Source organism: Emiliania huxleyi (genome assembly GCF_000372725.1).
Source record: "Emiliania huxleyi CCMP1516 unplaced genomic scaffold EMIHUscaffold_222, whole genome shotgun sequence".
In the NCBI taxonomy this organism is placed as follows: domain Eukaryota; phylum Haptophyta; order Isochrysidales; family Noelaerhabdaceae; genus Emiliania; species Emiliania huxleyi.
In genome coordinates, this window is record NW_005200401.1 from 167,332 (window position 1) to 224,348 (window position 57,017).

At 65.6% G+C, this 57,017-nt stretch overlaps 14 protein-coding genes across 14 annotated transcripts; 7 read left to right on the forward strand and 7 right to left on the reverse strand.

Moving 5' to 3' along the window:
- Positions 1-2,537: 2,537 nt before the first annotated feature.
- EMIHUDRAFT_457127 (hypothetical protein) lies at positions 2,538-5,301 on the forward strand (the record flags this gene model as incomplete). Its single annotated transcript, XM_005779952.1, has 11 exons — positions 2,538-2,596; positions 2,668-2,702; positions 2,735-2,958; positions 3,776-3,895; positions 3,999-4,080; positions 4,161-4,240; positions 4,440-4,502; positions 4,577-4,628; positions 4,701-4,764; positions 4,831-4,947; positions 5,154-5,301. 11 exons carry the CDS (start codon positions 2,538-2,540, stop codon positions 5,299-5,301), a joined length of 1,044 nt encoding a protein of 347 aa, XP_005780009.1.
- Positions 5,302-6,434: 1,133 nt separating this feature from the next.
- Positions 6,435-7,259, reverse strand: EMIHUDRAFT_114530 (hypothetical protein; the record flags this gene model as incomplete). The annotated part of the gene is made up of 1 exon (XM_005779953.1): positions 6,435-7,259. The coding sequence occupies one exon, from the start codon at positions 7,257-7,259 to the stop codon at positions 6,435-6,437; it is 825 nt and encodes a 274-aa protein (XP_005780010.1).
- A 10,161-nt stretch (positions 7,260-17,420) lies between these two features.
- On the reverse strand, positions 17,421-18,386 carry EMIHUDRAFT_235584 (hypothetical protein; the record flags this gene model as incomplete). The annotated part of the gene is made up of 2 exons (XM_005779954.1): positions 17,421-18,110; positions 18,294-18,386. The coding sequence occupies 2 exons, from the start codon at positions 18,384-18,386 to the stop codon at positions 17,421-17,423; spliced, it is 783 nt and encodes a 260-aa protein (XP_005780011.1).
- A 344-nt stretch (positions 18,387-18,730) lies between these two features.
- EMIHUDRAFT_114534 (hypothetical protein) lies at positions 18,731-24,454 on the forward strand (the record flags this gene model as incomplete). The annotated part of the gene is made up of 12 exons (XM_005779955.1): positions 18,731-19,097; positions 19,523-19,558; positions 20,623-20,672; positions 21,661-21,725; positions 21,769-21,973; positions 22,084-22,179; positions 22,242-22,328; positions 22,989-23,153; positions 23,432-23,464; positions 23,571-23,723; positions 23,798-23,851; positions 24,224-24,454. The coding sequence occupies 12 exons, from the start codon at positions 18,731-18,733 to the stop codon at positions 24,452-24,454; spliced, it is 1,542 nt and encodes a 513-aa protein (XP_005780012.1).
- A 4,026-nt stretch (positions 24,455-28,480) lies between these two features.
- On the forward strand, positions 28,481-29,904 carry EMIHUDRAFT_457128 (hypothetical protein; the record flags this gene model as incomplete). The annotated part of the gene is made up of 3 exons (XM_005779956.1): positions 28,481-29,010; positions 29,153-29,187; positions 29,419-29,904. The coding sequence occupies 3 exons, from the start codon at positions 28,481-28,483 to the stop codon at positions 29,736-29,738; spliced, it is 885 nt and encodes a 294-aa protein (XP_005780013.1). The 3' UTR covers positions 29,739-29,904.
- A 1,132-nt stretch (positions 29,905-31,036) lies between these two features.
- On the reverse strand, positions 31,037-31,754 carry EMIHUDRAFT_366548 (hypothetical protein). The gene is made up of 2 exons (XM_005779957.1): positions 31,217-31,754; positions 31,037-31,167 (listed from the first exon to the last, which is right to left on the reverse strand). The coding sequence occupies exon 1, from the start codon at positions 31,543-31,545 to the stop codon at positions 31,390-31,392; it is 156 nt and encodes a 51-aa protein (XP_005780014.1). The 5' UTR covers positions 31,546-31,754; the 3' UTR covers positions 31,037-31,167; positions 31,217-31,389.
- Positions 31,755-33,485: 1,731 nt separating this feature from the next.
- On the forward strand, positions 33,486-34,291 carry EMIHUDRAFT_235590 (hypothetical protein; the record flags this gene model as incomplete). Its single annotated transcript, XM_005779958.1, has 2 exons — positions 33,486-33,887; positions 33,989-34,291. The coding sequence occupies 2 exons, from the start codon at positions 33,486-33,488 to the stop codon at positions 34,289-34,291; spliced, it is 705 nt and encodes a 234-aa protein (XP_005780015.1).
- Positions 34,292-34,701: 410 nt separating this feature from the next.
- Positions 34,702-36,037, reverse strand: EMIHUDRAFT_235591 (hypothetical protein; the record flags this gene model as incomplete). The annotated part of the gene is made up of 4 exons (XM_005779959.1): positions 34,702-34,764; positions 34,974-35,313; positions 35,449-35,675; positions 35,753-36,037. 4 exons carry the CDS (start codon positions 36,035-36,037, stop codon positions 34,702-34,704), a joined length of 915 nt encoding a protein of 304 aa, XP_005780016.1.
- Positions 36,038-36,544: 507 nt separating this feature from the next.
- On the reverse strand, positions 36,545-38,049 carry EMIHUDRAFT_235592 (hypothetical protein; the record flags this gene model as incomplete). Its single annotated transcript, XM_005779960.1, has 4 exons — positions 36,545-36,553; positions 36,621-36,935; positions 37,035-37,431; positions 37,538-38,049. The coding sequence occupies 4 exons, from the start codon at positions 38,047-38,049 to the stop codon at positions 36,545-36,547; spliced, it is 1,233 nt and encodes a 410-aa protein (XP_005780017.1).
- A 2,272-nt stretch (positions 38,050-40,321) lies between these two features.
- Positions 40,322-42,189, forward strand: EMIHUDRAFT_457130 (hypothetical protein; the record flags this gene model as incomplete). The annotated part of the gene is made up of 4 exons (XM_005779961.1): positions 40,322-40,468; positions 40,617-40,924; positions 41,191-41,317; positions 41,909-42,189. 4 exons carry the CDS (start codon positions 40,322-40,324, stop codon positions 42,056-42,058), a joined length of 732 nt encoding a protein of 243 aa, XP_005780018.1. The 3' UTR covers positions 42,059-42,189.
- Positions 42,190-44,721: 2,532 nt separating this feature from the next.
- EMIHUDRAFT_235597 (hypothetical protein) lies at positions 44,722-45,737 on the forward strand (the record flags this gene model as incomplete). The annotated part of the gene is made up of 5 exons (XM_005779962.1): positions 44,722-45,105; positions 45,181-45,219; positions 45,294-45,338; positions 45,439-45,564; positions 45,597-45,737. 5 exons carry the CDS (start codon positions 44,722-44,724, stop codon positions 45,735-45,737), a joined length of 735 nt encoding a protein of 244 aa, XP_005780019.1.
- A 657-nt stretch (positions 45,738-46,394) lies between these two features.
- EMIHUDRAFT_235598 (hypothetical protein) lies at positions 46,395-47,248 on the reverse strand (the record flags this gene model as incomplete). The annotated part of the gene is made up of 2 exons (XM_005779963.1): positions 46,395-46,476; positions 46,638-47,248. 2 exons carry the CDS (start codon positions 47,246-47,248, stop codon positions 46,395-46,397), a joined length of 693 nt encoding a protein of 230 aa, XP_005780020.1.
- A 238-nt stretch (positions 47,249-47,486) lies between these two features.
- EMIHUDRAFT_457131 (hypothetical protein) lies at positions 47,487-51,551 on the reverse strand (the record flags this gene model as incomplete). The annotated part of the gene is made up of 16 exons (XM_005779964.1): positions 47,487-47,786; positions 47,856-47,924; positions 47,990-48,035; positions 48,113-48,221; positions 48,404-48,474; positions 48,674-48,792; positions 49,040-49,116; positions 49,205-49,233; positions 49,747-49,825; positions 50,007-50,098; positions 50,277-50,348; positions 50,576-50,623; positions 50,754-50,795; positions 50,868-51,103; positions 51,176-51,245; positions 51,498-51,551. The coding sequence occupies 16 exons, from the start codon at positions 51,549-51,551 to the stop codon at positions 47,689-47,691; spliced, it is 1,311 nt and encodes a 436-aa protein (XP_005780021.1). The 3' UTR covers positions 47,487-47,688.
- Positions 51,552-54,073: 2,522 nt separating this feature from the next.
- On the forward strand, positions 54,074-55,578 carry EMIHUDRAFT_114540 (hypothetical protein; the record flags this gene model as incomplete). Its single annotated transcript, XM_005779965.1, has 3 exons — positions 54,074-54,934; positions 55,002-55,368; positions 55,454-55,578. The coding sequence occupies 3 exons, from the start codon at positions 54,074-54,076 to the stop codon at positions 55,576-55,578; spliced, it is 1,353 nt and encodes a 450-aa protein (XP_005780022.1).
- Between the last annotated feature and the right edge of the window lie 1,439 nt (positions 55,579-57,017).

The window sequence follows — 57,017 nt, forward strand, 5'->3', positions numbered from 1 at the left end:
AGCGGCGGCGGAGGAGGAGGAGGAGGAGGCGGCGGAGGGGGAGGGGGAGCCGGAGGAGGAGGGGGGGGGGGAAGGCGCCGAGGACGACCAGACGCCTCGCTACGCGCAGTTTGACGCGGGCTTGGGCGAGGAGGAGGAGGAGGCGGCGGCGGCGGGCGAGGAGGAGGAGGCGGCGGCGGCGGCGGGCGAGGAGGAGGAGGAGGCGGCGGCGGCGGGCGAGGAGGGGGAGGAGGAGGCGGCGGCGGGCGTAGCGACGGCGACTGCCGCTGCTCTACCGAGGGGGGGGTGGGGGGGGGGGGCGGCTCAGTCGGTTGACGAGTTGCGGCGTGTAGGCGTCTGTCGCTGCTCCTCCCGCAGAGCGGCGGGCCGGCGAGCAGGGCAGCGAGAGGGGCGCCTAATGAAGTATCCATGAGCTGTGAATGAGCTCTTCATTAGGCGAGCACAGCAGCGAGTGGGGCGCCGGCGGGTCGGGCGGGGAGGACTTGCCCAGCGGGGAGGACTTGGCGACGCAGTCGGTGCTGCAGCGCCACTCGCAGCCGAGGTGGGCGGCGCGGCAGGAGGAGGGCGCGAGCAGCGGCGAGGAGGGCCCGCCCCACGCTTCCGCCGCCCCCCCCCCCGCCGCCTCCGCCCCCGCCGCCTCCGCCCGCCGCCTCCGCCCGCCGCCGCAGCGAGGCCGGTGCCGGGGAGGTCAGGCGCGGGGTCTGCCAGAGTCGCCCGGGCTGCTCATCCGGCAGGCGAGACTGCATCGAGATTGCACTGAGACGGCACCGAGATGGCACCGAGATCTCACCCGAGATGGCACCGAGACTGGCGCGGGAGGACCACACGCCACCCCGTGCTGCTCTCGCGGCAGGCGGCGGCGGCGAGCGCGGCGGAGGCGCGCAGGATGCGTGTGCTGGCGAGGCAAGAGCGCGCCCCGCCACCGGCCCCACCGCCTGCAGCAGCCGCCGCAGCCGCCGCTGCAGCAGCAGCCGCTGCAGCAGCAGCCGCCGACCGGAGCGTGTTCTCTTTTCCTTCGTCGCGCGACCCGTCGCCGCCACCGCGCCCACTGCCGGCACAGCAGAAGCCGCGGCGTCTCCCCCCTCCGCCGCCATCGCAGCAGCAGCCGCAGCAGCCGCCGCAGCAGCAGCCGCAGCCGCAGCCGCCGTCTCGTCGCTTGTCCGCCACCCGCGCCGCTTCCGACCACGGGCGGGGGGGCGGCGTTGCGAACGACGATCCGGGCGCCGAGTCGAGGTGGGCCATCCCGGCGAGGCTTTCGCCCCAATGATTCACGAGCGGTACTCAACACTGGTCATTGATCAGGCGTGCCGTCCCGGCGAGGCTTCGCCCGCCGCCGCCGCCGAGGCGCCCGCTCTCCCGCTCTCTCCTAGACACCTCCTAGACACTTCCTAGACACCTCCGAGACACCTCCGAGACATTTCCTCGACACCATCTGACTTCATAGATACCCCTCCCCAACCCACCCTACCACCACACACACACACACACACACCTCGCAGACACCCCCGAGGCACACCAAAGAACCTTCTCCCCAGGCGCTCTTCGCTTCTCTCCGCGAGGCCGCCCGCGCCAGCCAGGCCCGCCCCGCCCCCCCCCCGGCCAAGGCCCAAGAGGCGCCACGCAAGGAGCCCTCAGTGAGGGCGCGGCTCGTGGCTGACTGAGTAGGCCAGCCGCGCCGGCGAAGCAAGCCACCCCTGCCAAGCGCGCCGCCCCGGCCGCCTCCCTCCCCTCCCCGGCCGCCTCCGCCTGCGAGGAGGAGGGAGGCGAGCCGCAGGGCGGAGGAGGGGGAGGAGGGGGAGGCGGAGGCGGAGGCAGCGGAGGCGGAGGTGGAGGCAGCGGAGGCGGAGGAGGAGGCAGAGGCGGAGGCGGAGGCAGCGGCGGCGGAGGCGGAGGCGGAGGCGGAGGCGGAGGAGGAGGAGGAGGGGGAGGCTGTGGGCTGCCGCCCGGCTGGTGGGTGCAGCGGCGCGTGGCCCCGTCGCGCGAGTACCGCGTCTTTTACGGGCCGAGCAAGGCAAACCTCGGATAGACCTTGGAGAGACCTCGGCCAGACCTCGGCCAGACCTCGGCCAGACCTCGGCCAGACCTCGGATAGACCTCGGATAGACCTCGGATAGACCTCGGATAGACCTCGGCCAGACCTCGGATAGACTTCGGATGGGCATCGGTGCGTGCCTCAACTGCGCGATGAATCAACGCGTTGGCTCGCCAGGCCGGCTACGCCGAGTCGGTCCCTGGCGCGTGGAGGGAGTACTGGAGGCTGGGCGGCGCTGCGGGCTGCGGTGGCGGGTCGCCGCAGCCCGCCAGCACGCAGGCGTCGGAGGGGGGTGGGAGGGGGAGTGTGCGCAGGAGAGCGACACTCGGCGAGAGCCCGGGGGCAGCAAAGGCAGCAAGGGCGAGCCCGAAGGCAGGAAAGGCGAGCCCGGGGGCAGCAAAGGCGAGCCCGGGGGCAGGAAAGGCGAGCCCGGGGGCAGGAAAGGTGAGGAGGGGCGACGGGCAGCCGCACGCGCCGCCGGCGAAGCGGCCTCGCCACGGGGAGGATGCGCGCAGAGAGGGTCGCGGACAGCGGGGGGAGGGAGGCGGGGCGGTCGCTGCTACGGTCGCGGACAGCGGGGGGAGGGAGGCGGGGCGGTCGCTGCTGCGGTCGCGGCACCGGCGAGTGCAGGCGAGGCACGCGAGCGGGGGCGGTGTTGCCAGTCTGTGCGGTGCGCACCCGTCTCCTCCTCTCCTCCCGCAGGCGCCGCTGCCGCGGCCGAGCTGCAGCCGGGAGCCCGGTTCGAGTACTGGCTCGAGAGCGGGCCGAAGGGGCGCGGGTGGTACGCAGGCACGGTGGCGGAGAAGAACCAAGAGGCCGGCTGGTGGGGCGCCCGCTTTGACGACGCGAGGCGGCGCGGGTTCTGTGTCCTGATGACGGCCGCCAACTACGGGACCGCCTGGCGGTCGACCACGGCGCCGCCGCCGGTAGAGGGCAGGCCGTCGGGCGGCCAGGCCGGGGGCGTCTAGATGCGGAGAGTAGCTCCATATCTCCCCACATCTCCCGATATCTCCCGACATCTCCCCACATCTCCCCACATCTCCCCACATCTCCGTCTCCCCACATCTCCCGATATCTCCCGATATCTCCCGATATCTCCCGATATCCCCCGATATCTCCCCACATCTCGGGGCCTAGAAGCGGAGTACAGACCCATGTACTCCGGACGGCGCGCGAGAGAGAGACGTGCTCCGCTGCTGCGCTCCGCTGTGCTCACTGCATTCGTAGCTTGTGCGTTCACGCGACGCACTGAACACGCGGCGCGATACCGTTCGTACTCAGCCCTGGCTGTGGTGCCTTCGCAACGCAGACCGCAAGGGGGCAGGCGGGCGCACCGCTGGGTCGGCGCCCGACGGGCGGCGGCGCGGGCGGGAGCGGCGAGGCGGGCGGCGAGGCGGGTGCGCGGACCGCAGCGGCGCGACCGTTCCTCGGAGTCGTGCTTCTGGTGACTGGCATCCGAGATGCGGGCGATAAGTCGAAGCTCGAGGCGGAGCTGCGCGAGGTGGAGATAGCCGGAGATGCAGCCGGAGATGCAGCCGGGATCCAGACATTTGCAAGGGGGGAGGTGGGGGGCGTGTCTGTGCACGGCGCCTCCTCACGCAAACACACAAGCGCGGGCCCAAGACGCACAAGCACAGACCGTCGAGAAGGGAGAGAGACAGCGACGGCAGCCAGAAGGCAGCACCGGGTCCCAGGAAGGCGAATGCGAGGACGGCGCCTCTTCACACTTGCGCCTGTGCGCAGGCCGGCGCCGAGCTGCTCGAGGAGGAGCAGCTGCGGTCGGCATTCGCTCCCGCGTCGGCGTCCTTCTCTCCGGGCTCGTCTGCCGCAGCCCTCAAGGCGCGGCCGCTGGCTCCTCGTCACGTGGAGATGGGTGCCTTCATTTGCTGCTCCTCCTGGACAGGCGAAGCCGCTGGCTCCTCGTCACGTGGAGATGGAGGTCTCACTGCTCCTCCTCCTACTGCAGGCGAAGCTGCTGGGCGGAGACCTCCTCCTCGTCACGGGCGGGCCAGCAAAGACCATCAAGTTCTACTTTGGCCTCGCGCTCGGCACCCAGCCGCGCCTCGACAGGCGCCGCCGCTCGGAGGCTAGGGAGGCCTCCCTGAGAGCATCCGCCGTGCATGAACAGGCCTGCAGCCGCTCTCGACGGGCTGGGCTCGCCGCTGCCTCGCGAAGGGTTGCTACCTCCGCCCGTCAGCCGCCGACGAGGCGCCTGCTCTCTCGGCTCGCCATCTCGGCTCGCCATCTCGGCTCGCCATCTCGGCTCGCTATCTCGGCTCCATCTCGGATGCGCCTCGATTGCGCCTCGATTGCGCCTCGGCTCCCTCTCGGCCCTCTCCCGGCTAACCCTTGGCTAACCTCTCCCGGCTAACCCTTGGCTAACCTCTCCCCGCCCCGATTCGGCGAGGCGCTGCGCCTGCCTCCGCTGCTGCCGGCCTGCTCTCTGCTCGCGGGCCGGACGATCGTCCCGGCGGCTGCTCGACCGGGCGGGCGGGCAAGCTGCTGTGAAGAGCGTCTCATCTCACTCCTCTCGCCCGTGAGCAGGTCGGAGACGACGGGTGGGTGGCCAACTGTGCGCCGCTCCTCGCCGCCGCGGGCGCCGACGCACGCGGTCGCCGCCGCAGTCCCTACCCCATCATTCATCGCCGGCGCTTCTTGTTCGCTGCAGGCGCCGACGTGCAGACAGAGCTTCCGCGCGTCCACCACTCGGCCAGCGGCGCCGCCGCCGCTCCGTGCGCCGCGGCGGACGCATCTTCGGCGAGGCGGCTCCGCCCTTCACACGTCTAGCTGCTGGACAGGTGCGTCGTGATTGCAGACACGCTCGAGGAGGCGGCGCCGCTGTTTGCGCGAGCGCGCGCGCGGCGGTTGCCGGTCGCTGATCTGCGCTGGCTCAAGACGATGCTGATGCGGCAGAGGTACCGCGATCCCCGGCCAGCGCCGGCATGAGTTCGAGCGCTCATACGGACGATTGCCGCGGTAGGGGGAGGGGAAGGGGACATTAGGGTCTGTTTACACTGTACGCGTCTACGTTTGTGTTCAGAAGGTGCCTTTTTGTATCCGTACTATTGTCGCTCTCTAATCTGCGTAACCTCCTGCCCCATCCCCGCGCGGAAAATCGAAGGACCGAGGCTGATCGGATCGCCTGGGCCAGCGTCTGCGCGTGCATCCAATACTCTCACTCGTCCCTCAAGAGCCTGATCCTCTTTGCATGCGCGCGGCGCCCGTTACCGCCTCCGCCGTCGCTGCGCGCGAGAATGCGGTCGCGGTAGCTCTCGAGGCGCTCTTTCTGCTTACCATCAGGCCCGAAGTTGTAGCTGTCCAGCCACTCGTAGAGAGCAAAATGCATGTGAGATTCCACTCGCGATCGAGCAGCTACGGCTGTATAGAGATCGGGTGGTGGCGTCTGCGGCTGGCGCGAGAGATCAATGCATTTCTAAAGCACCGTCCAACCGCTAGGACCTTTCACCACACCCGACGACCAACAACCGAGCCCGCCGTGCCTCATCGCCAGAGAGTTGCTCGGGTAGCGGGCGCCCGCATGCGACAGAGAAGATTCGCATGGCCCTAAGGCGGCTTGGCCCTCAGGACGGCATTGTGCTTGGTGCGCACACACTGTTACATCAAGCCTATGGCGCAGCGGGTGACGCATTGGGCGGACTGCCCTTACGGCGCCAGGACGGGAGAGCCGCCAGCCCCTCCCGCGCCTGCCGCTGCCCCCAGCAAGCAGCGAGCAGGCGCCAAGCGCAAGCAGCGAGCCGAGCAGAACACAAACCCAGCCCGCGCCTCCACCTCCAACTCACCCGCTCCCTCACCCGCGCGGGGCGTCGCATCCACCTCGAGCGCCGCGCCCTCGCCGGCAAAGCGCTCCGTCAAGGACATGGCGGATAAGCTCGCCGCCGAGCTGGAGCTGCCGGAGGGTGCAAGATCCCGGAGGTGGCCAAGGCGGCGTGTGCGGCGCTCGGCGTCGACCGCAAGGGCGACTTCGCCTACCACAGATCGCGGCGTGCCACGACATGATGTGGAACGACGGTGAGTGAGAAAAACTGTTGGGGCTCGTCCCGCGGAGCACTTGCTGCAGGTGCGCCGGGAGCAGTGCCGCGGACGTGCGGGCCTGATATCATACGCATGAAGTGCTCCGCGACGACGGGAGCTGGGGTGGTTGTACAGCCACGCAGGGGAAGCCGCTCGAGAAGCGCATAGTACACAGCGCAGGGGTGTACGGACAGTCGGTGTGTATAGATCTCCACGTACGGCTCCACAGCGAGTGAGAGGAGTAGCGACTAAGACGGGACTGGTGACGCGCGGCTAGCCGCGAACAGACACGGATACCGGGCGGCGGGTATCCGCCGGTAACCCAAACAAACCCGCATGATGGCATAATCCATAAAAACACCCGTCCCGCTCAAACGTCCAGGCCCGTTGCCGCGGGGCAGCACTGGCACAGGTTCCTCAGCGGGTAGACGCAGAAGAGGCAGGCGAGGAAGACGATGGGGAAGGCCCCAAAGACCACCCCTCCGCCGTACGCGGCGGCCACCCCAGCGTTCTCCGACCAATCCAGCACGGCGTAGATGTAGGGCTCGCCGCCTGCCGTTCCGCCCGCCAGGTCGTAGATCAGGCTGAAGAGGACGTAGGTTATACCGTACAGCACCGGCACCCACATCTGATTGAGCCGCATCGGCAGGCCGGCGATGAGGAAGTCGCAGAGCGCCACCACAAAATTGACGCCGTGCGTGAAGCACGAGAGCACGGACGGCGGATCGGGCGAGTTCCAGTCGTAGACGAGCGCCCAGAAGAGCACGAATACGAAAAAGGGGGCGACGTAGGTGAGGACCTGCAGGGCGTATGTGAGACGGACGTAGCACGGAGTGGTGCCGTCTGGCTCCCCGTTTCTCGACGCGATGGCCAAGCCCGACACAACGGCGGCGAGGATGAGGTAAAAGAGCTCAAACAGCAGCGTCCAATGCGTGAGGTAGATGTACCACTCCGGCGCCGTCTCCCAGTCGTTGCTCTTGTGCTCCACCATGGACCAGATTGTGATCCCAAGCCAGAAGGCTGCCAGGCTCGCCCGCACTGCCAGGAAGGCCTCGGGCGGCGCGCAGCGGGCGAGATTGCTTGGCGTGGAGTAGGCCTGCCGCCAGGAAGGGAGCGCAAAGCACCAGCCCTCCCGGCAGTTCGCGATGAAGGCCACGTCCAGTACCTTTGGCTTCTGGGTTTCCGGAGTCTTCATTCCTGCGCTCGCAGGGCGTCGCAGCGTGCGAAAGCGATTCGGCGGAATGGGACGGCCGACGCAGTGGAAGTCATAAATCTCGAATTTCTTTTTGTGATTAAATTCGTTTTTTGCAGAAAAGAAAGAAAGAAAGACAACCCAAGGGAGGGGTGGAGAGCGACGTTTTGCCGATTGCAAAATTCTTTTTCAAATTAGATATCGTTAGGTACGCGCCGCGTTGTTTGCAAAGCCAGGGGGAATGCAGCACGAAGCAGCTGGCACGTCGCCTGCCGACGCGCCGCTGCTTGGGAAGCGAGTCGAGCTCGGCGGGCTCTCCTCCCGCCCCGAGCTGAACGGGCAGCGGGGCGTGGCGCAGAGCTTCGAGGGCGGCCGGTACGCTGTGGCGCTCGAGGGCGGCGGCGAGAGCATGCGGGTGCGGCCGGGTAATCTGTCGCCGGCTGCGGCGGAGCCGGTGTCAGGCGGTGCCGTGGCAGTCTGCGATAAGGTCATTGCAGCGACTGAGCGAGGCGAGGAGGCGGCGGTGCTGGCGTGGCTTGACAGTGGCGGGCGGGCCGACGCGACGTACGAGAGAGGCAAGACTAGCGGCCTTACGCTCCTCATGTGCGCCGCCGGCCAAGGCCACGAGCGGTTGATTGAGCTGCTGCTGCGGCACGGCGCTGAGGTCAACCTGCAGGACAGCGACGGCGACACCGCGCTGGTGCACGCCGCCACCAACGGCCACGAGCGGGTGGTCGAGTTGCTGCTGCAGCACGGCGCTGAGATCAACCTGCAGAGCAGCGACGGCTCCTCCGTGCTGATAGTCGCCGCCGGCCAAGGCCACGAGCGGGTGGTCAATCTGCTGATACGGCGCGGCGCTGAAGTCAACCTGCAGAGCAGCGACGGCATCACCGCGCTGATGCTCGCCGCCGTCTGCAACAAACTCGCCGTCTTGCGGCGCTTGCTGCGGGCTGGCGCTGACGCGACGGCGCGCAATGCGTATGGCAAGACAGCGCTGCAGCTGGCCAAGGCGACGGGCCACGCTGAGTGCGTCAAGGTCTTGTCGGAGGCGGTGGCGGCGGCGGAGGGCCGAGTAGGGGCGGGCGGCGCTTCCTCGGGCGCGGCATCGGCAGCGGTGGACGCGCCGCTGCTCGGCCAGCGCGTCGTGCTCGGCGGGCTCTCCTCCCGCCCCGAGCTGAACGGGCAGCGGGGCGTGGCGCAGAGCTTCGAGGGCGGCCGGTACGCTGTGGCGCTCGAGGGCGGCGGCGAGAGCGTGCGGGTGCGGCCGGGTAATCTGTCGCCGGCTGCGGCGGAGCCGGTGTCAGGCGGTGCCGTGGCAGTCTGCGATAAGGTCATTGCAGCGACTGAGCGAGGCGAGGAGGCGGCGGTGCTGGCGTGGCTTGACAGTGGCGGGCGGGTCAACGCGACGTACGAGAGAGGCAAGACTAGCGGCCTTACGCTGCTCATGTGCGCCGCCCACTGCAGCCACGAGCGGGTGGTTGAGCTGCTGCTGCGGCACGGCGCTGAGGTCAACCTGCAGGACAGCGACGGCGACACCGCACTGATGCACGCCGCCACCAACGGCCACGAGCGGGTGGTCGACTTGCTGCTGCGGCACGGCGCGGAGGTCAACCTGCAGAACAGCAACGGCGGCACCGCGCTGATGTTCGCCGCCGTCTTCAACCAACTCGCCGTCGTGCGGCGCTTGCTGCGGGCTGGCGCAGATGCGACGGCGCGCAGCGCGAGCGGCAATACGGCGCTTCAGTCGGCCAAGGAGATTGGCCACGCCGAGTGCGTCAAGGTCTTGTCGGAGGCGGTGGCGGCGGCGGAGGGCCGAGTAGGGGCGGCCGGCGCTTCCTCGGGCGCGGCAGCGGTAGCTGAAGACGCGCCGCTGCTCGGCCAGCGAGTCGTGCTCGGCGGGCTCTCCTCCCGCCCCGAGCTGAACGGGAAGCGGGGCGTGGCGCAGAGCTTCGAGGGCGGGCGGTACGCTGTGGTGCTCGAGGGCGGCGGCGAGAGCGTGCGGGTGCGGCCGGGTAATCTGTCGCCAGCGGTGTCGAGGGGTGACGTGCCAGTCTCCGATGAGGTCGTGGCAGCAGCTGAGCGTGGCGAGGAGGAGGCGGTGCTGGCGTGGCTTGACAGTGGCGGGCGGGCCGACGCGACGTACGAGAGAGACGGCGTGAGCGGCATCACTCTGCTGATGGGCGCCGCCGACCAAGGCCGCGAGCGGGTGGTCGAGTTGCTGCTGCGGCACGGCGCGGAGATCAACCTGCAGGACAGCGCCGGCAGCACCTCGCTGATGCTCGCCGCCGGCAACGGCAACGAGCGGGTGGTCGACTTGCTGATCCAGCACGGCGCTGAGATCAACCTGCACAACAGCAAAGGCCGCACCGCGCTGATGTACGCCGCCCTTTACGGCCACGACCGGGTGGACGAGTTGCTGCTGCAGCACGGCGCGGAGATCAACCTACAGGACAGCAACGGCTGGACCGCGCTGATATTCACCGCCGGCAAAGGCCACGAGCGGGTGGTCGACTTGATGATACGGCTCGGCGCTGAGATCAACCTGCAGGCCAGCAACGGCTTGACCGCGCTGATGAACGCCGCTATCTTCAACCACTCCGCCGTCGTGCGGCGCTTGCTCCAGGCGGGCGCAGACACGTCGCCGTGCAGTCCTCGTCCTCGTCGAGTACCGTCGGCGCCAAGGCCAAGCCTAGCTCAAGCGAGCTCGAGGTGATTGTGCCGGAGACTCCCTCAACCAGCTGCGCCGTCGACGATATCAACGAGCGTTTGCGCCAAGAGCGCCAACGCTTGGGGATCATCGTAGTGGTCCGCCGACCGGTAGCGCCGCCGCCGCCGCGCAGGCGGCCCGTTCCTCGAGCTCTCCTCTCCGATTCTCCCCGCCGATTCCCCCACCGGGAATCTCGTTGGGATTCAGCCCGCCGCCGAGCCCGCCGGGAGAATCTCGTTGGGACAGCGACAACGACGATGCCGCGCTGTCGTTCCATGGCCCGGCGGAGGCCAAATGGCCAACCATTAGCGAGAGTATCGGCGCTGCGCTGAGGTCTGCCGGCGCGCGCCTTCCCCACTTGCTCCTCCCCTCCTGCGAGCCGGGCGAATAGGATCATGTCCCCGTGCCATTCTCCGCGCGCCCCTGCCGTTGCGGAATGCGTGGAGCTTCCCCGCCTCGTCTCGTGCACACCATCCAGCTCTCTTGCTGCTCTCTTGGATGCGCCCGAGCCCCCAACCCTCGCCAACCCCAGCCTTGCGAGGCCGCATGCCGCTCCGCAGTTTTCGCTAGAGTTTTCGCCGCCGCGGTGTCGGTTTTGTATCGTCCATGTCAAAAAGTTAACTAACCGGTGATTTTGACCGAGGAAAGACTGAAACCTTTTGACTCGCGCCCTGCCTCCGTCTCCGGCTTGCCCCTCATCTCTATCATGTCTCTAAAATAATATTTGGTATTACGAAAAACTGAGTAAACTGCTGGAGTCGACACGTACTGAGAGCCGTACAGACGAACGATACACACACCGAACCGCGTCACGAAGAGGGTGCAACCGAAAGCGTATCGTGTGTCAGACCGCTCGGCGCCCCGCCCGACAGCGTCTCGCCACCAGCCTCCTCCTCCCCCGCCGCCACCGCCTCGTGCCGCGCGTCCCTGGCTGCCACCTGAGCGGGCACGGACCTCGAGGCTCGTTTTGCGACGGCGTCGACCGGCCGCCGGTACTCCTCGCGCACGCCCAGGCCGACGGCGATGAAGCAGGCGGCGGCTGTCGCCGTCATGATCTCGTTCATCGCGTCGGGCGGGAGGAGGTCGTTGCCGACGATGAGCAGCGCGCACGACGCGTTGAGCAGCAGAACGAGGATGCCTGCGCTCATCCCCTCCTTGACCGGGTAGAGCAGCTCCGCGGCCAGCTCGTAGACGAGCGGCGTGGTGAGGCCTTGGGCGAAGCCGGCGACGACAAGGCTCAGCAGCAGCCCGGCCTGCGAGCGAGGCAGCGGCGGCGCCGCCCCAGCAGGCAGCAGCGAGCAGGGCAGCTGCAGCGTGAAGGCGGCCGTGGCGAAGACACAGATGCCGAGGCCGAAGACGATGCCGAGCTTGAGACGCCGCGGGTACCGGTCCATGGCGGCGCCAGCGAGGAGAGAGGCCGCGTTGATGGCGACGCCGTTGCCGAAGCCGATCCACGCGACGGCCTGGGAGGCGAGGCCCGGGCGGGAGGGGCCGGGCCCGAGAATGCCCTGAAGGCACCCCTGCCACCCCGACTGCGCGCCTATGTGTGCGAGGTTGCCCGAGATTGCGCGAGATTGCCCTCGAGATTGCGCGAGATTAGCCCCCCGACTGCGCGCCACTCAGCACAGCGGTGGACAGGACGAGCACGATGTAAGACCGGTGCCGCAGCGCCGCCCTCAAGCCTCCGAGCCAGCCGCCTCCGCCACCGCCGCCACCTCCGCCGCCCCCGCTGCCCCCGCCTTCGCCGCCGCCTCCGCCGCCCCCGCCGCCCCCGCCGCCCCCGCTGCCCCCGCCGCTGCCGCCTCCTCCGCCGCCGCCGCCCCCGCCGCCGTCGCCACTGCCTCCGCTGCTGCTGCGGGTCGGCAGCGCCGGATGTGCCGGGGAGTGCGGCGGCGGAAGCGGGCGGGGGGTCGGTGGCGGCGGCGGCGGCGGCGGCGCAGGGGCGGGGAGGAGGGCGGTGGAGGCGGAGGAGGCGGGCTGCGCCCCCGCCCCCTCCTCCGAGGACCTATACTCTCGGGTGATCTCGGGTGATCTCGGGTGATCTCGGGTGATCTCGGGTGATCTCGGGCGATCTCGGGCCATCTCGGGCCATCTCGGGCCATCTCGGGCCATCTTTGAGTTCCCTCCCCCCCACCCCTCCTCCGAGTACCCGACCCCCAGCTGTTAGCAGCTAGGAAGTGGGACGGGCTCTCCGCCTCACTCCCTCCGAGGACCTGGCGGCGGCGGCGGCGGCGGAGGGGGGCAGCGGCGGCGCGGCGGGCAGGTAGACGACCGCGCACGCAGCCGAGGCGGCGGCGAGGGCGAGAGAGAGCCTGCGATGTGACGATGCTGGGCCTGAGTGCGCCTCCTTCAGTGCGAGAAGACGGTGGTGTGCAGTGTGTGTTCAGAGCACCGCGTGAGTACGAGGGAGGCGAACGCAGTGGAACACGGCGGAATACGGCTGAGTACGTGTCCTCTCGAGCGCGGGTTGGGAGACACAGACACGTCTTCCGCTTCTAGGGCTCAAGCGGAGATATGGGGAGATGCGGGGAGATATGGGGAGATATTCCGCTTCTAGGGCCGCGAGCCAAAACACGTTCGGGATCGCGGCGGGAGAGGGGGCGAGCCAGAGAGGGTTGAGGAACCCGACTGTCGTGCCGAGCGCGTTGGAGGTCTGCGCGATTGCCGTGGCGGTGGTGCGCTCCCTCTGCGGGAACCTGCAACCTCACAGCCGCGGCGTGAGTCGACCTCTGCAATTGAAATATCCCAAAGCGGGCAACACGCCGTTCACAGTTGTAGCTCACAGTGGCGGCGGTGCGCTCCGGTGCATCTCGGCGCGTCTCGGCGCATCTCGGCACCAGACGACGGCGAGGCGGGTGACCGAGCCCATGAAGAAGGGCCTGTGAACAGCGTCTCTTCACACCTCTAGCTGTGAATAGGTGACCGAGCCCATGAAGAAGGGCCTGAGAAGCGGGAGGGTGCGGGGTGAGGGGAAGGGAAGCTGTGAGACGACGAGCCCATGCAGACAGAGCCCTGCGGCGGCGATGAGGATCTGGCCGGCGTGGTACATTGCAAAGGCGGCGCCTGCAGGAAGGTTCCGAGAAGGCTCCGAGAAGGCTCCGAGAAGTGTCGGATAGAGGAGAATTGAACGCCTGCAGGAAGGCTCCGAGAAGGTTCGGAGAGGGCTCCTTTGGCCCGTGTGGCGGACGCAAGGAGAAGTCAGCGCCTGCAGGAAGGTTCCGAGACGGTTCCGAGACGGTTCCGAGAAGTGTCGGACGCACAGGAGTAGTGAGCGCCGCTCTCGGCGAATCGCGGCCGTGCACCGCCACTCGCCTCGGTGACGGCGATCGGGATGCAACGCAGCACATTCCCGACCAGCAGCAGGCCGAGGCCCCACCAGATGCCGCGCTGCAGCCCGCGTGGCCGCTGCAGCACCGTCGTCTGCGCGTGGAAGCAGAGGACTCCGATGATGGGTCCCCAGTTGAGCAGCTGGTCCACGGTCGACTGAGTCAGCCGGCGGCCAAAATACTCCTCCGCGTGCTCGCGAGACACGGAGGAGAAGGAGAACCTGCGGCGACACAGACTTCCGGCGGCGAATCAGCACGTGGCATTTTCGGGCTGTGGTGCAGAGGCAGGAACACAGAACACGAGATCATGTGGCATCTAGGAAAAGCTGCCATGCGAGGCACTGGTTCATGTTGGCGAGCGAGTAGTAGAAGAGGACGAACCAGCGGAGCCGGCTCGCCGTGTATGCCATGCCGCGCCAGCGTCAGAGTCCGCGGCAGGCCGCGCACGAAAGAAAGAATTCAAAGCCGGTGTGAGTGGGAAGGCCTCCTGTTCCTCGCGGAACGAGAGCAGCCCCTCCTAGCCCGGTCTGCGAAGCAGGGCGGTGGTCGTGCCATCTCCGCTTCACAACGACCACGCCGCAATCGTCGCCGGCGCGCGACACGTTTCCGTTGGCGGGACTGTCCTGGTCGAGAGTGTGTGCCGCCGAGGCGGGACCACTCGGGGACAGTGCTGACGGGACGCGGCTCGAAGGGTGTGGCTCCGCAGCGCGGCTGGCACTCGTCGCAGAGGCCTCGCCTTCGAAAAGTCGGGCATGGCTCTACCCGCAACTTTCTCGCTAACACGCGCGCACCGCCGAGCCTGCGGCGGGCGCGCTGCGGCCGCACGTCTACCTCCGTCATAGTGCCACGATGTGCGGCCTAGATTTAGCCCACGCGCCTCAGCTCGCAAACACTCACCCATTTGATTGTCATTGCCTGTGATAGCGAGATAGGGCTAGCCGCAGGCAGCTAGCCCGTGAGGAGAGCGTCCATAGACACCTCACTTAGACCCCACACACGGTCTCGTCCGTGCCTCGCCGGCCGGAGAGATTGCTGGAGGTAGAGCAAGCCTGCTCTAGCCTCGCATGTCACTTCCTGTTGTCTGTTGTGTTGTTGTGCCCTTGTTTGGACTCTTGGCACCGTGGAGTGCTGGGGGGGGGCGACAGGGAGGATATGGCCTTGAGTTATGTGTACGCCGACTCAGGGTGTGTGGCAGCCCGCTGGCTGTGTGTCTTGTGAGCTTTTGTGTCTGTGTGTCGCTCGTGCGTGTCGTCATCATCTGTCTTGCGTCCACCCATACCGCGTTGGTGTCCAGTCCGAGCCTGGCTGTTCTTCACCTTACTACCTACCTACCTAGTGTGTGTGTACACCCGATACGCCGGACGAGGTGCAGCAGGAGGCGGTCCGCAGGGTATGCGGCGCGCTCGGCATGAGGGAGCAGTTCGAGGCGGCGATGGCGGCGGGCGAGCTGCTCGAGATGCTCGAGAGCTTGCCGCGAGGGGCGGTCGAGGCCTCTGTCCGACAGATGCGGGGTTACAACCGCACGGGCGAGTGGCCAGAGCCCATTCTCACCAGCCCTACCCCGCAGCGCGGCCGCTCGCCAAGCCCCGTCGATGAGTGGTCAGATGGTTAGTGCCCGAGAGCGAGGGGTCCGGGGGGGAGCACAAACATAGGACGCCCAGCCTTGCCCTCGTGCCGCCGAGTGCATATCCTATGCGAGAGAGATCCCCTGTGCCCTGTGCCCAGCCCTCTCCGCGCGGCGATGCGCCCTCCCCCCTCGCTTTTGCAAAATCCTGCAAAGGTGGGGACGTGTCTGTCCTCGACCCAGCCCTAGCTTGGGATGTCCGTTGTATTTATTTATTTATTTACACATGATGTGTGATTTTAGAGTTGTTTGGTATTGCTGAAAAATCTCTCTTTTGAAGGCACAAGCGTCGGCAAGTGCGAGAGACCGCGTCTGCACACACATACCTGAGACTGACTAACTACAAACACGAATCGGAACTAAGCGAATGCACAGGCGAACGAAGAGTATTCCCCCCGTCACTCATTCTCAATTTCTCATGCGAGCATCTCTCTGCGGCGCCTCCTCGGCTCCTGTCAGTGCTGGGCGCCGCGCGCCAACTCTGTGTTGGAGGAGAGGCCGCGCGCGCCTTTGGCGCTGTGGTACGTCCGCTCGTGAGGACCTCTCGTGAGGACCTCTCGGGAGGACCTCTCGGGAGGACCTCTCGGGAGGTCCTCAGGCAGAGGTCCTCATGAGAGGTCCTCAGCGGAGAGAGCTCGCCCCCCCCTCCTCTCATTGTACATTGAAGTGGCAATCCGACAAAGACTGACTTGAGGCTGCGCCGCGCTTGGCCGGTGCACACGCGGTGGGACGCCGCGGAAGGTGGCCAGCCCCCCCAGACACACCCAAACAGAGAGTGAACAAGGACATAAGAACACAGTATGTGTAATGAGTTGGAGAACTATTTGTGAGCTTGGTAAGTGCGAACTGCTTTGAGAGCTTGGTAAGTGCGAAGGCTGCGTCCCAGATGTGAGGATCACTCGCCTGGCTGAGGACCTCAGCCTCCTTGTTAATCCTCGGACAGATTGGGATCTCCGAGATCCCAATCTATCTATCAAATGTCCCTTCTTTCTTTCACCATCCAAGCACGCAAAAAAGAATTTTATAACAAAAGGCGGTCGCACGACACGATTCAAAAAAGAAATTCGAAAGCTCGGGGAGACGTCTACGTGTCTCTTCGGGGGGGGGGGGGGGAGCTCTCATGAGGACCTCTGTCTGAGGACCTCTCGCCTGGCTGAGGCCTCTGTCTCTCGCAATCGAGTCCTTGGTAAGTGCAGTTAGGGTCCGCCCATCCATCGGGTCCGCCTTTACCTCTATTCACATTCACGGCAACGCAACGTCGGGGAGACGTCTACGTGTCTCTTCATCAGCTCGCGCATCTAGCGATGGCGGTGACTGCTCCCGTGACCGTGACCACTCCGCGAGCTGACGTCCTGGCCCTCGGTGAGGCGCAGCCCCCCTCCCGCACCAGCAGCATCCACTCGCACCTCAGCGACGGCTCGCGCGAGGCGCTCGGCATCTCGCGGTGCGACAGCATCAGCAACTCGCCGATGAAGCTTACCCGGCCGAGCTCGTACGAGAGCCTCGACGCCATACGGTGTGCCCTGCCAGCACTGTCCCCAAGCCTCTAGTGGGATACCGTAGACGCGCTGTCAAGCGCGCACCGCCGCTGCACCTTGACCTCCGGCAGCAGTGAGTCACGATTCTCGCCTCCGGCGCAGGCGAAGCTTTGTATGGCATCCGCGTATGACCTATGACGCTTGCGGAGCGGCAGGACTTTGAGCGCGCGGTGCAGGAGGAGGCGAGGCGCTCGTACGCGGATAGTGGGGGCTGCCTCGAGTACGCACCCAAGGCGAGGGCGCTGAGAGTAAGCCCGGCAGCGCTGCTAGCAGACCCCGGCCGCAGCCCGACATGGCTCGACCGGCTCGAGAACTTCGTCGCCTGCGGCTGCAGCAGCGACACTGTTCCCGGCCAGCAGCCCAGCTGCTGGGACTGCTACGTCTACTGCTGACGCTGCCGCGCGGGGGAGACCGCCGTCGTGCCTCCGTCCTACCTCGCACATAGAGGGGGCTGCTTGCGCGCGCAGCGCGGCGGCGCGCCCCCAGTGCCCGCCTAGGCCCAGCATGGCGGGGCGCACGTTCTGTCTAGGGCGCTCCACACACACAAGATGTGAGCGTACGGCAGTACACACATGCCTCTTTTTGTCGAATACTCATCATAAATCATAAAAAAGCTCATCATTTCGCATGCATGCTCCATCCCATGGTGCATGCAGCATGGAGACCATGCACTCTGGGCGCGACACCGACAGGGACCGACAGGGGCCAGCACCCACACTGCTTTCACGTTTCAGGGGTCGGCCCGCGGCCGCCGCGGCTGTCTCAGCCATCGCCAATACTGGAGGGCGCTTACGTTTCATTGCCCCAGGCACCACTTTTGTGTGTGGAGACGTTTCCCTTCGCCTTACCTTACCTTACCTGCAGCTGCACGGGGATCTCCCCTCTCTTTGGACCGTCCCGTTTTGAGATCTCTCGGTATAAGTGGGCGCCCGCCCGCAGCCTCCACGAGGGGGTCGCGCCCCCAATACATCACATCCCGGCTGGCCTGGGGGCATCGTAATCAGCGTCGGCGCTGCATTGCAGCCCTATCCTCGAGCCTGTGTCTCGCTCGAGCCTCGTGGAGCTCGTGGAGCCGTGGTAGCAGCCCAGCACAAAGTTCCAATTCACCGCGTTGCCCGCAGCGCAGTACGGCCGCCGCAAGTCGACCTCCGCCGGACTCTGGACGACGTGATACTGATACTGGCCTCGCACGAATCGGCCGTTGCACGCGTCGAGGGCTGCGGCCGTCGGTCCGAAAATCGGAAACCCATCCAGCGCGTACGCCACCAGTTGCGTCTCATTGTTGCGCCAAAATGGGTGCTGCGGGCCAACGAAATGGTAGTGCCAGAGCGGCACCTGGGAGTACGGATGCCCCGCCCACGCGCGCTCCTCGAAGAGGAAACTGTTGTGCGCTGCCCACACGGGTGAGTAGATTGGGACGCCATTGCGCGCAAAGGCAATCGGCCCAGCTGCGGGTATCTCGATGGTGCGGCTCTTGTACTCGGGCCGCGGCAGCGTCAGCTTGTACGCTGCGGCGCATGGCGACGAGCGGCCCCGCGGTATGGAGATCTCGTGGTCCGGTATTGCGTTGAAGAAGAGCACACGACGCTGACTCGCTGAGTCGATGCACGTCTCTCGCATGTTGCGGATACCTCCCGCAGGAGTGATGGGATCAGCGCCCTGCCGGAGGCTGAGGCACCGTCCTGACGAAAGCGCGTCGACCGAGAAGGCGCGAGTGCTGCCGCAGGACGCAGGTCCCCAACGGCCTCGGCGGTATCCTCCCAGCGACGACGGGCGCGAGATGCGAGCCGGCGGCGGGAGGCGAGCCGTCGGCGGCGGCGGCGGCGGCTCCTCCTCCTCTACCCAATAGCCCATCTTGTGGCTCATCGGCAAGCATGGGCCACATGTCTCCGGAATCTCCTCAGCGACGAATTCGCATGCGTCGTGCTCACTCATGCCGCGAGCGGACTGCAACCACTGAATGCGGCCGCCGCACGGGTAGCAGCTCCCCTGATGGCATGCCGCCGTGCCCCAAACGGTGCTGCACGCACTGTCGGCTCCGTCGCAGTGCGCAGCCGCAGGAACGGTCAAGGCGGCCAGAAACAGCAACGAGCGACAATACGCTGGCATTGATCGGGCGATGCTGCAGGCACTCACTCAAAAGGAGGTGGCCCGACTTTTCTTCTTTTCGTTGTGAGTGGTGCGCCAGTCCGGTGCGAGTTCTTTATTGTTTCGCCAGGCTCAAACCGATCCCCTACCTCATCGGAGCCCAAACCCTGGCTGTTGAATGCATACACAATATGTCAGGCAGCTCCACCAGCTCCACCATTGCCGGGTCCAGCGGCTCCACCATCGCCGAGTCGAGCAGCTCCACCGAGGCGGGCTCCAGCGCCACCGAGGCTGACTCGCCCAGCGCGTCGAGCGACGAGGAGGTCATACCCGCATGGGTCCTGCAGGCCTCGCTCGACTCTGCGGGCCTCTCTAGCACCGCCGGCGAGCGGCTGGCGCGACGCGACGCGAGTCGGCAGCGCCGAGCGGCGCGCAAGAGGCAGCGGCTGCTAGAGACGGACGTGACAGCAGCCGATGCGGACGCGCGTCTCGCGCAGGAGTGTGCGGACGCGCGGCTCGCGGCGAGGCTTCAGCGCGAGGAGGAGGAGGCCGCCTCGCGTGAGGAAGAGGAGTCGCCCTTCGTCGACGCCACCCGCCCGGCCTCGCTACCGCGCCCCGCCCCCCGCCGTGTCGCCGCCACCATCAGCCTCACGTCGTCGTCCGACTCGTCCGACGGCGAGGCCGACGCGAGCAGCAGCCTGCGCAGCCGCCTCGCCGCAAGGGCCGCGCCCGCAGGCCTTTCCCGCCAGAGGAGGCGGCAGCAGCGGCCGACTGCGGCGGCGGCGGAGGCGGCGGAGGACGCCTTCACCGCCGGCGCGAACTGGAGCGACGCGGCGCCGCGCGCCGGCAGAGGCGGCGGCGGCGGGCGGCGACCAGGCAGCGGCGCGGCGCTGCTCGATTCTGTCCCGCGCCAGCTTGAGGCGGCGAGCGAGATGGCGCACGCGGCGTGAAGAGGCGCTGTTCACACCCCCAGCTGTGAACAGGCGAGCGAGATGGCGGAGGCGCCAGCGGGGTTGCAGGTCGCGCGGCTGTACGACTATCAGAGGGCTTGCCTCGCCTGGCTGCTGCAGCGCGAGGGCGCCTCGCCTTCCTCCGCCTCCTCCACCTCCACCGCCTCCTCCTCCTCCGCCTCCGCCTCCGCCTCCGCCTCTTCCTCCTCCGCCGCCTCCTCCGCCACCGCCTCCTCCTCCTCCGCCTCCTCCTCCTCCTCCTCCTCCGGCGAGCGGCGGGCGTGGAGCCACGTCTGCGGCGGGCTGCTCGCGGACGAGCAAGGCAACTTCCTAGACACTTCCTAGACACTTCCTAGACACTTCCTAGACACTTCCTAGACACTTCCTAGACACTTCCTAGTGCCGCGGACGAGCAAGGCAGCACAGCACCGCAGTACTGCAGCCGGCCATCGCTTAACGAGGCCATCGCTTGCTTCTTGCGAAGGCATGGGCAAGACGGTGCAGCTTCTCGCCCTCTGCGCCGCCCACCCGCCGCAGATGAGGCACGTCCCTCCCGGAGGCACGCCGAGATCTAGCCGAGATATAGCCGAGATCTAGCCGAGATCTAGCCGAGATCTAGCCGAGATCTAGCCGAGATATGCAGATGAGGCACGTCCCTCCCGGAGGCACGCCCCCCTCCTCCCGCCCGCCCTCCTCCCGCCCTCCTCCTGCCCGCCCTCCTCCTGCCCGCCCTTCTTCCGGACCCTTCTTCCCGGACCCTTCCCGGACCCTTCCCGGACCCTTCCCGGACCCTTCTCGGACAGGCCTCTCGCGCTCTTCCTGCCCTCCCTCCGGGCTGCGGCTGCCTCTCGGCACGCTCCTCGCCTGCCCAAAGATGCCCCACGAGATGACATGCCCGAGACATGTCCGAGACATGTCCGAGACATGCCCGAGACATGTCCGAGACATGCCCGAGACATGCCCGAGACATGTCCGAGACATGCCCGAGACATGCCCGAGACATGCCCGAGACATGCCCGAGACATGTCCGAGACATGCCCGAGACATGCCCGAGACATGCCCGAGACATGCCCGAGACATGCCCGAGACATGCCCGAGACATGCCCGAGACATGCCCGAGACATGTCCCGCAGGCACGCTCGTCGTCTGCCCAAAGATGCTCGCGCTGCAGTGGGTCGGCGAGGTGGAGCACAAGCTTCGCTGCGGCGGCGGGGCGGCGCCGCGCGTGCTGCTGCATCACGGCGCGGGCCGCGCGAGGGCGGCGGCTGATCTCGCCGCCTTCGACGTCGTCGTGACGACGTATTCGACGCTGCGCAGCGAGGCGGACGGCCGTCGGCGGGACGGCCTTCGTTGCCCGCCGTCGCTAGGGGCGGCAGTGTGTGTTAGGCGCCGCTGGATGGCAGACGGCGCGGACCGCTCTTCTCACTCCGCTGGTGGAGAGTGGCACTCGACGAGGCGCTTTCTCGGCTGGATCTCGGCTACATCTCGGCTACATCTCGGCTACATCTCGGCTATATCTCGGCTATATCTCGGCTACATCTCGGCTGCATCTCGGCTACATCTCGGCGCTATCTCGGCTGGATCTCGGCTGGATCTCGGCTAGATCTCGGCTACATCTCGGCTACATCTCGGCTACATCTCGGCTACATCTCGGCTATATCTCGGCTACATCTCGGCTACATCTCGGCTACATCTCGGCTATATCTCGGCTAGATCTCGGCTACATCTCGGCTAGATCTCGGCTATATCTCGGCTATACCCCTCGACAAGGCGCACACGATACGCAACCCCGCGGCCGCCACGTCGCGAGCCTGCGCAGAGCTCTCCGCCTACAACCGCTGGTGCCGAGATAGCAGAGATACAGCCGAGATACAACCGAGATGCAGCCGAGACATAGCACAAACTGGGGGTCTTCAAGTCTCTGCCACGAGAGGTCTGATCGGCGCACCCATATCTCCCTCACATCTCCCTCACATCTCCCTCACATCTCCCTCACATCTCCCTCACATCTCCCTCACATCTCCCTCACATCTCCCTCACATCTCCCTCACATCTCCCTCACATCTCCCTCACATCTCCCTCACATCTCCCTCACATCTCCCTCACATCTCCCTCACATCTCCCTCACATCTCCCTCACATCTCCCTCACATCTCCCCGTATCTCCACCAGGTGCCTGACCGGCACGCCCCATATCTCCCTCACATCTCCCCCACATCTCCCCGTATCTCCACCAGGTGCCTGACCGGCACGCCCCATATCTCCCCGTATCTCCACCAGGTGCCTGACCGGCACGCCCATCCAAAACTCGCCCGACGACCTCTTCGCCCTCCTCCGCTTCCTGCGGCTGCCAAAGTACGGCGAGACGCTCGCGGCGTACAAGACACTCGCCCGCCACCCCGACGGGTTGCGCGCGCTGCTCGACTCGCTGATGCTGCGCCGGCGCAAGGCCGACTCCTTCAACGGCCAGAACTATGAATTGGCTGTTAGTTCACTACTAATTAACTGTTAATTAACGCAAGGCCGACTCCTTCAACGGCCAGAACTATGAATTAGCTGTTAGTTCACTACTGACTAACTATTAATTAACGCAAGGCGGACTCCTTCAACGGCGAGCCGATCCTCTCGCTGCCGCCGAAGCTCTGCGCGCGGCGCGCCTCGCCCTTCCGCTCGCCCGACGAGGCGGAGGGTGTACGGTGCGCCGGAGGGAGAGGTGAGTGCGTCGCTCATCGCGATGCACTGTTGCTGGGTAGGCGGAGGTGTACGCCGCGCTGGAGAGCAAGGCGCAGGTCATCTTCAACCGCTTCCTGCGGCGAGGCGCCGTGCAGGAAGACTGCCACGTGCATCCCCTGCCTGCTCTGCGAGCACGCCTCTTCACACCTGCAGCGGCGAGCAGGCAAACTACATGTGCGTCCTCTCGCTGCTCTGCCGGCTGCGCCAGGCAGCCAACGTTGGCCGCAGCTGGCCATACCTCGGCCGCATCTCGGCTATATCTCGGCTATATCTCGGCTAATCTCGGCTAGCTGCGCCAGGCGGCCAACTCGCCGCAGCTGGCCTCGGCGGCCTTCGCACAGGACGAGGCTGCCTCCGCTCCTCCGCCGCCGCCGCCGGTGATCGCTCGTGCCGCTGCGATGGCGGAGGGCGGCGGCGAGCGGGTGGGGCAGGAGGTTTCCCCGACACTGCAGATTGAAAGTTCATCGTGGCGAAAGGCAAAGTGCAATGACTGGATACGAATTAGGACGACTGCCCGATCTGCATGGAGGGGCTGCAGGTGGACACGTGCACGCTCACCCACTGCGCCCACGCCTACTGCGACGAGTGCCTCCGAGAGCTGCGCGCGCACGCCGTCGAGGAGACGGCGCGCACCGCCCTGCCGCCCTGCCGCCCTGCCGCGCCCAGGCTTGCGGACTGTGTGGACCGGCACGGAGCTGATCGCCCTGCCGCCCTGCCGCCTGGCCAAGCTGTGAACAGCGTCTCTTCACACCTCTGGCGGCGAGCAGGCGTGCCCGCTCTGCCGCGAGCCTCTCCGCGCCGACGCCCTCTTCCCGCTCCGCAAGCTTCCCCCCTTTGCCGACGCGGCGAGGCAGATGGCGCTCGCTCTCGGGCAAGGCGAGGAGGAGGCCGAGGCTGCCACCGGCCCGGAATCGTCCGAGGCGCCGAGACGCGTCCTCGCGAGTGGAGATACAGCCGAGATGTAGCCGAGATGTTGCCGACGCGTCCTCGCGAGTGGAGGAGGAGGGGGAGGAGGGGGAGACATGCCCCACCGCCAAGCCACACGCCCTCTGCATGTCGGCTGCTAGGCGACCCCCGCGAAGACCTGCCCGTGTTTGAGGCGGCGCGGGCCTTCCTCGACCCTTCTCAGTAGCCGTCCGTTGTAGGCAAAGATGCTGCTGCTCTCCATTAACTAGCTGTTAATTCACTATTGATGAGCTGTTAAGTATAGGCGTCGACAAAGATGATGCTGTGCCTGGAGGAGGTGCGGCGGATGCGCGAGCAGGACCCGACCGCAAAGGCGCTCGCCTCTTCTCGCCCTGCGCCGCCTCCCTCCTGCCGACCAAGCCACGCGTTGCGAGTCCACGCAGGCCCTCGTCTTCTCCTCCTACACCACCTTCCTGGACCTGCTGCAGCCGCTGCTCCGCAGAGGCGGCTTCGGCACTGCGCGCGTGGACGGCGGCCAGTCGATGGCGGAGCGCGAGCGGCAGATCGACTCGTTTCGTGCGCCGGGTGGCCCGCCGGTGCCTGCTATTGTCGCTCGGGCGCGGCGGGGGCCTGGGGCCGTCTCTGACCCCTCGCGGGGGCTTGTCTGCAGGTGCTGCTCATGTCGCTCAAGTGCGGCGTCGGGCTCAACCTGACCGAGGCGACTGTTAATTAACTGTTAATTAACTGTTAATTAGCTATTAATTAGCTATTAATTAACTCAACCTGACCGAGGCGACCATATCTCCCCCGTATCTCCCCCCGTATCTCCCCCCGTATCTCCCTCACATCTCCCTCACATCTCCCTCAACCTGACCGAGGCGACCGCGGTGGTGCTGTGCGAGCCGTGGTGGAACCCGTTCGCAGAGGAGCAGGCGCGCCGCCCCACCGCCCCGCATCGGCGCCCCGCACATACACCAACCACGCCTCTACGGCAACTCGACTACGGCGTCTCGCTAGGGATCGACCACACTCTCTCGCCCGCCCCGCTCTCTCCCCCGCTCTCTCCCCCGCTCTCTCCCCGCCCTCTCCCCCGCAGGCAGTCGACCGCGCCCACCGGATCGGCCAGCACCGCCCTGTCCGCGTGGTCCGCCTCTCAATCACCGGCACAGTCGAGGAGCGGATCCTCGCGCTGCAGGAGAAGAAGCGCCAGATCGCGGCCGCCACCCTCGGCGACGAGGACGAGGGTGGGCCGGGAGCGGGCGGGGGGCGGCGGCGAGGCGGCCCGAGGCTGACCGACGGCGAGCTGCAAACCCTATTCGGCGGCTGAGTCCAAGCGGCTGTAGAGCGAGGGGCAATGTCGGTAGAGGAGTAGGACTTAGGGCTTGGGGCTTGGGGCACCCACCACCCAAGTCCATGCAGTTAATGTGTGTTGCTCTCGGTTGTGGGAGGATGTACACGGTACAGGACATGGCTTATTGGTTACTGTTGCCGGTTCCCGGGCCGCGTTCTACCTCCCTCTCGTTATTCTCTCTAGAGCTCTATGCCCTTGAAGCTTGATCTCTTCGACTTCGTACGGGGTGCCCGCGCGGGTGTGGAGCTGGAGGGTGAGTTGACCAGGGGGTTGTGCGCCGGGCCCTCCTGCTCGGCTCCAGCCGGTAGACAAGTCTTGTCATCAACAGAGTAGAAGAATCTGACCTCGGGGCCGATGTGACCAAGCGCTGGTAGCGTGGTTTGACCTCACGCCGTGGTCTCACAGCGACACAGTGTGCCGGCAGTCGCCGAGCAGTGTCGCTCACACAAGCCGCAGCACAAGTGACTGAGGGCCAGTGAGGGCGAGCCCATCGCTGTCACAGCTGTGGCAGCCGCACAGTAGGCTGTAACCTGGTTTGTGGAGCTCCGGCAGATGTTCTGACAGAGACCTGGCCGTTCTGACAGCGTTCCCTGACAGCGTTCTGAAAGTGTTCTGACAACGTTCTGACAACGTTCTGACAGGGGGCGATCGGCGAGGCGGTGGCGCTCGCACCAGCCGTCTTGCAGATGTTCACACTTCGCCCGCTCTCGGGCAGTGCTGGCAACGTTCTGACAGTACCCTACCCACAAAAGTGTTCTGACAGCGTTCTGACAGCGTTCTGACAGCGTTCTGACAGCGTTCTGACAGTGTTCTGACAGCCGTTCTGACAGCTTTTTGACGGTAATTTACAGTTAAGATTCACCATCTGGTCTGATTAAAGGAGAGCGATATCAGTGTCGGTTACAGCAGAAAGATTTCTTAATTCTCTCCACTACAAAAAAAGTCCGGTGGGGAACCGACATCATGGCCCCGAATGCCGTGCTCTCTAGGTAATCTGCGGGAGCTCCACAAACCAGGTTCTGTGTCAACTGTGCAGAGTGTGTGAGCAACAGAGGAGCTGCTCTCCAGGCTTCTGTCGCAAAGAGCTGCATGCCACCGAAAGCGCTGTCGAGGTTCACCGAGCGCGGCGCAGGTTGGGGGAAGCCGCCACCGACGAGCGCGTTGGACTTTTCACTCGGGACAAAGACGGGTACACGCACACGAGCCGCGGTCGTGCGCCCGTCATAGCGGCGAGGCGCAGGACCGTCTGTGGCGAAGCCCCCCCCCCCCCCCCCCCCTCTCGTCTGCCCTCTACGGTGCAGCGCTCCATGTGCAGCGGCAGGTTGGTCCACAGCGCGCCCGCGTCACCCCGCTGGTTGCCGATGAAGTTATTTATGAGCCTCGTGTCGTACATGCTCAGCCGGCTCGCGGCGAGAAGCGCGCCGCTCAGCCGTGTGCCCGAGTATTTGCTCATTCCCCCAGCAAAGTTGTTGCTGATGGTGCAGTTGCGCAGCTCGAGGCGCATAGACTCGTCGGCGTACATCTCGTAGGGCGGGGAGAAGGGCCAAGGGCAGTTGTCTTCGAGAATGCACGGGCCAGGCTGGCGGGCGTCGCCCCAAGTCGGCCCTGTCCGCTTCGCCACATGAAAGATGGCTGGGCCGCCGCCATTCTCGTGGTGCCCGCGAAAGCGATCGCCGCCCCACGTTACGCACCAACGGACGGTGCAGTCGACGAGCGTGAGCGCCTTGGTGCCCACGGCCCGGATGCACGCGCCCGAGCCCGCGCCCTGGAGGCTTGCGTTGCCGATGATGAGGCCCTCGAGGCGCACCCTGAACAGGGCCCATGGGGGCGTCAGGAAAGGGAGGCATGTGAGGTGGCGAATCACATGCGCACCTTGTCCCGTTACCGATACGTAAGACGCTGTTCTTGTACATGCCCGAGAGAGTAACACTGCCCACTTTTTCAGCACGGAGCGTGATGCTCCGCTCATCTGGGATATTGACGAGCGGCTCCGCGTTCATCAGGGATTCGTCTTCATAGACGCCCGACGCGAGGACGATCGTCTCTACCAAGGTGTCGGCAAGTGCAGCGCGTAGCTCGGCGATGTCGGTCACACGAGGCGGCGGCCCTCCCCCGGACCACGCGGTCGCAGGAAGTAGCATAAACCGGAGCATATGCGTTCATGCGCCCGCCGGCTTGCAGTTTAGATCTACGTTGCGAAGTTGCATGTATCTCCTTGCCCACAAACACCATCGGACTGGACACCGACCCAGGCCCGCGAGAGAGAGAGAGAATTCTTGATACGAAACCACGACGACACACACCAGTCGACTCGCATCGGTTGCCTCCATGAACGGCGGAGCTATTCTCGCGCCCACACCACACCTGGCTCCAACGTGGACACGCCCATAGCTGGGGACACTACTAGGTCACGCATGGCATCACAGAAGTTTTATCTCTGGGCCCCGAAAGGCATCTCTAGCAGTGTCGTTACACATGCCCCCTCCCCTCCTGGGCGCATGCGCCTCACGTCTCGCCAGAGCATAAGCCCTTGGCGTGTGGCGAGACGAGTTTTTCGCCATCGCAGCGAGCAGCAAGCCGCCCGCCGCAAACAGCCGGAGGCATCGCCACGGCACTGGCTGCGCCGCGGTCCCGCACCCGTCGACGCAGCTCCCCCCGCGGAAGACCGCGCGTAGCAACGTCTTGACGATCGAGATGAGCGTGCCTGAAGCTCGCCCACCTACTGCCCCTGAGAGTTGGTTATTGAGTGGGATCAGCTCCCCCCCTTGGGATCGAAGCCGCCACAACCTCACACCCAACATCCCAGGCGGGATCAGAAGGGGACTCCACACCGGACACCGCCCGGGCACAGCCCCCCTACCCGTCGGATCGCACAGAGGGCCCCCTCGGAGCAGCCCACACACAATCACGCATCGGCAGATTGAGTGCCTGAGTCAGGCAGACAGCACAGACAAGAGGAGAGAGAGGAGAGAGAGAGAGAGAGAGAGGAGAGAGGAGAGGGTGAGGGTGTGAACACACGTGAGGAGTGGGGGAGGGTGTCTGTGGTGGGTTGTAGTCATACTACGTGGTTACAACCACGCGCCCCTCAGGAGCTTAAGGTAGAGCTGAGCGTCCAAGACGCCTCGGTGCCTCCCACCGGCGTGAAGACCATCCGGATCTTTCCACCGCGCCCTCCGGGCTGAGTGGTCCCCGCGATGGCCCACGGTCCTCCGTCGCCTGGTTGAACCCCCTGCCTCCCGGTTGACCCCCCGGTCCCCGTACACGACCATGAAATAAACTCAAAGTCCACCACAGCCACCAGCCTCCACCTCCACCCGCGAGCCGCCACCGCTGCCGCCCGCGACGCCGCCCGCCGCGTCAGATAGCCGTGACGCGCGCATCGAGTCGCGTCGGAGAGCCGCGCCGCACCAGCAGCAGCATCTGCACCACCAGCAGCAGCAGCACCACCACCACCACCACCCGAGAGAGAAGCGCACCTGCCCGACGCCGCCCGCCGCGTCAGACGCTCGCGACGCGCGCGTCGAGCCCAGTCGCACAGCCGCGCCGCGCCAGCAGCAGCATCGGCACCAGCAGCAGCAGCACCACCACCACCAACAGCAACAGAGACAGGCAGTGCAGGCGCAGAGGCGCTCGCAGAGCGGCGCTCAGCGCCGCGCACGCCACGCTGCGGACCGTCGGACGAGCGCACCGTACGTCGGCGGCGAGCCGCGTCGCCAGCCGTCTCGCGAGAGAGCGGCGCCGCCGCGTGCGCGCAGCAGCCGCCGCGGCAGAGGCGAGCCGCGGCGACGTCCGCACTAACTAACGGATAACGGCCATTGGCGGTTTTGCCGCGGCAGAGGCGAGCCGCGGCGACGTCCGCACTAACGGATAACGGCCATTGGCGTCTCTCTCTCTCTCTCTCTCTCTCTCTCCAGGCCCGCGAGAAACGAATATCTGCGTGCTGGCGCCCCCTATACCCGGGGTACCCGGCTCGCCGCCGCCGCCGCCGCCGCTGTCAGCCGCATGACCGCCACGCGGCCCCTCACCGCCGCGCTGCTTGCTCTCTCGCTCGCGCGGCCGGTCTCCGCCCACTGCGTTCGCCTCGCCCCATCACCGTGGAGCTGCGTTGCCGAGCGGCTGCCTCAGCCGGCCGCACCTCGCCTCCGGAGGAGCACCGCCATCGCCGCAGCGTTGCCGGACGACCCTCCCGCCGAGCCAGGAGGCGCGCTCGGCCCTTCGAGCGGCGTGCCGACCGACCTTGCAGCGCCGCCCGACGAGCGGCTCAAGCTGCTCGAGCGGCTGATTGACGAGCGGATCCGAGCAATCGCAGCGACGGGCGACGAGGACGAGACGCCCGCGAGGCAGCCCGGCCTCCGCGCCGTGCTTCTCATGCTGCTGCTCTGGAGCTGGCCGTGGGCGCTCGCCGCGCTCGCCGGCTTCCTGCCGCTGCCCGCCGCAGTCAGCCGGCCTCAGGCGAGCGCCGCGCTCGCGCTTGTGAGCGCACAGCTGGAGACGCTGCGCGTGGTTGCGGCGCGGCTGCTGGTGGCGACCGCGTGCGGCGCGGTGATCGGACTCGAGCGCGAGATGACTGCTCGCCGCCCTAGATGCGGGATACAGACCCGCGCCTTTCCACTGGCGCTCGAGAGGGCTCGCACTCGGGCCGAGTTCCGCTGCCATGCCGGCGTCTTCAAGCAGTGCTCTGGACACACGGCACGGCACCGCGGACCTTGGTGACAACGTAGGCGGGCACTGCCTCGGGCGAAGGGAGCCGCGAGCTGTCCCGCCCCGCAGGGCTCCGCTCGATGACCCTCGTGTCCGCTGGAGAGCTGCTAGATGCCGAGAGCACACTACCGCCTCCACGGAAGTAGCAGGTAGAGAGGCCAGCACACAGCAGCGCCGCGAATGGACACCGGCCGGCGCGGCGTGTGGTGGATCACGCCTCGCCGACACTGGTGCCGCAGGCTCGGCGCTCTACACGCTCGCCTCCATCTTCGGGATCGAAGGCGGCGACTCGGTGCGCGCCGCGGCGCAGATCTGCACCGGCGTCGGCTTCATCGGCGCCGGCGTCATCGCAAAGGGGGGCGGGAAGAGCCCCGTGCGCGGCGTCACGACGGCGTGTGCGGTGTGGGTCTCCGCCGCGCTCGGGGTGGTCGCTGCGTCGGGGATGTGGCTCTTCGCCCTCTACTCGGCGGGGCTGTCGGTGACCATCCTGCGCATCTCGCGCTGGTACAACCGCCTCCTCGACGAGGCCCGCTGGGAGACCGGGTCCGCCTCGCACTGACTCGCGGCGGCACGCTCTTGGAGAGCGATTCATACATCATAGCTCGCACGCACCGTCGGCTGTCGGTGCTTCAAACGATCTAGGTGCCTCGTGTAGAGCGGGTTGCGTGCTACTCAAGCGCACGTGTTTTCGCAAATCTAGGCAAGAGGGGATAAGAGCGGATAACAAAACTACTGACGTATGTACACCTTCTCGCGGTGGATACTATTACTAAACCGACGTGGCCGACCTCTTGCCAGCTCACAGAGGTCAGAGCTCGCGCAACTCACAGCTACTACTCTACCTGACTAGCTTTCTCTCAGACCACATACCGGCATGCACATTCTGCTTCCGTGATGGTGCACGTAGGGGACAATAAAAGGCGATGATCTCGCGGAGGAAATAGGAGACGGCTGCGCACGCGCCATGCATTCTCTGCTCGCCGCCGCTCACACGCTGACCGACGCCTCAAAGTACCTCGGGTTGAAGGACCACAGGCCGTGATTCCAGGGGGCGGGGCGGCGGTCCGCCTGCGCCACAAACTCGTCGCACCGGCGCACCAGCGAGAGCGTGCCTTCCTCGAAGCGCCGGCACGCCTCCTCGAGCCGCGGCATCGCCTCGTCGCTCGGGGCGCGCAAGAAGCTGTCGAGCGAGAAGGCGTCGAGGCCGGGCTTCCGATTGAGCAGCGGGGGCATGGGGAAGGAGGTGGCTGCCATGAGAGTCGCCTAGCGCGCGCGCGGGGGTGGTGGTGGTGTGGGGGGGGGGGGGGGGGGCTGCGACGGGGGTGGTGGCAGCAAGAAGTGGTGCCGGGGGCAGCATGTGGGCGCGTGTCGAGGCGTGTCGCGGGCCACCTGCGTGACGGCGGTGATCTTTGTGCCGCACTGCTCGCCGACCGGCCACGCAAAGGAGCAGAAGCGCACATCCTGCGCGTAGACGGCGACGCCGCCGTAGTGCTCGTGGTGCGCGGTGACCTCGAACACACACCGCGTGACGGCGTCGATGGCGAAGGCGCGCATCTCCGCCTGCCCCAGCCTATCGCCACGCGAGTGGGCGTACATGTGCTGCCTGCTCGATCCGATAGACGGCCAGGCGCCCGACGCAGGAACCCGCGCAGCGCGGGCAGCAGCGGCGCGGTGTGCACGAGCTCGCCGACGAGCGCCTCGAGCCAGCAGCGCAGCTCGGCGTCGGCTGCCGCCTCCTCGGGCGTGGGGAACCAGAGGTCGAAGTAGTCGGAGACTAGCCGGTGCACCACGCGCCAGTACGCCTCGGCCTGCTCGTAGTACGGCAGCCGCAGCCCCAGCTCGCCCTCCCGCCGCGCGCAGTACTCTGGCACGCCGAAGAGGAGGCGCAGCAGCTCGGCGTCGCCCAGCTCGCCTGCCGAGGGCGAAGGGCGGGGTCGGGCGAGGCTCCGGCGCTGCTGCGCGCGGCGGCGGCGGGTTCGCGATCTCTCCGCCCCTCGGCCAACACATCCCGGCTATATATCTATCCATCTATCTCTCCGCCCCTCGGCCACCACATCTCGGCTACACCCCCCGCCTCGCAGCTCTGCGCCGTCCACCATCACCTCGGGCACCGCCTGCCACGCGGCGCGCAACCCCTCGTCCGAGAAGGCAAAATTGCGCGCGCCGAGCGAGCCCTGCGCGATCAGCAAGTGGCGCGCGATGTGGTTCACCTACTCTCGATCAGCGCGGTGGCTTTGGCGCCCCTCCTCCGTCTGTGCGCGGCGCCCTCGCCGCTGGCGGACTTGGATGGTGCCAAAATAGTACGGCGTCAGGAAGCGGCGGACAGGGTGGTCTGCGCCGAGCTGCTCGCGGCACGCCACCACCATCCCGTTCGCCCACTGTAAATGGACGCCGTACAAGTGGTCCACGATCGTCACCTACTCACAGCGGGAGGTGTGCAGAGACCCGCGGGCGGCAACGTGCAGTGTGTGCTCCAAGCGGTCGTCGCCAGAGTGAAGAGCGAGCAGCGGAAGCAGTACTTTACGTACTCCCACCCCTCGCAGCCAGGCAGGTACTCCACCTCGACAAGGCCGCCGCGGCCGCCCTCACTCTTCTCGAGCCGCACGATCCGAACCGGCCGGAACTGCTCGTCGAGGTGCACGTCACCGCCGTACCGCTCGAAGCCCTCGGCGACGTCGAAGCTGGCCAGCGCGTTCGTCTTGACGACGTAGCCGCGTCCGGTCCGCTCGAGGCGGTGCGGGCCGAGGCCGTGCAGGCACATCCGCGTGAGGGCCTCGTCCGAGGTGCGGTCCGCCTGGTCACACCTCCGCCAGTGAGGTGGCAGCCGCTCACACACCGCGTCGTCCGCCTCCGAGGGCAGAGGCGAGGACCCACTCGTCGGGAAAGGTCGGGTACGAGTCGCCGAGCACCGCCATCGCAAAGTCGACCGCGCTCTCGCCCTCGCCGAAGCGAATCGCGTCGCCGTACCTGCGCAGGTAGCCTCCCGGCGCGAGCGAGGTGTCTGGCATCCAGCGCATCAGAGAGAGGGTGGCCTCGACCATCGCCGTGCCGAGGCCCTTCCACACGCCGAGCCGCAGCGCGCGCAGGTTGACGTACTCGGCGTCGGACAGCAGCGGCAGCGCGACGACCCGGCCGCGCGAGGCTGGGATGGAGTAGTCCACGTTGCACTTGTCGAGCACGCGGCGGGGCTGCAGCTGGTACCTCTCGCCCAGCAGCACGCTCACGCTCGTGCGGCTCGAGTTCATCGCCTCGAAGCGCGGCTGCGGCCAGAGCGAGCGCTCAAAGTTGAAGTACTTGATGAAAAGGACCGGGATCTTCTCCGCCCAGTCGTGCAGCGGCATGAAGTGGGAGATGTACAGGGACGCAAAGCAGAGAGCGGGCAACGCGAAGAGGCCGGCCGCCGCCAGCAGCGGTATGGCGACGAGGTAGAGGACGAAGCCGCCCAGCGCGCTCAGCGGCAGGGCCCAGCAGATGAAGGCCCACTCGCAGAAGAAGCGCGAGGACGGCGCAGCAGCGCTCGAGCTCCCACCGCTCGGCGAGGCGGACTTCGCCCTGCTCTGCTTGCTGAGCCGCTTTTTGGCTGCGATGTACTCTGCGCGTGGACGTGGGACGGTCGGGATCTTTACGACCACAGCGCCGTCTTTGGATGAGGCGGCCATTGGTCCGCTGCTGCCGGCTGTCGCCACCGGCGCTGCCGGCTGTCGCCACCGGCGATTTATGCGCGGCGGCGGGCCCTTCCTTGGCGCGATTCTTGGCGCGATTCATACCCTCCGGGCGAAAGAAAAATCCTCCAGATTAACACAGCGAAACAGCACACTGGCACAAGAAGGGCGCGGCCTCTCCCCACCCAGCGCGCCGAAAAAACGCGCATTTGGGCCCGGCGTATCAGCTGGCGACCTGTACCTTACTCGGCCGCAAAACACCTTAGTCTGTAAGATGGCGGGCCTTCCAATCCTCGCCGCTGCCGCGGCGCTCCCTGCTGGTTACGCATGCAACTGAACTGCACGTCTCGCGCGCGCGTGAACAGGGCTCCAGGCCCCAAATTACGTGTGAGTGTTAGAGTTGTTTGGTATTGCTAAAAATCTCTCTCTCTGCAACTGCGCCTGGATCCTCACCCCCGGCAACGAGAATCCTTTCTTCCGAGCTCGACTCTTCTGGCGCGTTATTCATCACGACGCCGCATCCCAGCTAGAGGGCGTCGTGTAGCCCTCCTTTTGGTATAACATAAAGGCCACTCTGCTGGAGGGCGCCGATCTCCACCCATCCGCCACTGCTCAGCAAAAAAACCGTAGCCAGCCGCTCAGCGATGGGCCTCGTGCACGAGTTCCCGCTCAGCGACAGCGGAGATGTTGTTGTGCGCATTCTCTCCGACGTAAACGGCTCGTGGGGCGGCACATGCGGCGCTTCGCTCTGGGCAGCGTCCACCGCTGCATTTCCGTGGATTATCGCCACTGAGGAGCGCCGCTGTCTCTTCAAGGACTGCGCGGTGCTAGAGCTAGGGGCGGGGCTCGGCCTTTTCGGCATAGCGCTGTCCAAAGCTGGCGCCGCACGTGCTACGCTGACCGACCTGCCTCTGCAGCTGCCGCTGCTGCAGCACAACATCAGTTCCAATTTGGACCGGCGCAGCGGCTGCACAGTCGAAGCGCGCGCCCTGGAGTGGGGCACGCCTCTTCCCGCCTGGGCGGCGTCGCAGCGGTGGGACCTGATCGTCGGCCTGCGCTCGCCGCGAGCCGATGCCCGCCCCAGCAGAGGCCGGTTGCCGTGAAGTCTCTCCCTGAGCGCGTAGGCGCCGATCTGGTCTACGACGAGGCCGCGGTGCCCGCCCTCGCGGCCACCCTCGCCTCGCTCCTCCGACGCAGCCCTGGCGCGCGCGCCCTGCTGGCGCTGCCCGACCGCGCCGAGTTTGACGAGCCGGCGGATGGCCGGCCTGACTACCGCGTCCTCTTCGACCAGCTCTCGCTGCCGGAGCACGGGTGCCTGGCCGCCGTCCAGATCGGCTGCATCTCGAGCGAAGAGGCCGGCACGCTGGAGTCCGAGATCCACCTGTTCCTCGTCCTGCAGCGCGACGAGCAGGGGGAGCAGCGAGATGCATCTTCCTCGGCCCGCACATGAGCTCGCTCGCCTGGTCGCGCTCTGCTCTGGTCGCGGCTCTCCTAGCTGGTCGGGGCCCGGGCAGAGCGCGCGCCATGCTGTAAACTGTTTATTTCCCGTTCAGCCCACGCGGGGACGTCGCCGACGCTCGGCCAGTCGCCAGACGCGCTGCACGCCGTCTTTGTGGCTTGTGCAGACACCGGGCTTCCGGGGCGGGGGGCGGGCTCGACAGGCACAGGGCCACGGCATGTTCGGCAAGCATGCACCTATACGTACAGACGTCTGTACGGCTTTGTACATGGCGGTATCGTGTCTTGATACTGCACTCTAACCCCTTGTAGCACTTGGAGCAAACTTGAGGAGTGCAGTCTAGAGTCATCAGCCGCGCACGCCCAGGACCGGCTGACCGGGGAGCTAAGAAGCGCACCCAGTTAGCCGCAGACGCTGGCCAGACGATTGCGGATTGGGTTTGGGATCGGGTTGGCAAGAGAGCCCTAGCCCTGGGGGACGCGCGGTCGCAGGGCCATAACACGGGTCTCCGAGGGATGGTACCGCGCTCCGGGTTTCCCCTATAGCCGTAGCAGCAGATCGCACCCTCTGTTTCTCTCTCTACACTCTAGTCTACGACTTGCTCTCAACTCGGTCTCGGAGTTCTTTCAAGCGACGGCCGACGGGTACATACAAAAAAACAGAACTACGGTACCTTGTCTGCCATCTTTGAGAGGTCATTCGCGCGCTTCTCGGGGTTCAGGTGCGGCTGGTCGCCGCCGAATTTTGCCTGGCAGTATCCCGCCGCCTTCAGGTCCACGAATGGAATGGAGGCGTTGTGGTAGCCCTTGCAGCAGTTGAGGTACCCGTCCGAAATGGAGCGGACATTGTCCAGATCCATGCCAAGGATGAAGAGCTCGAGCTCCTTGTCCGTCGAGCCGGCAGTGTTCTCGAGGAAGCTCGGCAGAGTGCCTGGAGCGTCCTCGACAACAAGCATGCCGACGGCTCCCCCTCCCGACTGAATGCCCGTCGCGCCGTGCCAGTGAGGGTGGTACCTGCGGCACAAGCAACGTCCACCTCCAGAAGTAACGAGCGACGCTGCAACTCGCAGGAGGCAGGAGCGCGCGCAGCTCTGCTTGATCTCGAGAGCTCGGTGTGTGATATGAACGAGGGAGAGGGAAGGATCGCACCAATGGGTGCCGCCCATGTGATCAGGTGGGATCATGTACTCGTAGCCAAAGCTGCGACCGGACCGTACCATCACAAAGATGTTGTCGCTCTTGGCCTCGCCCGAGATGTGGAGGCCGTGCAGGTGCAGGTTGGTGATCAGATAGTCGTGCTGGTAGTTGTGGATACCGATGGTGCCGCCAGAGAGGGAGCCAATGGTCATGTCAGTTAGCTCATTGAAGAGCTCAACCTAGGTAAGGGTAGGTTACGTAAGGTTCTCCACACGCACAAGATGTGATGTGGGGCAAGGGGGGCGACCCTCGCGACCTTGAGCAGATCCCCGGGTTTGACGCGGATCGTTGGGCCGAGGGGAGAGTCCGCATTGTAACCTCGTGTTTTGAACGTCATCGGACCCTCAGCATTTGCTGTGCTGAATGTGACCTCAGAGAAGACCAACTTGCAATTCACTTCCGGCGGGGTTGACCTGTCGGTGCGCTCGCAGAACGATTGCGCTGTGTTGCGCATCGCCGGGCTGACGCCGGCCGGCGCAGCGCCACCGTGCGTGCCGAACCCAGTCGCCGTCAAGGTGAGGCTGATCCCACAGGCGAGCATGCTGCCGGCGGAACTCTTTCGGCTAAAGCCTTAGTGGTCCGCCGACGATCGCACCTTTTGGTGGCGAGAGAGGTGTCCCCAGCGAGTTTTGGTTGCCCCAGTTTCGTTGCCCCACCACCGCCCTTTTACCTAGAAACGTAAACAATACATATGAGACGGACAGGTTCACTCTGTCTGCATCGTTGGGGCGGTTCTCCGCCTCTCGGGTACCCAGGTGCGATCTAGGGTGCGATGTGTGTGGGAGTTGGTTTCCTGTCGGGAGTACGGGAGAGGGGGACGGGGAGGGCCAGGCAGGGGGCAGGTTTCACACTTGGCCCAGTCGTGGTTTGGCTTTGGGTTAGGGCGCCCTCGTACTTTGGCCCACAGAGCCGAGGGCATTTGAATGCGGTGGGGCTCCTCCTTACCTTACTACTGTCCTTACTACGCTATACGGCTCTCGTATCTTTCTGTCCTGCTCGCTCGTACTGACGTACACAAGGCCGTAGTAGACGTCCATCGGCTCTACCCTTACTCGCACTGGGCCCAACTAACCCCAGTACTCACCTAAGTCCCCGTGCTCGGCTGACACGACGGGACCGTCCACAGGCGGTGCTGCGCCCGCGAGGCGCCCATGCTGCGTCGTCGCGCGCAGCAGCGCCGCCGCGTTCGCTTCAGAACCAAGCAGGTGCGCCAGCTGTAGCCGGATGCGCCGCGCTGCACGCCGCGCACTCGAGCCTGCAGGCCACGAAGCGTCGGCACCGGCGGCGAGGGCGGTGAGAAAGGCGCCACCCTCGACCTGCGAGCGCAGCAGTTTCGCCGCGATGGTCTCGACCAGCCGGGCGGCGTGGAAGGCACGCAGCGCCGCAGCACGATGCGAGGCGCACTCCGCCGCAAACTCGATGTCCTCCGCTTCGACCACCTTGTCATCCCGCTCGCCGGTCCCTTCGCCGCCTCCTTTCGCCGCCGCCGCCGCCTGCTCCTGCTCCTGCTCCCCCTGCTCCTGCTCTCCTTCACACACCGCCTCAGCCGCTTCGGCCAGCTTGGCCGCCGCGTACGCCGCGTCCGCCTCGGCACGGAATGCCTCGGTGCCCTTGCCGCCCACCCACGCGCTGAGGGAGAGGTTGGGGGAGAAGGGCGGAGGGTGCTCGCCTCCGCACGCGTCTGGCACCTGGCGAACCAGGTGCCAGTGGTACCGCGGCAGCCACAACACGTCGCCCGGGGCGAGCTCGGCCTCGAGCGCTGTCGCCCTCGCCAGGCCGGGCCAGCGCCCAAGGTCTGGTCGTTCCGGGTCGGCCATCGCGAAGTTGTCCGCCGGATGGCCCGTCGGGTACGGGTACAGATCAAACGAGCAGTGCGGCGGGTACACGAGCACGCTCTTCCTCCCCTCCAGCTGCGCAAGAAAGTTGTCCATCGCGCTGCGTGGCACGGCGAGGCGGTGCCGGTCACCGACTGGCCGGCCTCGCGGCGGAGGCACGGGGCTGAGCGCTGCGTGCATGGCGGAGCTCCCGGGCGGGCGCGTACTCGAAATGGCAGGGCGTCATGCCGACTCCATGGCCCGCCCACAGCTGCAGGGCCTGCAGCGGCTGCGACGCGGCCGCCTCACATGCCGAGTGCAGCCACGCCCAACCCAGGTCGCGCAGCTCGGCCTCGAGCGCCACTGGAGTCGACTGGGCGGCACCTGGACTAACTAGTGGCACCTGGAGGTAGTAGTTCAAGTCTGTCTCGTGACTCCCCGTGCCACGCTGAGAAGCCGCTTCGACGAAGGAGCGAAACGGCATCTGTCGCACGCCGCCAAGCCCGAGGCCGTGTCCGTAGAGCCGAGCAAAGTTCTCGGTACGCGAAACGTGCACGCTGCAGTCGCGTTCGCCGAATGCTGCGGAGAGAGAGTCAAAGCTCCAGCGACCGACAACAGCTGCTATGAGCGGGCAGCCACCAACGAGCACGATGGGCTCACCGCGAGCAAGGTGGCCGGTCACGCTCGCGTCATTCCAAGCGACACGAGGCACGCGCTGTCGTGGCTCAGCGGTGTTCATCCCTCAGGCCGCCCTGGCGCACCGAAAGGCGCAAGACGGTGATTCGCGAGGTTCCGCGCCTGCCTCTCGCGCCAATCGTGCCGCCTGCCTTTTGCGTGAACAACCTCTCTCGAGGTTCTCGAGGTGATCTGTGATCTGTGAGGGTCCGCCCGCAGGCGCATTTTGTATACCGAGGCGGTGCCCGGTGCCGAACCTGTCGGACCTTAAGACAGCGTTGTAGATCCCTGGGCGAGGGTGATGGCGTCCCCGTCGGGTCAGGGCTGAAGGCGGGCGGGGGAGACCAACCCGATCTCTCCGGCGTCCCGGGAGCGTGATTGACACCTCCCCCCGTGCCAACAGCCCCATGGAGGTAGGCCGCTCGTCTAGCCAATCAGCCTTAAGCGAGCGGCCTGGCCGTTGGAATGGCCGGGTGGAGAGAGGGGCGGAGTCGGCTCGGAAGCGCGACTGCAGCCGGCGCGCGTCTTCCGAGAGAGGAGCCGGAGCGAGGGACCTTCTTAGTAAGCCGGCATGCAGGCGCATGCACGGCCGTTCAGAAACTTTCCCAGCCGTTGGAATGGCTGCGCTCCCGCCCCTCACGCCGGGTGAGTGGCTAAAGCCACCTGCATTTTGTGCAAAAAGCTGCAAAGGACTCGTGGAGGCACGTGGCGCTTTCCGCGTGTGTCTCGTGCAAAATCCGGCATTTTGTGGCTTTCAGGTGGCACGACGCGATTCAGGTGGCGTGGAGCCTCCTACCTGGGCCCATCTATGAGCGGGTTCGAATGCCCTGGAAATTTCCGGAAACGCAAAGTGCTGGGGACCCTCTGTTTTCCTTTTTGTTTGCCGGAAAAGCTTGTGCAGGCCAACTTCCTTTCTTTTCACTTGTTAGTGCCAGTGCGCGCCAGTCCCGTGCCCAGTGTTGTGCTTGCCCGCCAAAAAAGCCAATTCTTGACTTGGGCCCTTGCCCGCCAAAAAAAGCCAATTCTTGACTTGGGCCCTCGGGCGGCCTTCTCTCGAGGTCTCGAGATACACAAAGCGGCCAAGTGTTGTGCGAGGGAGTTTTGTTGTAAAATTCTTTTCACTCTCGAGTATTCAGGGGTCTGGCTCTGGGGCAATCGGTGTCTGCTGCTCCCGACGCGAAATAGCCAGTCTTTTTTCAGTCCGCTTGGTTGCACGCACAGTTCGTTTCGGCGCGACTCACCGGCGTTGATGATCAAACCCGGCGGGGACCAACCGGACTTGTGCCCGCTGTTGACCGAAATATATATATATGAAGACCATCGTCGCCGCCGCTCTCGTCGCCTTCGTCGCGGCCGCGCCCGCCGATACGCTCGCGCGCAAGCCGCTCTTCTCGTCCCATCCACACCCTCCGGTCTGCGCAAAGCCCGATGGGTGCGACGCGCCGATTGACACGCTCTCGGAGACCATCCAAGCCATCATCGGAGCGTCCTTCCCCCCAAACGTCGTGTGCCTCACCTACTACTCCACGTGCGGAGTCATCGAGGGCCCCGTTGCCTGCATTGCCACCGCCGTCGCACGCCTCGTCCAGAGCCCCGTCTTCGGCATTCCCCGGTTCTTGCGCGACCTCCGCGGCTGCCTCGTGGGCTCCAGCTTTGCTGCAGCGCTTCCTTGCGGCACGACGGCCGACGGGAAGTTCCTGTGTGACCCAGAGGACAACGTGTGCGACTCCTGCGGAGTCGAATACGACTCCTGCAGCGGATCTCCGGATCCGAATGAAGGCATCGATGTCGTGATTGATTGCAAGACGTATTACGAGTGCTCGCCCTCTGGCGAGCCCCCGGACACGTACACGCCCGAGGTCTCGTGCTACGATACGACGTGCTCGTGCAACGGCGGCATCGGCCGCTAGAAAGCCCGCTGGTCTAGTTTGGCAAGATGAGCAGCCGAAGCTCTGCGTTCGCCTCCGGAGGCGAGAAGCGGCCTAGCGGCCGTCTCTGGGGCGTCGGTGCCGGTGGAGCAGCAGGTGACGAAAGTTAGAGTGAGGATTGCGCGATAGTCGGTTGAAGTCGCCGCCCTCTTGCTCTTCGTGCCTCTCCCCAACGTTACCGGAGACTTTTGCTTGATTGAATTCGCTTTGGAGTTTGCACACGCTGTCCTACCACGGTACACGGATACTCAGATACGAGCGCGAACAACGGCGGCCACTTCCTCACCCCTTGCCTTGATTGAACGCGGTGAGGGACAACGAATTCTTTTTTTGGAAAATTCTGTGGGGCCCGACCGCTGCGGTCGTCGTCGGGTGGACAGCAGCCTACACGAATGGAAACGACGACGAATGGCGGTCAAGGCGGACGTTTTTGCCGGTAGTATCGCCGCGGAGCTCACCACCAAGGCGCTGCTCCACCCGCTCGACACGATCAAGACCCGGCTGCAGTACACCGTCGTCCCAAAGCGGCAGCGGGCCGGCGCCTCCTCCATCCCGGTGCCCGCTTTCGTAGAAGAAGGCACCAGTAGCAGCGCAGACTCGCCGCCGGCGAGAACCGGCGCAGTCCGCAGCGCCCGCTACTCAGCTATTCCCACCACCCAGCCCGGCCCAGCGAGCGCTGAGCGTCGCTCCGCTGTCGCCTCAGATCGTCTCTGACCTGCGGCTTGGCTTCCGCGTGCTCGCTGATGCGACGCGGTCACCGGAGCACTCGATGAAGGACCCGAGCCTCCGCCCGCGCTCCCGCGCCGCCGACGCCGCCAACGCAGCCCGCTCACTCTACCGAGGGCTGACGCCGCAGCTGGTTGGCGTGGTGCCGATCGCGCTGGTGTACATGCCGTCGTACGAAGTTGCGAGCGGCGCGCTCAAGGGCACGCCGCTGCAGTCGACGCCGATCGCGGGCGTCCTCACCGGCGTCGCCTCCGCCGTCGTCCGCGTGCCCGTCTCCGTGATCAAGTCTCGCATCCAGCTTGGCATGCCCAGCGGCGGGCGAGGCGCGAGCCCTTCACCCAACCCTTTACCCCGACCCTCAAACCTCTAGACCGTAGGCCTGCACCAGTCGGCGGGCGAGGCGCTCTCGCACGCGCGGCGAGGAGGCCGCGGCGGGCTGCTACTCCGAGATCGCCCGAGATGCCCCGGGGTTGCCGAGGTAGCATCGCGGCGGCCGAGCGGTAGGAGCGACGGCGTTGGTTCATACGAGGGCGCTGGTTCATACACTGAAGGGAGGGCCAGTCCCCTGCTGCAGGCGGGCTGTACGCCGGGCTGCGCGCGACGGTCGTACTCGACACCAGCTACGCGGCCCTCGACACACCTGCCTCGAGCGACTCCCCCTTCGGCCAGGCAGGACCAGTGACGCCCTTCCCAGCCTCGGCTAGGTCGTCCAGTTCACTTGCCTGGAGCAGCTCCGCACCCTCGCCCTTCGCTTCTCGGGCGGCGAGCCGACCCGACGCAGCCCGCCGCCGTGAACGGCGTCTCTTCACACCACCAGCTGTGAACAGGCGAACTGACCGACCCGACGCAACTCGGCACTAAAGCTAACGCCGCCATCGGCTTCGCCACCGGCTTGTTCGCCGCCGTCGCGACGGAGCCGATCGACGTGGTCCGCACGCGGCTGATGACGCAGGCGCACCTCTCCGCCATGTTTCGGCTGAATCTCGGCCGCATCTCGTCCGCACCTCGGCAGATGACACAAGCCTCGGCCGCATCTCGGCCATGCCCCAGCTGTATCTCGGCCGTATCTCGGCCATCGCTCGGCTGTACCTCAGCCATTCCTCGGCTGGCGCCGCAGGGCGCGAAGGGCGTCGGCGCCTTTGCGTACGATGGCCTCGCACACGGGCTCGCAAAGGCGAGATATGGCCGAGATCGATCGCCGAGATGTGGCTGAGAGTTGTCCGAGATTCGGCCGCGACGCGAGTCGAACCTCGCGAAGGGCTCGCACAGGCGTCGCGTGCCGAGGGGATGGCGTCGCTGTGGCGCGGGCTGCTGCCGCGGCTCGTCACAAAGTCGACGGGCTCGCTCGTCTGGTACACCACGTACATGGAGGCGAGGCGCGCCTTCAACGCGGCGAGACGAACGTCGGCCGACGGGTGAGCAATGCGTTTGCGGGGTGGCCGAGGTTTGGAGTACTCTTTGGGAAGTTGTGCGCGAGGAGGGCTGTCCGGATCAGAGTGTGTCAACAGTGTGAAGTTCAGTTTCACCTTAATACTACATTTCAAGAGCCAGTAGCAGTACACGGGATCGTGATCAGCACGATACTACACAAGTCACAACTCGCTCCACGCTCGTCCGCACACCCCACGCCATCAAATGCACTTCCTCAAGCTGACGAGAAAAGCCTGTGGGGACCAGCCCACCGCCTCCCCTCCCTTCTCTCTGGCTCTCCCATCATGCTCGCTCGCGCGATCGCCTCCCCTCCGCCCATCGGGGGCCGGCGTCGCCAGCACCGGCCCACCGCAGAGCGAGCTCCACGCCTCCCACCGAGCTGCTAGCTCCTCCCTCGACCGCTCCGCCGCGCGGGCCTGCTCCTGCGCCCGCCGCAGCTCTCGCTCCGCATCGTCAGCGCGCTCCCGGGCCGCGACCGCTTCTGCGGCCAGTTCGGCGCGCGCGCTGACCTCGTTGGCCGCCCTGCGTGCCGACTCGGCCTCCACCTCCGCAATCCGCGCGAGCATGCTCTCCATCTGCCGCCGATTTGTCGCCCCCTCCGTCGCCCCCTCCGTCGCCCCCTCCGTCGCCCCCTCCGCCTGCTCCAGCGACCGCCCGCTCTCGTCTTCCTCCCGCAGCAGCCCACTATCCAACGTTGCTGCATCCTGCGGCAGCCTGTTCTCCCTCTTGTCCACCTCATCCACCTCCCTCCGTCGCCTGCTCTCTACCTCTGCCTCCCGCAGCCGCCTGCTCTCCTCCTCCGCCTCCCGAAGCCGGCGGTTCTCCTCCTCCAGGGCGAGGGGGGGTGGAAGGGGGTGGGCAGTGCTATGCCACCTGCCTCGTGCGCACCTCTATTCTGCTCCGGAGTGACTCGCCACCGCCATCCCTGGGCCCACTGGGCAGTCGTGTGAGGGGCCGCCCCCTAGTGGGTCCCCCGACTGACCCGTAAACCAACTATGTTCGGAGCCTGGATAGGGTGTAGGCCGTTCGGAAGGTGGGTCGGGAGGGGATACCCCGCTAGGAATAGTCTCCCCCGACCCCGCCCGCCCGCCCGCCCGCCTGCCCTGCCCGCCTGGCCGATAAGATCTCTTGGTCAAGGAAATGGTCGAGGTGTTCGAGCCGATCTACAAGAAGGTCATGCCTTCCGCCCCCGTGGTGGCACATCCGCAGCCACCCTCTCCGTCTCCCCCCCAACGCCCCCCGTTGCCCATGCCACCCTCATAGGTGCTGGCCAAGGAGCAGCGCACGGAGGCGATCAAGAGGCCCTCGGTCAAGGAAATGGTCGAGGTGCTCGAGCCGCTCTACAAGAAGGTCATGCCTTCCGCCTCCGTGGTGGCACATCCGTAGCCACCCTCTCCGTCTCCCCCCCAACGCCCCCCGTCGCCCATGCCACCCTCATAGGTGCTGGCCAGCAAGGAGCAGCGCACGGAGGCGATCAAGACGCCCCCGGTCAAGTACATGGTCGAGGTGCTCGAGCCGCTCTACACGAAGGTCATGCCTTCCGCCTCCGTGGTGGCACATCCGTAGCCACCCTCTCCGTCTCCCCCCCAACGCCCCCCGTCGCCCATGCCACCCTCATAGGTGCTGCTCGATGGCCTCCTCGGAAAGAAGGTGGCGCTCTTTGCAGAGGGCCGCCGCCGCCGCGTCCCCTGCGGGCCCAGCCTGGCGCCCTACCTGAATGCGGCTTCCGACCAAGAGTTGCACTTCAAGGTGCGTTTCTGCCCCGAGGCGAAGTTCCTCGCACCCACTCGCGGCGACAAGGCTGGGCCGAATGCCGATTCGGCACCCGACAACGATGGGTGGTACAAGAAGGGCCCCAAGGTGCGTTGCTGCGTGATGACATTCTCACCCCAACAGCCCGTTACCCCCTCCCCCGCCCCTTGCCTGCTTGCAGGAACTGTTCACGTGGGCGGAGGCAGCGGCCTCCTCGCGCTCATCCTATCTGGATGGGCTCAAGCAGTGCTTCGAGGCCGGCCAACTTTCCTTTGCTCAATGCGTGTCGAAGGTCAAGCTGGCTGTGCAGCAGGCGCAAGTGGACAACGTCGTTGTGCCCCTGCCCAATCGAGAAGCCGCGCAAATTCTTTTTTTGAAAACTTTCGCTTGCTCAGCACCTGGACGAGGTCACATGGACAACCAAGAACGGGCACGGCCTGCAAATGCAGCGTCTGTCTGTCGTCCTCCACGCCGCCGTGGCGTGGCAGACGGTGAACGAGCTAGCGTGTGGGGGGAGTGCATTCTGCCCTTGGAGCACTTGGAGTGCAGTCATTAACCGCACATCCAGGGCCAGGGAGCTAAGAAGCGCACCCAGCGGGCCGGATGATTGGCATCGGGTTGCGGGCAAGAGAGCCCTAGCCCTGGGGGTGCGCGCGTTCGCAGGGCAAGGGCCATAAAGTAAACACGGGTCTCCGAGGGTTAGCTCCGTGGGTTAGCAAGAGAGCCCTAGCCCCGAGGGTTGTCGTGCCAGCGTGCTGTGATTGTGGAAATTCTTTTTTTCGCGGCGCAAATTTTTTTTGAGCTTAGCCTTCGATGTTACGAAAACAAACGCAAGGCGGACATGGCATATCGCTCTCGGGCTCACAATTTTTTTCGAGCTCCACCGCCTCTCGACACATATGCTCGCACTCGTCCTGACGTGCCCAGGCCTCCGTGCTGGCGTGCCAGTGGCATCTGCTGAGGCGACGGCTCGGGCCGCCTGGCTCGCCAAAAACCCGTCGCCGTGGGAGGCGCGAGTGACGCCACAAGCGGCACAAGCAGCAAGCCCCTCCGTCTTTCATGCAACGCAGGCTCCTGGCAACCCGTGGCTCGCGCCCGGCCGGCCAATGCTCACTCTCGAGGCGGCAGATGAGATGAGCAGCGTGGCACTCCGCGAGGCGACAGCATGCGGCTTTAACCCGATCAGCGTGTGCGTTCTCGACGCCGGCGGCCGCGTGCTCGTGCTGAAGACGATGCCTGCATCGAGCGGGCTCACGGCGGACTTTGCGCACGCCAAGGCGTCGGTGTGCATCGGCATGCACTGCTCGAGCCGCGAGCTGCGAGACAAGTACCAAAACGACGAGGGCACTCCTGCCTAGATGCCGATGGGCCCAGACCGCGGCTCGGATGGCGGAATTGTGTCGCACCAACGCCGTCGAACGCTAGTTGGGAAGATTTTATTGTGCAGTCCCCGGCTCCCCTCTTCGCTCAGGCATTGGGCCCAAGATGCCGCAGCTCCTCGCCATGGGCACCGCCGGTGCCGCCGCCAACAAGGCGCCCTCACGCCCTTGCGAGGAGAGAGCACCGCAAGGCGCGAACGGGCCGCTGATCAGTCGTCGGCGGGCTGTGGCCTGTAGGCGCTCGCGCCCTTCCCGGGCGGCGTGCTGTGCCGTGACGCGGCGGGGGTCCTCGTCGGCGCGATCGGCGTCTCGGGCGCGGCGTCCGATGAGGACGAGCACTGCGCCATCACCGCAGCTCAGTCTGTCGGACTGAGCACTGAGCCTGCCGCGAGCAGGCTGGTGTGACAAAAAAGGCGCCAGAGAAACGGCACGCAAGCGCGTTTTTGAGAGCCGACACAGTTCAGCTAGCCGCGCGCAGTAAGGACTTTACTAAAACCATCCTCCTGCTCAGCCTAGTCTTGCTCCACGGTACCTGAGCGCTGAGGTGAGAGCAGGATGTGGCGCTTTTTTAGGGTCGGCTTTTTGAACTCTTAGAGCCGTATTACTTATACCTCGGTACGCAATCCTTATCCTTCAAGAGCGTGAGAGGCATAACGTACATGCGAGCGAGAGAGAGAGAGAGAGAGAGAACCCCCTCTCCCTTAGGTACGGGTAGCTTATATACATAGTCAGAGGGGCAGGCAGCAGTGGGGACCTAACACTGACACGCCAAATGAGGAGAAGGACAGGATACGGAATACGTCCATTTAGTGGGGCCGCCTCGTTTGGAATACGTATTCTGCTTTCTGGGAAATACCGTGTGGAATACGGTCGGAATACTGAATACGGGCAGAATACAGCCCTTTTGGAGGTCGTTTGGAGGACGTATTCACAGAGTATCGGTCAACGCCACGGTGTGAATTAGTTCCCACTCCAACTGCTCCACCAACAAAGCACATATCGCCCGCCTCCGGTCCGCCTCGCCCCTACAACCTCATCACTCCCAAGTGGTCGATGGTTCGGGCGAGGGTTCGGGCGAGGATTCGGGCGAGGGTTCGGGCGAGGGTTCGGGCGAGGGTTCGGGCGAGGGTTCGGGCGAGGGTTCGGGCGATGGACACGTCCCGCATGTGCCCTTACAACACACGTGCATGTAATCAGGGTTGCTTGTGCAACTGTACGCCCAACCAGGGCAGCTTGATGCCGCCGCACACCAATTTGGATTCTCGCACACCGTGCCTGGACCATCGCAATCTGGACATGAGGAGGATGGGGCAGAGCTCGGCGAGGAGGAGGGGGCTGACGAGGGCGCGGTGCTCGGCGAGGAGGAGGGGGCGGAGCTGGGAGCCGATGACGGGGACGAGGATGGGGCGGTGCTCGGCGAGGAGGAGGGTGCTGACGAGGGCGCGGTGCTCGGCGAGGAGGCGTGCGTCTTGTCCTCACAAAACGGCTTGCACTCCGGCGCAGGGGAGGAGCACTCGGAGCAGCCGTTGCAGCCCCCCCAGGTGCACTTGGTGTCCCAGGCCTGGGTCTTGTCCTCACAAAACGGCTTGCACTCCGGCGCAGGGGAAGAGCACTCGGAGCAGCCGTTGCAGCCCCCCCAGGTGCACTTGGTGTCCCACGCCTGGGACTTGTCCTCACAGAATGCCTTGCACGCCAGCGTGGGAGGGGGCGGCGGAGGAAGCATGCACTCGGTGCAGCCGCCACAGCCGGTCCAGCTGCACCGGGCGTCCCAGGGTTGCGTCTTTGCTGCACAGAAGCCCTGGCATTGTGGCGGGCTTGCTGTCGGTGGCGGGACGTAGCATTCGCTGCAACCGCCGCAGCCGTCCCACGAGCAGACCGTGTCCCAGCCCTGCGGTTTGCTCTCGCAAAACTGCTTGCACTGTGATGGCGAGGAGGATGGCGTCGCCAGCGCTGCGCCTGGAAGTGCAGCGAAGAACAGCCACGCAGCGAACAACGGCCTGTTTGAGGCAAGCGCAGCCGATCCCAATGCGACTCGCAGGGAGGGCATGCAGACACCGGTGGCGCCGCGGCTCAGCGGACGCACGCTTCAGCGGCGGATCCCTGGGGAAGCTGAAAATTACGGAATTTTGGGAAAGGTTTTGGAATACGTTGTTCCTCCTCCCCCCCCTCAGCATAGAATTTTACAACAAAACTCCCTCGCACAACACTGGGCACGGGACTGGCGCATAGAATATAAGGCAAACCGTAGGGAGGCGTGGGCCGGTCTCGGTGGGTGGACAGCGGGATTCGGGATAAAAGGTGTGCAGCAAAACAGCGCCCACGGCCAGATACTAACACATATCGAGTGGGACGCGGCATCAAGACGCACAAGAGTTGTAACCCCTAACCAGAGAGCACTGTGTGCAAGTACGGTTTACGTTAGCAACCCAGGGACAGCCGCGAGCAATCACTGTGCTACCCAATCTCAACCACGGGCGAGGGCCTGCGCTACGCCTTCCTCTCGCCCTTCACATTCGTCCCGTCGCCCAGCCGGAAGGAGTCGAACCTCCGCAAGTCCGCCTCGAACCGGACGTTGTGAAGCGCGCCTGCGTCAAGGGACCCAATCGTGACCTGATTACCTGTTGATTGTCCGACTCGCACTGAGTTGTGCGCGCCGCCAAAGTCTGCAAAGAGGCACCCCTCGCCGGCGGAGGCGCAGAAGCCCTTGTCGTGGAAGTCAACGCCTACAAAAGAAAATGCCGCGCTCAATAAAAAAGAAAACTGGCGGCGGTGGGCCGTCTCGTGACACCTTTCGGGGCGGCGCCCCACACGCCACTGCCCCACGGAGTCTTGAGCTCGCCTACGACGAAACACGGCCCGCTGCCTTTCTTTTTCTGGACCGCACGCCGGCCTGCCCCCACGGAGTAATGAGCTCGCCGCCCGGGTGGAAGGCCAAGCCGGGGATGCCCGCCCAGCTCCACTCGGTGCCACTCACGCGGCTGGCGAGGGGAGAGCCATCGATTCCCTGCCCCTTGACACGCCTGGGAAGAGGCGCAAGCGACCTGAAACGCGATGGCGCCGAGGCCGAGACGCCGCCGAGATGCCGCGGAGATGCCGCCGAGATGGCGAGAGCCAAGATGTAGCCGACGTGTAGCCGAGATGTAGCCTTGATGTGGCCAAGACGGGGCCGAGATGTCGCCGCGATGTGGCCAGGCTGTGGCGCCTCCATCCGACAGTGCCCATCGCCAGCGACTCGGGCCACGTGGAGATGTTCCCGCTCGCCTCGTTCCACGCCTACCTTAAGGTACGTGTGTGAAGGCGCCAGCCTCGGGGCGGGAAGAGGGCTTCGTGCAGAGGCGTCGGAGCGCCGCGTGGAGACGGGCGACCGAAATGCGGCTGAGTACGGCCGAATACGGCTGGATGAATGCGTGACCTCTCGAGCGCTACTTGGGAGGCGAGAACACACGCTCTTCCTCTTCTAGTCGTCCCGCGCCTCGAGCAGCCAGGCCGTGCCGTCCGAGGCGCCCGACGGCGGCGGCTGCATCTGCCTCGGCGGGTAGGCTCCCCCGTAGTGCCTTTTGTCCAGCGACCACTCGCCGATGGTGCCGGAGCCTACGTGCTGAGTACAGCGACCTCGGGGCGGGAAGGCGGCAGCATGCAGAGTGCGCATAGCGCTGCGTGCAGACGAGGGGCTGCGAATGCAATGAATACCGTGTTGCATGTCTGACTGTCACTGTGCGCTTTCGGGGCCCGGGGCTGCGAATACAGTGAACACCGCTGAGTACGGCCGCATCCGTGCCTGCCCTTTGGCGCTGGTTCGACTACGAGGCTACGCTCTTCCGCTTCTAGACGGCGGAGCCTTGCGGCCGGCCGGCGAGGGTGTACTCGAGCCCGTAGGTGTAGTGGAAGATGTAGACGCCTCGGCTTATCGCGCTCCTTGCGGAGATGCCGGCTGATATTAATTTATATTACTTTGATATTAATTTAATTCATTTATGTTAATTAGTATGAATGAATATCACGCCTCGCGGAGATGCCGGCGCCGCCCTCGACCTGGAAGTGGGAGAGCACGTCGTGGCGTTAGGGTAAGGGTTCGGGTTAGGGGTAGGGGTAGGGCTAGCCCTCGACCTGGAAGTGGGAGAGCACGTCGTGGCGTTAGGGTAAGGGTTCGGGTTTGGGTTAGGGGTAGGGCTAGCCCTCGACCTGGAAGTGGGAGAGCACGTCGTGGCGTTAGGGTAAGGGTTCGGGTTAGGGGTAGGGGTAGGGCTAGCCCTCGACCTGGAAGTGGGAGAGCACGTCGTGGCGTTAGGGTAAGGGTTCGGGTTAGGGGTAGGGGTAGGGCTAGCCCTCGACCTGGAAGTGGGAGAGCACGTCGTGGCGTTAGGGTAAGGGTTCGGGTTAGGGGTAGGGGTAGGGCTAGCCCTCGACCTGGAAGTGGGAGAGCACGTCGTGGCGTTAGGGTAAGGGTTCGGGTTAGGGGTAGGGCTAGCCCTCGACCTGGAAGTGGGAGAGCACGTCGTGGCGTTAGGGTAAGGGTTCGGGTTAGGGGTAGGGCTAGCCCTCGACCTGGAAGTGGGAGAGCACGTCGTGGCGAACCCCCAGCTTGGCGGCGGCGATCGAGTAGCCCCACATCTCGAGCACCCACCTTAATTAATAGTAATTAATATTAGGGTTAGGGTTAGGGTTAGGGTTAGGGTTAGGGTTAAGGCTAGGGTTAGGGTTAGGGTTAAGGTTAGGGTTAGGGTTAGGGTTAAGGTTAGGGTTAGGGTTAGGGTTAGGGTTAAGGCTAGGGTTAGGGTTAGGGTTAGAGCATCTCGAGCACCCACCCGAAGCGGCGGTCCGCGACAGGGTCGAGCTTGAGGGCGAGCGAGAGGTTGAGCCAGAGCGGCGCGAGGCGGCGGAGCACGGGCTTGCTCACCTAGGGTTAGGGTTAGGGTTAGGGTTAGGGTTAGGGTATGGGTTAGGGTGAGGGTTAGGGCGAGGGTTAGGGCGAGGGTGTGGATTAGGATAAGGGTAAGGGTTAGGGTTGGTGGGTTAGGGTCAGGGTGTGGGTGAGGGTTAGGGTCAGAGAGGCGGCGCAGCACGGGCTTGCTCACCACCAGCGGGCTCGGCCCGACGGGCTGGACGTCCGAGTACGTGACGCCGGGTGCGAACTTGTCGAGCAGAGGCTGGTGCGAGGGCCAGACAATCGGCCAGTCAGTGGCGCACTAGGCGAGCGTTGGCATTGCCTCCGCACCGTCAGTCCACATACTGTGCTCGACGACGGAATGCACGTCCTAGCGCGGATGGCGGGGCACGCACGCACACGGAGCACACACGGTGATGTGTGAGCGTTCTCAGGGAGAGGCAGCACCACACGACAGAGGGGCTGCGGTTGGGTGGGGGGAGTGGGTACCTGGTGCGAGGAGCCGCAGTGCATGTAGCCGAAGGAGAAAGCGGCGGCCTGCCGAGTTGGGGTGAGGGCGAGGGTGAGGTTTAGGGTTGGGGTTGGGGGTAGGGGTAGGGGTTGGGGTTGGGGTTAGGGTCGGGGGTCAGGGTCAGCAGTGCGTGTAGCCGAAGGACAAGGCGGCGGCCTTGTCTAGTGTCGCCAGGTTCGGCAGCGGGCGCATGAGCACGTGGTCGGTCTCCTAATTATATAATTGAGCGAGAATAATAATATAACAATATTACAGCGGGCGCATGAGCACGTGGTCGGTCTCCGCAATGTACACGAACTGCTCCTGGAGAGCCTCGAAGCCGCCCCGGTCCGCGAACTGGACAACCGAGAAAGGGCGGTTGAGGACTCCGAAGTGGCCGTAGCGCGCAATCTCGGCGGTGGTGTACTGCCGCACGAAGAAGGACGGCATCTCCGCCTCCAGCCCGTCCGGCTTGCCGCCCTCCGACGCGACCAGCCGCGTGAAGCCGCCCATCTCGCCGCACGGGCCTATTCACAGCGGGAGGTGTGAAGAGACGCTGTTCACAGCCGCGCGAAGGCGGCCACTGTCGCTGCGCTGACCGGCGAGCTTGCGCTGCTTGACGAAGTGGTAGTACATGATGCGCGACTGCCACGCCTGGTATGTGGTCGCCTGCGACGTCAGCAGCGTGTGGTACGGCCGCCGACCCGGGCACGCCGGGTCGGCGGCGGAGGCGGCGGAGGTGGAGCGCTCGGTGGAGGTAGCGGTAGAAGCGGAGGCGGAGGCGGAGGCGGAGGCGGAGGCAGCGGAGGCTTCAAAGCGAGCCGGCACGCTCTCCGCCCGCCGTGCCGCCGCCGCCGGCCGCACCGCGCGAGAGGCAATCATGCTGTCGTTCGAGACGTCCGAGTAGTGTAGCCAGCAGACATAGTTCCAGCCGGCGAGCGCGAGGAGGTACAAAACGATGTAGGCGTACCGCATTGGCTGCTTCAGTGACTGACGCAGCACGCGACACCGGGCTCGGGCAGCTGGGCCGAAAATACGCCGACTCCCAATAAAAGAATTTAAACAAAAGAATTTAAACAAAACAACTCTGTCTCACAGCACACAGGCTCGACACAGGTGCGAACTGGCGCGTGCTAGTACTATCACCGGCACACCACCGGAGCCGCCTAAGCGACTCCGTTAAGAACGGCAATGCACTTAGCTCCGTGCACAATGCCGCTGTCCCCGCACGCTAGCTCGTTCACCGTCTGCCACGCCACGGCGGTGTGGAGAACGACAGACAAGCGCTGCATCTGCAGCCCGTGCCAGTTCTTGGTGGTCCATGTGACCTCATCGAGGTGCTGAGCGTGCGAAAGTTTGTTACTCAGCTGGTCCGCCGCCTGCCGAAGAATTCTGCGGACGCCGTCCCCGAAGCCGCCGAACGTCTCGAAGTCGAGCAAACGCAGGTCGCAATTCTTCTCCCGCGCGAACCGGTAGTCGCCCTTCTCGTAGCGGGCCGTCACAGGTGCCCCCGCCTCCGCCTCCCCCTCACTCTCCCCCTCCTCCTCTTCCGCCGCCGCCGCCTCCGCCTCTGCATCCTCCGCCTCCCTCCCCCCCTCCCCCCCCCCTCCCGGCCGCGGCCATGCAGCATGCCCTAACACTAAGTCGAGCAGCGACCGCTCGGTGTTGCCGAAGGCGACAAAAGCCCCCTTCCAGCCGAGCCGATCGCCACCCTTGCACGCAAGCGAGCTCGTCAGTTTCAAGTCGCCAACGAGGCGCACATGCCCTTTGCCGATGTTCGCCGCCGCCACGTCAGGTTGTTTTGGGTTACTGTAACTGAGGTGTGCAGTCGGCTCCATCTCGATGAGCATGCCCCACGCTGAGCGAAGGGTCTTGACGAGTCGTTTGAGCAGGTATTTGTGTCGTGTCGCGTGCTTCGCACGCGGGTTGACCATTGCGGCATCGCCGAGTTCTTCGTGCGGCTTGCCGTTTGGCGCCTTCTTGCCCGCCTCCACCGCCTGGCAGGCAACATCGAGCGGGAGGCCGAGGCGGCGCTGAACTGTAATGCGCATCGCCCACGTCTCCATCTTCATATCATCCCGCATGGGGATCGCATTCAGGAAGGCGCCAGCCCCCTCCTGGCTGACTGCGACGAACCGAATCGCCTCGCGCCAGCACGATAAAAGAAAGGATTCAACAACAAGTCTCTCGAATAAAAGAATCTTAGAAAACTCCCGCGCACAACACTGGGCACGGGACTGGCGCGCACTGGCACTAACAATAAAAGAATCTTGTGCAATAAAAGAATTTTCACACGACTCAGTGTGTGTGTGTGTGTGTGTGTGTGTGTGTGAAAGCGCCGTCGCAACTGCCATGTCGCGGGGGGGGGGGGCCAGGTTGTAGGCTGGTGCTCTCGCCCCGCTGGCGGCGCGGACCGGTGCCGCGGCTCCGAGGCCTCCTGTGGTGCCGCGGCTCCGAGGCCTCCTGTGGACCCGCGGCGGCTCGCCGTCGCGGTGCCGAACAATGTGATCGGTCCGGACATCCCGGCGTGCCGCCGGTGGCGCTTCTTGGGCGAAATTTTGCTCCACCTCTTTGTCGACAAAGCTGTGCCCGAGCCCCTGCTGCTCGACTGTGCGGCGGAACCGGCCCCTTGATGCTGAGATGTGAGGCGCCGGCACCGGGGCTACAACGCGGGGCCATCTCCAGGCTGTATCGGGCAGAGCCCCACCACTTTGCGTGTGTGGAGAAATTCACCTTACCTTACCTGGTCCTAGCCGCTCGCCTCGCTCGAGGAAGGATGCGACCCGATGTACCAGCACTGCACTCGAAAGTGCCACGCTGTAAGAGCGCACGAGGCGCGGCCTGCCGCGTGCTGCGAAACTTGGAGCACTTGGAGTGGATTTGGTAAGCGGTAAGCTCGCAAACTCCCGGGTTTTTCTCGACGGCCCATAAGGGGCCGTTGTCTGCTGTGCTTTTGAGTCTGCTGTGAGAGGGTCTGATGTAGCAAAATTCTTCTTTTTTGCGGCCGGTTGTGCGCGCTGCCCCGCGTTGAGCCCCGCCGCACGTGGCGACGGCCGCAGGTTGGCCCGGTGCAGCGCGCCCTGGCCGCAGACTGAAGAACGGCCACGAGGGGTGTGTGATGTGCGGTGCGGGGTGTGAGGGGGCAGCGTCTTTGTGTGTGTGTGCGCGCGCAGCTTCGTCGGTTTTCTTTTTTTGCGGCCGGTCCGTTGTGCGCGGCGCGGCCTCAAGTGCGTTAGCGCGCGGAAGTGACGATGGAAGCCGGCGACGAGCACCTCACCGCACACGAGCTTCGCGCGCGCATCGAGGAGCAGCGTGCGTTGCGAGCCACCCTCATAAACGACAGGGCCACCGCTGACAACGAAGTCGCAGAAGCGCGGGAGCGGCAGCGGCTGCGGCGCGAGTTGGAGAAAGAGAGATACGCGAACGCTGCCGTCCGCGGCGAAATTTTAAGCCTTCGCGGTCAGCGGAGGACAATCGACAACGACCTAGCGGAGAACATGCCTGGCGCACCTCGGCCAACTGAGCAGAAGCGGCCCCCCTCCTCCTCCGCTCTGGCCAAATCCACCGTGACGTATGCGAGCAACGTGGCGAAGCACGAGTTTGTCTGGGAAGTGCAGGGCCTCTCCTGGCTCGAGCAGCAGCTCACGCAGGAGGGGCGTGAGTGCACCAACAGCAACATCTTCCAGGTCGACCCAACGGACGGCTACTCGACGTACATGCTCGTCTTCAGCCCGCGCGGCGGCAGCCTGGAGCACGAAGCGGACGATGACTACCAGGTCTTCGATTCCATTCCTCGCGGCACCCTTGCACTCATTCGCAGGGCGGACGACTACGGGACCAACCTGTGCTACCGCTTTTTCGTGCGGGACGCGAGCCTAGAGTTCCAGCCGCTGGGGGAGGCGACGCGGGTGGCCGTCCCCGCGCGCGAGGGCTACGAGCCCGCCTGCTTCGTTGGCGGTCCAGATTTGCACAGTGACTCGAAGGGGCTCTTTGGCCTGTCCTTCGACGAGCTTCTCGGCAGCGAGTGGGTCAAGGACGACTCGATCTGCTTCAAGGTGTGCATCGAGGAGGCGGTCATGAAGGAGCACCCCAGCGGCGGGCAGATCCGAGTGGGGAAAACGGACGTCGTCTACGAGCACAAGCCGCCGTCGGTCGAGGTGCCGCCGCCGACGCTGCAGGCCGACTTTCTTTCTCTCCTCACCGAGGGGCGCCACTCCGACGTCACCATCGAGGCCGCCTACGGCGAGGCTGCGCCGGTCGCCTTCAGCGCGCACACAATCATCCTCAGCCAGCGCAGCGACGTCTTCGCGGCCGCCTTTTCGCACGAGATGCGCGAGAGCTCCACGCGCACGCTCACGGTGACACAGTTGGGACTCGGCGGCCGAATGTCAGCGGTGTCGTTATGCGTTTTCCAGCTGTGGACAGGTGACGGACGTGCCGCCGCCCGCGCTCAAGGCGCTGCTGCACTTTCTGTACACGGACGACTTTGACGAGGTGCAAAAGGTGCTGCGCGAGGAGGGCTCGTCGGAGGCTTCCTCCTCCTCTTCGGGCGCCGCTGCCTCGGGCGGCGCCTCCTCTGGCGCGGCGGAGCAGAGCATCGCGCAGCTGCAGGCGGTGCTCGCCGCGGCGCACAAGTACGGCGTGCTGCGGCTGCTGCGCTGGGCGGAGGGGCAGCTGTGCGACAAGCTGTCCTGCGAGATGGCGTGCTCGCTCCTCAGCCTCGCGCACGTCTACGGCGCCACCGAGCTCGAGCGCAACTGCCTCGCCTTCATGAAGGCAAACATGGCGAACGGTGAGGGAGGGCCAACGCAAGACTGATCACAGCCCGCCGACTCACCCCCCCCCTCTCGCGCACACCCCCGCCCCCTCTCGCGCAGTGGTCAAGCGCGCCGACTTTGCGGCCCTCGCGCCCGAGGCCCTTGTCAAGTTCAACATGCATTGCGCGGGCGTCGACCCAGCGGAGGAGGAGCCGGGCCGCAAGCGCAAGCGCGACGACGAGTAGACGGATTTCGAGACTCGACATGGAGGCTCCAGTGCCCTCGGCTGCGGTCGAGTAGCAGTACAGGTAGGACCGTCTCGTGGCGCTCAGCGTGTTAGAGCTAGTCATGTGGCGCGGTAAGTTCTTCCCGCCCGCCCGCGGCCTTGGGCGGCCCCGGCCCCCCACTAACCGAGAGATCAGAACGGGACGGCCGGCCGCCCGGTCCCGGCGGTCGCAGGTCGCACCACTCTCCAGGTAGAAGAGAGAAGTAGTGGGCAGAAGAAAAACCGGGCTTTGGTTTTTAATCTCTGGAATGCCGCCACCGGCGCCTCGACTCGCTCGAGCTGAATCCTGGAGTTGACCGACGCGCCCTCTTGTGTCCTGAGCTCCTGACTCCTGTCGCGGACCAACGCGGCCGGTACTAGTGGTGGCTGGTGCTATAAAAAAAGCGCGACAAGCTAAAGGATGCCGCCCCTCGTGCTATAAGCCGAGGCCCGCCAGCATGCGAATAATCTTACCCATGCCCGCTCCTCAGACCAGACCGAGAAGGCTGCGCGGGCTGTTGATTGGCCGACACCTGCGCCGCCCGCACCGCCCGCGTGCGCTGCCGCTTCGAATTGACGCGCTTCTGGCGCCAGAGTACGCTGTTGCTGTGCGCGTTGCAGTGCGCAGGGGCGTCGCCCCCCCGCCAATGGCGGCACTCGGACACGCGCGCGTCGCAGATAAGGCAGTAGCAGTTGGGGCAAGTCGCCTCGTTGCCGTCGACTGGCGCCGCGATCGGCCTCTCGGCCGCATGGAAGTGGTGGAGCGGGCAGAGCGCACGCTGGTGCGGTAGGTGCTCGGGCAGCAAGCCTGTGCAGTGCAGAGCAAAGGAAGTGAGAGATCAAGCTCGCGGTGACTAGCAATGAACGCCAAAGGTCTAGAGTGCGCCTGCAACGGCAGAGATCTGCACGTCGCTGCCTTCGAGGGAAGGAGCGACAGCGGCGGAGCGTTGAAGCGGCGGCGCCTTGGCGGTGGCGGCGACGGCGGCGGCGGGGAAGGAGGAGGAGGCGAGGGTGGTGGCGGTGACGGGGGGGGCGGTGATGGCGCGGCGGTGGGCTGGGCGGCGGAGGTGACGGGGGTGGCGGTGACGGAGGGGGCGGTGATGGAGGGGGTGGACTAGGAGGTGGCGGGCTGGGCGGTGGCGGTGACGGCGGAGGCGGCGACGGCGGTGGAGGTGACGGCGGAGGCGGAGAGGGTGGTGGCGGTGAGGGCGGAGGTGGTGAGGGTGGCGGCGGCGATGGAGGCGGCGGTGATGGTGGCGGCGGTGAGGGAGGCGGTGGGCTCGGCGGGGGCGGTGAGGGCGGTGGCGGGCTTGGCGGCGGTGGTGATGGCGGTGGCGAGGGTGGTGGCGGCGAGGGCGGCGGTGGGGAGGGAGGGGGCGGTGAGGGTGGAGGTGGCGAGGGCGGCGGTGGGCTGGGCGG

What these genes read in the sequence shown, in the direction of transcription:
- EMIHUDRAFT_366548 (XM_005779957.1), bottom strand. Translation starts at nt 31,545, where the DNA reads ATGGTGGTGGCGTGCCGCGAGCAGCTCGGCGCAGACCACCCTGTCCGC.